The sequence below is a fragment of the Hyperolius riggenbachi genome, chromosome 1, assembly GCF_040937935.1.
Source record: "Hyperolius riggenbachi isolate aHypRig1 chromosome 1, aHypRig1.pri, whole genome shotgun sequence".
NCBI classification, from domain to species: domain Eukaryota; kingdom Metazoa; phylum Chordata; class Amphibia; order Anura; family Hyperoliidae; genus Hyperolius; species Hyperolius riggenbachi.
The window spans coordinates 29,005,262-29,075,565 of record NC_090646.1 but is presented as its reverse complement, the minus strand read 5'-3'; the positions used below and the strand labels follow the sequence as shown (position 1 = coordinate 29,075,565).

At 44.5% G+C, this 70,304-nt stretch overlaps 1 protein-coding gene across 1 annotated transcript; it reads right to left on the bottom strand.

Moving 5' to 3' along the window:
* Window positions 1-10,821: 10,821 nt before the first annotated feature.
* LOC137544209 (vomeronasal type-2 receptor 26-like) lies at window positions 10,822-65,473 on the bottom strand. The gene is made up of 6 exons (XM_068265288.1): window positions 65,393-65,473; window positions 56,890-56,933; window positions 53,057-53,348; window positions 39,751-40,047; window positions 32,729-32,852; window positions 10,822-11,735 (listed from the first exon to the last, which is right to left on the bottom strand). Exons 1-6 carry the CDS (start codon window positions 65,471-65,473, stop codon window positions 10,822-10,824), a joined length of 1,752 nt encoding a protein of 583 aa, XP_068121389.1.
* Between the last annotated feature and the right edge of the window lie 4,831 nt (window positions 65,474-70,304).

The following is a 70,304-nucleotide window of genomic DNA, read 5'->3' as shown; positions in this document are numbered from 1 at the left end:
GCTGCCAAGTTCTTCAGTGTTGTGGTTCTGTGATGCATCTCCCCCCTCCAGGCCCCTCTCTGCACACTGCCTGTGTGTTATTTATATTAGTGCAGCTTCTCTCTGCTCTATTATCTTTTACAAGCTGGATAAATCCTCCTCTGAGCTGGCTGGGCTTTCACATACTGAGGAATTACATACAGGCAGAGCTGTCTGCACTCTGCAGGAAGAAACAGCCTGACACTTCAGTGGAAGATAGCTGCAGGGGGAAAGAAACACACACATGATCTCTTGAGATTCAAAAGGAAGGCTGTATACAGCCTGCTTGTGTATGGATGTATTTTCTATGTGTGGACATACTGTACATCAACCTACTTCCTGTTTTGGTGGCCATTTTGTTTGTTTATAAACAAACTTTTTAAAACTGTTTTTAACCACTTTTAATGCGGCGAGGAGCGGCGAAATTGTGACAGAGGGTAATAGGAGATGTCCCCTAACGCACTGGTATGTTTACTTTTGTGCGATTTTAACAATACAGATTCTCTTTAATACATGCCAACCAGGTGGGTTTCATACAAGGCAGACAGGCATCAGATGGAACAAGATGTTTCCTAAACCTTATACAATATGCAGAAAAAGAAACAGGGGCCTTGCCTGTTTTTAACTTTGGATGCAGAGAAGGTCTTTAACAGGATCCATCTGCTATGGTATATAACTTAGGAATGTTATCAGACACCTTTAAAATAGCAAATGGAACCCACCAAGGCTGCACACGTTTTCCACTGATTTTGGATTTAATAATGGAGAACTTAGCTGGGAAGACCAGAGCACATTCTGAGATTACAGGTATTAATATAACAGGAATACACATTGTGATTGATGATGATGATGTTATAATTGCCCTATCAAATCCCATAAAAAACCCTGCCACTTGATGCAATAAATATATATATACAAGTAAAAAAATAAAAATATATATATATATATATATATGTGTATATATATATATGTATATATATATATATATATATATATATATATATATATATATATATATATATATATATATATATATAGTATACAAAGAAATGTTATGTTCCAGTGATCTGACACTACCATCACAAACCTAATTACGCAGCTAGTTTCTTTCTCCAAACTGACTTTTAAACTGAATTATATATCTTTACTAACACACAAAATAAAAATAGAAAGAGAAGTATTTAAAGTGATAATAAAGTAAAAAAAAAATGACTTTTACTCACCTGGGGCTTCCAATTGCCCCCTGCAGCTGTCCGGTGCCCTCGCCGTGTCCCTCCGATCCCCCTAACCCCGCCGGAAGCCACTTCTGGTTTTGCCGTCAGGAGCCGACAGGCTGGGAACGCGAGTGATTGTTCGCGTCCCAGCCACAATATCGCCCTCTATGCTGCTATATGCTTAATGCTATATGCTATAGCAGCCTAGAGGGTGATATTGTGTCTGGGAACGCGAAGAATTACTCGCGTTCCCAGCCTGTCGGCTCCTGACGGCAAAACCGGAAGTGGCTGCCGGCAGGGACAGGAGGATCGGAGGGACACGGCGAGGCCATCGGACAGCTGCAGGGGGCTATTGGAAGCCCCAGGTGAGTAAAAGTCATTTTTTTTTTTACTTTAGGATCACTTTAATATGGTCGGGTAAAATTGCCACAGTTAAAATTATGATCAGTCAGTTCATCTGGGGTAAAAAAAAAACCTAGAAGATAATCAGATATTATGAAATCATCATCAGAAGCTGGGGACATGGGGGTACCAAATATATGTATGAATTACCTGGCAAATATCCTCAACCATTTGAACCACACGGTCGGATATCTGTGAGTGGTAAATTACGTCACTGGGCCAATCAGAGGCTCCCAGTGTAGGCCCTAGCAACCAATCATAGGAGGGGAGGCTCTGCCCTCCCCTCCCCTCCCCTCCTGTATATAAAGCAGCGGCCATTTCCAGAGCTCCGTCCTTTGGCACTGAGAGAGCATCTCCAGGCCATAGTGTACAAAGCAAGAGCATTTTTTTGTGTGTAAAACCCAGCATTCTCTCTCATTTCATTGCTCTATTACTGTATTTGATACTTGTATTTAGCTAGCCAGCCTGTGAGTAATCAACCTAAGTTAGTTGTAGTCACTCAGTGTAGTCAGTGACATTGTACTGTGCCAGCGTGCCAATAATAATAATAATAATAATAATACCAATTAATAGCCGCATTTAAAGAGAATCTGCACTCTAAAATTCTTACAATAAAAAGCATACCATTCTATTCCTTATGTTCTCCTGGGCCCCTCTGTGCTGTTTCTGCCACTCCCTGCTGCAATCCTGGCTTGTAATTGCCAGTTTTAGGCAGTGTTTACAAACAAAAGACATGGCTGCTAACCAGCATTTGATAGGCTGAGAGGAGCTCAGTCTATGACTCACACAGAGCCTGGAGGGGGCATGGAGAGGGTGTGTATAGCTTCTGCCTACAACAGCAGACAGCACATTCCTGCCTGAGCCCGACAAAGCCATCAGAGGAAAGAAGATTAGATTATACAACAGAAATAATACAGCCGCTGTGCAGCTAGGAAAGGCTGCAGTAAGACAAACCACATTAGAACAGGTATAGGTACTTATAGGATAGAAGAAATAAGGCTGAAAATGTTGTTACAGAGTCTCTTTTAAGTGTTAATTTAACTTTAACGTTTTCTCAAAAACGAAAATTTCTTTTTACATTTTTTTTTAAGTTGTATCCACTTCTCACCTTTATAACCCATGCACTTTTGGTGATTGTTGTGTATCAAAGAAGCAGCAGTGTGCATCATCCATCTGAAATGACTTGATTTATTGCTTCAGATACATAGTATGTGAATAAAGGGGTGATGTAACGTAGTACATAAAAATTAAGTTCATGCATATACATACATTCTGTGATGGTGTTGATAGAATGGGTGGTGCGGGCAAAAAACGTGTCGGCGACGGCCGTTTCGCATCCGGCTGGATGTTTGGTCACGCTGTGCGCATGGAAGGGAGTGCCACACCTATTTCTGCTTCTTAGAAATCAAATTTTAGTGGTTGTAGCATGTATGAGGGGCTTTGGGATTAACGTTAAAGTCAAATTCATGATCAAGGCCGTGATCACGGATTCTACATGTAATCACGACTAAAATTCGAGCCGAATTCGGAATTCCATTCCAAATCCGGATCACGATCACGGCACATTCAGATGTTGATACTGCCGTGGCCGGATTTACTCAAATTCATGATCAGGGGTATCCGAGCATCACTACTGCCAAGATTCCCCACCACACAGTGGTGCTAGATCTGGAGAAGACTCTAATTCACAAGGGTCATGTGCTCTGCTCAAGCAATGGCCGGAAATCAGGCCACCTAATACCAGACAAGATCCCCTTTGATAAGATATACAGAAAAGGCAAACAAATGGCAGAAAAAGACTTACAATTGACAGACCGGAGACACTAGAAATTTATCGATCTCTTCCAGACCTCTTCTTCGGGATTCATAGTGAGCAGAGATTAATCCTCCTACAATAAAATCTCCCTCTTTATAATATTCATATTCAAACACAAATCTCGAGGCATTGAGTCTACACTGAGTGTCCAGGCTCCAGGCTATGACTGCTCCATAGTAAGTGACAGAGAGAAGTGATAGCAGATAACAGACAGACTGTATAGGAGACAAGTCCATGTCACACAGCTGAGTGACTGTCACCGGTAACAGTGGCACAGTAAGGGAACACACAATCACCAGCACCTTATATTCATCATCTAAGACAGATCAACATCTACAGATGCAGCTGGAAAAAAAATAGCTAATCCCAGAATTGCAATATCAGGTATAAACAATATTTTTCAACAGAGGATCAAATTTATACGTTTAGCTTGTGATTCTATTTTTGTGTCTAGTTCAACCTGTATTGAATATTGATAGACGTTTTGACATATGTTCAGCAGACTCTTCCCATATACTTTGAGTCTTATACCACCAACATCTTCTGTAGAACTATACATAGCACCAAACAGGCAACAGTGGTGAGCATCAGAGAGGAGCAAGAATGCTTTAGTGAACAGCGAGAATGTCCTGCACAGTGTCGGGGGCAAGAGCAGGATATGCAGGGTCAACTCACCTGGCTAACAACTACATTACGATGCATCCTATGGGCTACGCATGCGCACGCCCAGCGGCACGACCTTTATTGTTTGAGAAGAAGAGTCAGCTGACCCGCCGGTCAGCTGACTTCATCTAGCATCCTGATTGGCTGGGCTTCTGGGCGGCACTGCTGAATGATCCTTAGCATATAAGAATCTGCCTGTCAGTTGTTCTTTCTCAGACCTTTGATAGCTGTAATCAGTAGTATTCAATACCATTGTATTTTCTATTGTGTTTTGAACTCTGCCTGTACCTTGACTATTCTCCTGCCTTCCTTATTCTGTACCTTACCTGTCCGACACGTTGCCGACCTCGGCTGTTATTTGACTACGATTTTGCCTAACGATTCTGTAGCGCTGCTGACAGACCTGTTACTGACTCTGCCTGTACGACCACTCTCTGTCTGGTGATAGCCTCAGCCTCCAAGGGCTATCACCAAAAGGAGTACTCCTGAATTACTGTTTGCACCAATCACTACACTTGTGTAATAAAGTTTACGTTCCTGTTTGTATATCTGTATTATTTGATGATACTGCAGATCATCAAATAATCAGATATCGGTAGTCGTGCTGACACACATTGTTACAGTACTCTGTTAAAATGCTTCACAGTTTATTGCTTCTCAAAACAAGTACAATACTCAAATCCGGGCCCTTGTAAAAGGGACCCTCAAAGTACAATCGCATTTCACAAATCTATGAAGTGCTGTCTTCACATCTACCATTCGTAAGCCCGACAGGTTTCGCTATGGCGTCATCAGGGGCATGCTTCGAATAGCAATATCAGGTATAAACAATGTTTTTCAACAGAGGATCGAATTTAACACATCTAGCTTGTGATTCTATTTTTGTGTCTAGTTCAACCTGTATTGATAGATGTTTTGACATATGTTCAGGAGACTCTTCCCATATACTTTGAGACTTATACCACCAACATCTTCTGCAGAACTACACATAGCACCAAACAGACAACAGCGGTGAGCATCAGAGAGGAGCAAGAATGCTTTAGTGAACAGCGGAGACCGTCCTGCACAGTGTCGGGGGCAAGAGCAGGATATGCAGGGTCAACTCACCTGGCTAACACCTACATTACGATGCATCCTATGGTGTATTCAATAGGCTTTCACTTCCACATTCAGAGCTGGAAGTTGCCCTTCATCGATGTGATTATCATAAGTGCGTATTGCGAACCGAAATGTATGTGGATTAAAGATGTCCCGAACGGTTAGCCGGCGAACGGTTCCAGGCGAACTTCGGGTGGTTCACGTTCGTCTGCGAAGGAGAACTTTCCCGGAAGTTTGATTTGCCCCATAATGCTCTATTGAGCAGAACTTTGACCCTCTACATCACAGTCAGCAGGCAAATTGTTGCCAATCAGACTGCACTCACTCCTAGAGCCCCACCCCCTTATAAAATGCAAGGTCATTGTGCCGTTTTACTCACTAGTCTGCCTACACTAATTAGTTAAGGGACAGCTGCTGACAGACTCTGCTAGGGAGAGTTTAGTTAGGCTCTTATAGGCTTGTTTCTAGCTAATTGTTGTTCCTTATATTACTTCCCTCACTCCCTCCTCCCTTTCTCACCCCCGGAGGGAGGAGGGTCTCATCTTCCAGGGAATTGTAGAATTTCAAAAGCCAGCTTATATACCTTGGCCGGGAATTGAAGCCAGGTCTCAGTGCTTGGTAGATAGCTCTCTTAACCTCTATATCGTCACCAACACTACATAATGAAGGCAGCCTAGCATGTACCATTATGATATATCCTAGAGAAAAATTAGCTTACTTAAAGATTTGTAGGTTTTCAAAAGCCAACTTACCTTGGCCAGGAATTGAACCCAGGTCTGAGTGCATGGTAGATAGCTCTCTTAACCGCTATACCACCATCAACACTACATTCTGAAACCAGAATAACATGTACCATTATGATATATCCAAGAGAAAAATGAGCTTGCTTAAAGATTTGTAGGCTTTCAAAAGCCAACTTACATACCTTGGCTGGGAATTGAACCCAGGTCTGAGTGCATGGTAGATAGCTCTCTTAACCGCTATACCACCACCAACACTACATTCTGAGACCAGCCTAGCATGTACCATTATGATATATCCAAGAGAAAAATGAGCTTGCTTAAAGATTTGTAGGCTTTCAAAAGCCAGCTTACATACCTTGGCCAGGAATTGCACCCAGGTCTGAGTGCGTGGTAGATAGCTCTCTTAGCCGCTATACCACCACCAACACTACATTCTGAAACCAGCCTAGCATGTACCATTATGATACATCCTAGAGAAAAATAAGCTTGCTTAAGGATGTGTAGTATGTCAAAAGCCAACTCACATTGGCCAGGAATAGAACCCAGGCATAACGCTCTGTAGGCTGCTATCCTAACCATTATACCACCAACACTACATGCTGAAACTTCTTGGAGCAGACTTACTTCCTTCCTCCAAAAGACACACATACATCCCCAGCATGGCTTCAGCATGTAGCGTTGGTGGTGGTATAGCGGTTATGAGAGCTATCTACCATGCACTCAGACCTGGGTTCAATTCCCGGCCAAGGTATGTGTAAGCTGGCTTTTGAAAGCCTACAAATCTTTAAGCAAGCTCATTTTTCTCTAGGATATATCATAATGGTACATGCTAGGCTGGTTTTGGAACGTAGTGTTGGTGGTGGTATAGCAGTTAAGTGAGCTATCTACCAAGCGCTCAGACCTGGGTTCAATTCCTGGCCAAGGTATATAAGCTGGCTTTTGAAATTCTACAATTCCCTGGAAGATGAGGCAATTTGACATTGCTCACAAGCTACTGGCAAAAACAATTGTTGGCTTCATGTGGGCATTGTCTGAGGGAGAAGAGTCTCATTCAGGTGAATAAAAGTATTTTTCCATGAGCATTGCTCTTAGCTCCCCTTTAAGCCTCTGCTCATCTCGACAATAATGCTTTATCAGGATTTCCTGGAACCTAAGGATAGGACATATTGGGGGAGCATCACTCTAGAATATATAGCCTGGGATTTTGTTTTCGAGGGAGCTCAATCGGAAGGAAAACTTAAAAAAATATTAATGAGCAAGAAATTCCAGCCAGCAATTTTTCCCATTGAGAAAAAAAGTTGTATTAATTCAAGTGTCAAATCATTTTTAAAAGAGCCCACGTGGGCGAACACTCGGGTGCTTATTAAAACCTGATACCTGGTTTCAAAAACAGTATTTTTTTCAAAAGTTGTGGCACAGGCTGGCAGCGTGCCACCAGTCAATGGCAATGAGGTTTCATTCTATAGGTACTGAGTAGCAGTTCAACGCTAAGGACAGATATTGGACATGCAGTAATTTACCTCACCGTGGCTCACACCACTCAATGATTTTGAAGTCCAGCAATGCCACACATGGCTGAATCTGCTTGTAGGTAGGGTTAAGTGATCACATTTTTTATCTGTGATCTCGTTCGAATTGGGCTTTTCTCACTCACCACAGATTTTCACAACAACGCCATACATTAACATTCATTTTCACCTTTACACATTTCTGCAATTTTTGGGGTGGAAACACATTAAAGAATACCATCGACTTCATTGGTTAATAGCAAATCCCCCATACATGCTAGAATCACCAAATGTTCTAGGTATGTTAAGGAAAACAGTGGAAACAAGAGGGCAAAAAAACCCAGTGGAAGTGTCAATTCTTTGCCAGGGATAGTTATACAGCCAAAGTACTGCTGCATATTGCCAGCCTATCTTCAAGATTCCCCATCACCACATCATAGGCCATGCGGGCTGGTATGGCTCAGGCAGTGGAGCCCCATGCAGCCCAGGCTCTGCACTCTGGCTATACCAGAGTAAAGATGAATTACAGAGACTCTGAAGAGGGAATTCCACATCATTTTTTAAAGTTTTACTTTTATTAGTGCAAATAATAGGTATATTTACCAGGGATTCCTGGCCAAAGCGTCATTTAACCGCGTTATAAAAATATTTTTTTCAAATCATAATTTTAAAATTGATTTTCTTAAAAACTCTTTTTTGAAAGCACGTATGGGAGTTTTCTTGAAATTCTTAGAATGGCAATTCAATGAACAAAATAATGTCTGAGGCATTTTCTCTCATCCCTGGTCGTGAGAATGAACTTACAATTCTCTCATAGTTATTCCTAATGTCTGTTACATTTACTGGATGCCGCTGATAACCCCACCCAATAATTGTTGTTTTCTCCAACTTATTGCTAAATTATATATATGCCACTTATTGTCCTCAATAGTGATGGTCGGAAATGCCAATTTCCGATTCCGCGGTAATTCCGCATTTCGCCATTGCCAAATACCGATTCCGCTTTCCGCTACCAATTTCCGCATTCCAATGCGGAATTTCCGCCGGAAATCACGGAAATTCTGCCCGACTTTAATATCAATTTTCTCAAAAACTATAAGGTCTTTTTGAAAACTTTTTTTGCATCTCGTTCAGAAGAGTCAGATTAATAAACCCTACAAATTTGGTGTTTCTAGGACGTACGGGGACTTTGCTATTAACCGTTAAAGTTGGCGGATTTTTACTGTAATGTTAATGTAGAAAATAGGCAGAAGCAGATTTTCTGCATTTTACATTACAGTAAAAATCTGCCAACTTTAGTGATTAATAGCAAAGCCCCCGTAAGTCCTAGAAACACCCCTTTTTAGGGTTTATTAAACTGAATCTTGTGAACAAGATGCAAAAAACAGTTTTTAAAAAGACCTTATAGTTTTTGAGAAAATCAATGTTAAAGTCGGGCGGAATTTCTGCGATTTCCTGCGAAAATTTCCGCGATTTCCGGCGGAAATCCGCCTAACGCACTTGCATTACCGATTTCCGCATTCCGATGCGGAAATGCAATTTCCGATCGGAATTTCGGAAATTGCACTTCCGCGGAATCCGAATAAGCATCCCTAGTCCTCAACAAACAAAGGTGCTGAAAGGTATATTTAATTTTTCCCTTCATCTCGCCATCTACTTATAATGAAGACTGTACTCCACCCTTCACAAATCCATCATCCCTCCTGTAGGAGTCAGTAGTTTCAGAAATTACATGATTTCACTGAGGGCCATTTATGCTGAACATCTAACCAGTAGTGCTCATTTAGGTGTCACAATTACCATGCACCCCCTTCTTACTGCCACTAGCAATTCCAGAAAGCAGAGGATGCTAGGGTGCCCACCTGCTGCTGTCCCCCCACACATCTATCTGGTTTGTCTGTGCCTAAAAATGGTCCCAATTTTACACCTGGTACATTGACAGACAGGGGCATAACAGATAATGACAACACTTAATTCTGTGGTTAAATCATTATACATGCATTTCCCTTTTAATTGAACAAATAACTCACACTTAAAAAAAAAAAAATCGGCAAACTTTACTAGGTCAAAATTGCAATTACCTAAAGTCCCTTCTTCAAGTAGTATGGCATATTCAAATAGCACGTGGCACCCTATAAAGTTTGGCATGGTGACCCAGAACGACTGGGAAGGTATGAGGGGTTTAAAGGGGTTCTATGGTATCCTAAAAATCAAACAAGCTGACACTTACCTGGGGCTTCTATCAGCCCCCCTGCAGTGATAATGTCCTGCGCCGTCCTCCTCTGATCACTCATTCCCTGTCGCCGGTTCCTGTGTAATCATGCGAGTGATTACACTGCGGCTGCACGGCCATGGCTTCGTACTGCGCCTGCACAGTAAGCTCCCGATGATGCAAGCTGAAGCGAGCATTATTCGTCTATTTAGACAACTATTAAACCGGGACTGGCAGCGGGGAACGAGTGATCAGAGGAAGACTGCGCAGGACATTGCAGCTTCAGGGGCCGATAGAGGCCTCAAGTAAGTGTCAGCTTGTTTGATTTTTAGGATACCACATAACCACTTTAAAGCGACCAAAAAGCCCTCAGAAGAAAAAAATCCCCTTTAGCTTTGATTCAAATACAGGAATTAACTTCCACTTACTTCTTTCACTTTTTACAAAGTTTTAAATTCCTAATTTCACAAAGTATTAAAGATATTAAGGCAAAATGCCAACAGCAAATAATTGTGTTTCTTATGTTAGTTATTTAAAGAGACTCTGTGACAAAATGTTCAGCCTTATTTCTTCTATCTTATGAGTTCCTATACCTGTTGTAATGTGGTCTGGATTACTGAAGCCTTTTCTAGTTGCACTGTCTCTGTAATATATCCAATCTTCTTTTCTTTGTCAAGCTTTGTCGACCCAGAGAGGAATGCACTCCCTGTGCTGTGATAGGGACAAGTTATGCACGCCCCCTCCATGCCCCCCTCTGCTCTCCTGTGTGCTGTGTGTATGAGTCACAGGCAAGGTATCTGCTCACAGTCAGCCTGTCTGAGGCTCACAGAGCTGTGACCTTGTGAACAGCTGTGAGTGCAGAAAGATCAGTTTAAAGCCCAGACAAGCAGCTAAGGCAACACTGGGAGTAACATTCCAGCAGTTAAGTCAGGCTTGAGAGGAGCCACTGCAAACGGGCACCTGCTCTGATGATGTATTACTTGTTTGGTGGCCATCTTCATTGTTTACAAAAACAATGAATAAAATAGTGATTTTATCACCAAGAAAGCAGCGGAGAGCAGCGAAAATGTCACAGAGGAGGCTAGAAGAAGACTACAAACAGGCTGGTACATTTATTTATGTAATATTTTCACAGTACCAATTCTCTTTAGCTATCTTGATTTCTTTTGGAATGTACACTTCTGCTGATATTTAGCTCATGTTTAAAAAGTATAACATAGCATTTTGGGAAAAATATGCAGCCTAATAGCCCAACACTAGATGCTAGTATGGCAAATATCTCCACAGCCACCATGTATTTCCCTCTGGTGCTCAGATAGGCCGGGATCATGGCAATCCAGACACTGCAGAACACCAGCATGCTGAACGTGATGTACTTGGCCTCATTAAAGCTGTCCGGTAATGTCCTCACCATGAAAGCCAGAAGAAAGCTCACAGCTGCCAGAAACCCCATATAACCCAGTACAGAGTAGAAGCCAATTACTGACCCCTCGTTACACTGATTGATGATATTCCCAGGAACAGAGAACATGTCATACTCGTGATAAGGAGGAGAGATGGACAACCAGATAACACAGATCAGAGCTTGTATAGAGGAGCAGGTGAACACTAAGGAATTGGAGAGTTTGATAGTGGCCCATTTTCTCCAGTAACTTCCTGGTTTGGTGGCTTTGAAGGCAATGCAGACAGTTACAGTCTTGGCCAGAACACATGACACTGAGATTGTGAAGAAGACCCCAAAGGACACCTGTCTCAGCATGCAGGTTATATCCACAGGACGTCCGAGGAACAAGAAGACACAGAGGAAGCTTAGCAGGATGGAGGTCAGGAGAATGAAGCTCACAGTCCGGTTATTGGCTTTCACAACTGGAGTGTTCCAGTAATGAATAAAGATTCCTAATATAAATAATGTCATGGCTGAAAATACCAAAGATGCCAAAGCAAATATGAGTGTCAAAGCATCATTTTCATAGGACAGAAAATCATAGGCCTTGGAAAGACATCTTACTTTCTCCTTATCAGGCCACTCTTCATCAGGACATAGGAAGCAGTTTTCACTGTCTGGAAAGAGAACGGGAAATATATTTAATATAAATGGAATAATAAAAATGTTCAATACATGAAGGACATCTTTATTGATGTATTAATCATAAAATAGTGGGGCAAACATGTTTTCCAGAGGACAGTTAACAGCAGGCATTCACTGTTCACAATTAACAAAACATTTTTGCAAAGTTCTCGACCTTAACATGGAGGCATTTTTGGCCCTTCACCCTTTAGTCAGGTGGTACACGACAGCTATTCAGGAATTTTTACCACATAGGACACCCCCCACCACCCCATAAAAGAAATGATCAAGGCAGCCATTTTACAGTCATCCTGTAGTCAGTGAAGGAGGAGCCGTGCTGTAGAGATGGCTTGAACCTCCGATTTTAGGTTTGCGAACCTCGAACACGAACTTCGGGTTTGTGCAAACTGCAATAGACTTCAATAGGTAGGCAAATTTTCAAAACTTCAAACGCTCATTCTGGCCACAAAAGTGATGGAAAAGATGTTTCAAGGGGTCTAACACCTGGAGGCGGGCACGCCAAAAGTCCCGGGGAAAATTACAGATTTCACACACAGTAGAGTTATAATACCTAAAAGGCAGAAATCACATTGCATTGCTAAATTGGAGGCCTAAAGTGTTTTAAAAACATATTGCGTGTGTATACATGGATCAGCAGGTAGTGTAAGTAGTGTATTGCTTCACACTGACAGACCAAACGCACTGTGTAATGCACCGGAAACAGCTGTTTGTATAGCGATGGCCGTGCTGGACTACTGCGCACCATGGCAAGATTGCTCTTCCTCAGTGTAGTGATCTGCGGGCGATTTCCAGTCAGCGCACACCACGTGCACTGAAGCATAGGAGATCCCCACAATCACAGAAGCAAAGTACCCAGTATATATTTGTAGACGAGAATTTCAACCAGATGATGGAGCTGTGGACTACAGAGGAATAAGCCCTCTGTACAGCCACAGATGCCAGATTGAAATTGTACGATTAAGCAAGACTGGGCAACAAAGTAGCAACTCAGAAGAAAGCAAGAACAGAGACAGACTATGTGATATGTCTACCAATCTAGTCACCACCCCACAATGGTAGACATATCACATTAGAGCAGACCAGAGTGAGAAAGCTAATTGCAAGAGAGGCAATTGCTATCAGCAACACAAGACTGAGCAAAGACAGAGCATGAACTGAATAAGGAAAACACAGCAAACAACCACAATCTGAACGCCAAGGACAATAACAAATGAACTATTTAAATGCAGTCACCGCACGTTAAGCGCAACAGCGACAAGCGCGTTAATAGCACAGTCACCGCACGTTAAGCACAACAGTGACAAAACGTACCAACCCTGACTAACAAATGAACACGGAGAACAAAGACAAACAGATAACGTGAACACTTGCTAATCGGTTGCCCAACACCAGACAACAGCAAGCGTTCGTTCCAGACAAAATAGACTGAAGGAGTAACCAATAGCAACCACAGCTAAGGTTATACTCCAAGATACAGACAAGGGAGATCCACCACCTCTAGAGCTATGGTGAATGCGATCTAGGAGCGAGACCAAATGATTCACTGTCAGCCACCGCTGGTGACAGTACAATCGCAAGGACAGGACAAGACAAAACAGGAATAAGCAGTACAAATAATACAGAACCTAACTGCACTAGAAGGAGTGCAAAGTGCACGCCCCAAGAATTAACTACACTAGAATATTCGCAACAAGATACAAAAGAGGCTGAGGCTCCAAGGTTAATCTCACCAGACAGGAACCATGTCGAGCAAGGAATTCTGGGAGGAAGTGACATTTATACTGGAAACCTTCAAAGGAAGCAGACAAGCAGATTGCAAGATAAGTAGATGCAAATCAGTCAACCTTGCCAACCGACAGAAAGGCCTTTTTTCCCTGGACTGAACTATGCAACCTGCATAGGAAACAAAACAGGCCAAGGAATCAAGGCCAGCAGAGCGGATTCTGACATTCAGTGATGTTAGGTAATGTCTGACTGCCTTATCAACTTCCAATGGTTCTTTCTCTACCATTGTTAAAGCTTAAATCTATTTTTTTTTAATTACTTTTTCTGCTGTCTGTTCAGTACCTTCAACGAGAATCTGTTATGGAGGGCAAGTCTGGCATCCATTGAGCTGTGTGATAAACGTTCTTTGGTACTTTCTCAGTACCATGGTGAACACGGGTATTGGGTCGGGAATCAGGGTTCAATTCCAGTCCAGAGTGGGAGCCTGAGAAACGGCTACCAGCACCACACATCCAAGGAAGGTGTGACGGATGGCGGAGAAGCCGCCGCGCGTTCTGACAGTAAGGCGGCGGTGTCCGCGCACAGAGCGGTGGTTTCCCCGCAGCAACATGCGTCTGGTTTGTCTGGAGTCTGGACCCAGTAGTGCACACAGATGGAGAGCTACGCGTGCGCGCGGCGCAAGACAGGCTCTTTATGCCAGTAGGAGAAGGGTCAGCTGATCGAGGCGGTCAACTGATCCCAGCTCAGCAGATGATTGGTTGATGGGAGCTGGGCGGCGCTGGGGAGCGCTTCACTATATATATCTTTTGCTGTTCAGTTGCTGGTTGTCTGGCGTTGTGAATACCTATGTGTTAGCACTCAGACCTTAGTCAGATCCTTCAGTGTGGTGGAACCAGGTGGACCTGGGAATCAACACATAGCCAGTTTACTGTGTATCATCTGTGTTATTCCTTAGACCAGTTCCAGGGTGTAGAGACCACGGACCTCACGCCCCAGACTAGGAATACTGTGTATCATCTGTGTTATTCCTTAGACTAGTTCCAGGGTGTAGAGACCACGGACCTCACACCCCAGACTAGGAATACTGTGTATCATCTGTGTTATTCCTTAGACCAGTTCCAGGGTGTAGAGACCACGGACCTCACACCCCAGACTAGGAATACTGTGTATCATCTGTGTTATTCCTCAGACCAGTTCTAGGGTGTAGAGACCACGGACCTCACACCCAGACTAGGGAACTTGTATTATCATTCTGTTATACATCAGACTAGTCCCAGGGTGTAGAGACCACGGACCTCACACCTAGACTAGGGAACTTGTGTTATCATTCTGTTATACATCAGACTAGTTCCAGGGTGTAGAGACCACGGACCTCACACCCAGACTAGGCATTGTTTGATATCTGTTATGACTTATTGCTTTCCTGACTACTCCTCTGATCTCTGATTCGGTACCTTGCACTTCTGATATTCCGTTACCAAACCTTGCTTGCCTTGGATACCGAATCAGCTTCCTGTCTTTGTACTTTATCTGTCTGTGTGTTGCCAACCCGGCTTGCCCGTCCTTTCTGGCTGTCACCCACCCCTTGGGTGCTCAGTCTTCCTGCAGGGCCCCCTGCTCCTCAGAGGGGGCACTGCTGCTAAACCAGTCAGTGTCTCCTCCTCCTGGAGCCCTTGACTGCAGTAGAGTATGTCTCTACTTATTGGACCACCTGCTACCCCGGTGGTTCAATTCCTACTGTTACACCAAACACTTACATGCTTCAGGTGTCCAGAGATTAGCAATATATCTGTATTATCAGTGATTCTGCAGATCATCAATAATCAGGTATATATCTGTATTCTTGGTAATACTGCAGATCACCAATAATCAGATTCTCTCTGCGTGCTGACACCGATCGTTACAGAATGCCAGACCAAACCAATATGGATGCACTTAGCAGTCGTCTTGACACACTCACTACTTCGGTGGAAAACCTCATCAGAGTGATGGACGGTCAGCAGGCCCAGATCTCTGCTTTATCTGGGTCACTACAAGTCCTTCAGACGACTGTAAATTCAGTGCGATCCCCTCCAGTTACAGACTTGAGAATGTCTGTACCCGAAAAGTTTTCTGGCCATAGATCTGACTTTCAGAATTTTAAGAATCGTGTAATGTCATATTTTGAACTGAGGCCTAACCTGTCAGGAACAGAGGCACAGAGAATTATCTTTATTAAGACCTTACTCTCAGGGGATGCTCAGACCTGGGCGTATAATTTAGGGTGAGGGCATGAAGCACTCAGGTCAATTGAGGAGTTTTTTAAGTCCATGGCCATAATCTATGATGATCCAGACATTTCCTCTACCGCTGAGCAGAAGTTGAAGACCTTGCGCCAGGACAAAGATCCTGTGGAGGTTTATGCAGCTGAGTTCAAGAAGTGGTCGGTGTTGGCCAGGTGGGGGGATTTTGCGTTACTGGATTGTTTTCTATCAGGGTTATCAGACGCAGTCTTTGGATTGATGTTGGGATACCCTGAACCGAAAACCATTGAGGAAGCAATCTCTTTGGCAGTACGGGTTGATCGTCGGTTACGATATCATAGACAAACACGTGGTAAGGACCGGATCAGATATGCCTCCTATACCACTCCTCCAGCGGCCTCAGTCAGTCCAAATTGACGCGGTCAGAGAGAAATCGCAGGAAAACAGAACAGCTGTGTTTATACTGTGCAGAGGAGGGTCATCAGTGCTGCTCGTAATGGAAAAATCTACGCTTACGGATCATTACGCGTATATTTACGCTATTACGCATTACGCAATTACGGTTACGGCATAGGAAATTATCTACGGTACATCACCGTAATTACGCGTAAACTTACGCAATTACGCGTAAGGATACCGTAATGAAGGCGCTTACACTACGATGTTACGCGTAGTGCCGTAATACCCATTAATGCGTATTTTTTTACGCATGCGGACGATATGTACGCAATAGCCGTCAATGTGACAGTTATTGCGTACATATCATTCGTATGCGTCAAAACGTACGCATATACTGAAGGGCGGGATAAGATACTATTGGTTGCTTAGGATGTTGACTGATTGGCTACTCTTAGAAAATGGGAGATTTTACATTAGTAATTACGCGTAAAATTACGCGTAAGTGTTCGTAAAATTACGCATGCCTATCAATTACGGTAGACAGTGTAATTACGATACTACTTACGGTCTTACGCGTAAATAATTACGCGTAAGACCGTAAGTTACGCGTAACGCTTACGCGGAAATTTACATTGAATTACGATGCGTAATTACGCTCATGCGTAATTTCGGCCCAGCACTGAGGGTCATTGAATGCAGAATTGCCCCAGGAAGTCGAGAAACGCTGCTGCCTAGGAGTAGTCAGAGGTAATACCCTAGGCGCGCAGTATTTACCTCTACATGACAATCGTCTGCTACTTCCCTGTTCTGTCACATGGGAGGGTCAGAACTGAAGCTTTCATTGATTCTGGTTCAGCGGCTAATTTTATTGATTACGATTTTGCTAAAAGATTGGGAATACCCATGCTCCCCTTGGATCAACCAATCCAGGTCACTGCTGTGGATGACTCTCCTCTGCAGAGTAGGCACCCCTTATCCCTTACTCCAAGTTTGCAACTCAATGTGGGGGTCTTACATGGGGAAAGTCTGCAATTTCTGGTTTTGCGTATGGCAACATCTACCATCATTCTTGGCATGCCCTGGTTACAAATTCACTCGCCTCAGATAGACTGGGTTTCAGGTCAGCTAACGAGCTGGTCATCCCATTGTTATCATCATTGTTTAGCGAAAGTAACCATGGGTAATACCAACATTCAGGTTGAAGGTGTGCCGAGACAATATGCAGAATTTGCTGACGTCTTCTGTCCTAAGTCAGCGGACAAACTTCCCCCCCATCGTGCCTTCGATTGTCCCATCGATCTGAGATCTGGTTGTATGCCGCCCAGGGGTCATCTTTATAACCTATCTGGGCCAGAGAAACTAGCTATGCAGGAATACATCAGGGAAAACTTGGCAAAAGGGTTCATCCGTCCCTCTCGTTCACTAGCAGGGGTAGGTTTCTTTTTTGTAAAGAAAAAAGACGGAGGCCTCCGTCCTTGTATTGATTACCGAGGCCTGAATAAGATCACAGTGAAAAACCGCTACCCTTTGCCATTGATTGACGATTTGTTCACACAGGTGACCAATGCCAATATTTTTTCCAAGCTAGATCTCAGGGGGGCATACAACCTAGTCCGTATCAGGGATGGTGACGAATGGAAGACGGCCTTCAACACACCTGACGGGCATTACGAGTACCTGGTGATGCCCTTCGGGTTGTGCAAACCGCCGTCCGTCTTCCAGGAATTGATCAATTAGGTGTTCAGGGAAGTGTTGGGGAAGTTTGTTCTGGTTTACTTGGACGACATACTAATCTTTTCGTCCAGTCTCTCGCCAGTCTCTCGAACATCGCCAGCATGTCAGATGGGTTTTAAAAAAGTTAAGACTGAATCAACTTTATGCCAAACTGGAGAAATGCCTCTTCGAGGTAGAGTCAGTAGCCTTCTTGGGGTACATTATCTCCACTTCTGGTCTGACGATGGACCCAGGGAAAGTTTCTGCTGCCCTGGAGTGGCCTCAGCCTGTGGGGCTGAAGGCACTTCAGAGATTCCTGGGATTTGCAAATTACTACAGAAGGTTCATTAAGGGGTACTCTACCATCATCTCCCCCCTCACCAGTCTCACCAGGAAAGGGGCTGACACTCATCACTGGTCACCAGAGGCTCATGCGGCCTTTTCGACCCTAAAGAAACTGTTTTGTTCTGCCCCGATACTGAGGCATGTTGATGTCGCCTTTCCCTTCATTGTAGAGGTTGATGCCTCAGAGGTGGGGGTGGGAGCTGTGTTGTCTCAGAGGTCAGGTTTGCAGGGCAAGCTGCACCCATGTGCCTACTTTTCTCGCAGATTTTCAGCCGCCGAGAAATACTATGACATCGGCAACCGGGAGCTCTTGGCCATCCAATTAGCGTTTGAGGAATGGCGACACTGGTTAGGGTGCAGAACACATTATCACAGTTTATACAGATCACAAGAATTTGGAGTATATTGAGGGGGCTAAGAGACTCAGCCCTCGCCAGGCCCGGTGGTCCCTGTTTTTTGCAAGATTCAGATTTGTAATCACGTATACTCCTGGAAGTAAGAATGTCAAGGCCACTGCTCTCTCCAGGTGTTTTGAGCCCGAGTCAGTGCAGCCTGCAGTCCCTGAAACCATCCTACCCCCAAAGGTAGTTCTGGCAGCCACTGAGACATGGAGATATTGGACAGCCACTTTGAGTCCCTACCAACAGGATGTTCCAGAGGGAAAACCTGAGGGGGTCATGTTTGTGCCACTGCCTTTCCGCTTACAAATCCTACAATTCTTTCATTCTCACAAGAATGCTGGTCATCCTGGAGCCACCAGAACTCAGGATCTATTAGCTAGATGTGCCTGGTGGCCTACTTTGGCTACAGATTGTAAGGAATTTGTAAAAGAGTGTGCGGTATGTGCGAGGAGTAAACCCTCTCGTCAGGCCCCCGTTGGCACTTTACAGTCCTTGCTAATCCCCAATGAACCCTGGACTCATATTTCCATGGATTTTGTAGGTGAACTCCCTCGGTCTGAAGGCAAGTCAGTCATTTGGGTGGTAGTGGACCGTTTCAGTAAGATGGTACACTTTGTCCATCTGAAAGGACTCCCCTCGGCCCAGGAATTGGCTGATCTCTTCATCCTGCACATCTTCCGGCTGCATGGCATTCCGGAAAATGTAGTGTCAGATCGGGGAGTCCAATTTGTTTCAAGATTTTGGAGGGCCCTTTGCCATCAATTAGACATGGAACTCGTATTTTCATCAGGCTATCACCCAAGACCAACGGTCAGACCGAGAGAGTTAACCAATCGCTGGAACAATTCCTCAGGTGTTATGGTGCTGATGCGCAAACTGATTGGGTAAAGTTTTTTCCATTCGCAGAGTTTGCGCACAACAACCTGAAGAGCTCCTCTTCTGGGTTCTCCCCATTCTAGGTGGTGTCAGGGAGATCACCTAAGTTTGCTCCTTTACCGGTCGCATCTACTCCTTTCCCAGCTCTGGAGGATTGGCAAAGGGCTCTGAAAGAGATTTGGGGAATGGTTAAGAGAAACCTAGGGAAAGCTTTCCAAACCCAGAAGAAACAGGCAGATAAACATCGGTCGGTAGAGTGGAGATTCTCTCCAGGAGATTTAGTGTGGGTGTCCACTCGTCACTTGGCCTTAAAACAATTGTCACCCAAGCTGGGTCCTAAGTTTATAGGACCTTTTCCAGTGGCCAAGAAAATCAATAAGGTCACGTATGCCATTGATCTCCCAGCCAGTATGAAAGATTTTAGATCATTCCATGTGTCCCTGTTGAAGCCAGCAGTACAGGTGGACTCCTCTCCCCCCCCCCTGTGTTGGTGGATGACCAACCAGAGTATGAGATTGAAAAGATTCCGGATTCTCACCTGGTGCAGAATTCTGTGCAGTATCTGGTCCACTGGAAGGGATATGGCATAGAGGAGAGATCTTGGGTGCCAGATTGTCGCATGCATGCAGAAGAATTAAAGAAAGAGTTTCATGACTTACATCCTGGGAAGCCTGGTGGAAAGTGTCCGAAGTCCACTCCTGGGGGGGGGGTACTGTGGCGGAGAAGCCGGCGCGCATTCTAACAGTGAGGCGGCGGTGTCCGCGCACAGAGCAGCGGTTTCCCCGCAGCAACATGCGTATGGTTTGTCTGGACCTAGTAGTGTACACAGATGGAGAGCTACGCGCGCGCGTGCCGCAAGACAGGCTCTTTATGCCAGTAGGAGAAGGGTCAGCTGATCGAGGTGGTCAGCTGATCCCAGCTCAGCAGATGATTGGTTGATGGAAGCTGGGCGGCGCTGGGGAGTTCTTCACTATATATATCTCTTGCTGTTCAGTTGCTGGTTGTCTGGCATTGCGAATACCTATGTGTTAGCACTCAGACCTTAGTCAGATCCTTCAGTGTGGTGGAACCAGGTGGACCTGGGAATCCACACTTAGCCAGTTTACTGTGTATCATCTGTGTTATTCCTTAGACCAGTTCCAGGGTGTAGAGACCACGGACCTCACACCCCAGACCAGGAATACTGTGTATCATCTGTGTTATTCCTTAGACCAGTTCCAGGGTGTAGAGACCACGGACCTCACACCCCAGACTAGGAATACTGTGTATCATCTGTGTTATTCCTCAGACCAGTTCCAGGGTGTAGAGACCACGGACCTCACACCCAGACTAGGGAACTTGTGTTATCATTCTGTTATACATCAGACTAGTCCCAGGGTGTAGAGACCACGGACCTCACACCTAGACTAGGGAACTTGTGTTATCATTCTGTTATACATCAGGCTAGTTCCAGGGTGTAGAGACCACGGACCTCACACCCAGACTAGGCATTGTTTGATATCTGTTATGACTTATTGCTTTCCTGACTACTCCTCTGATCTCTGATTCGGTACCTTGCACTTCTGATATTCCGTTGCCAAACCCTGCTTGCCTTGGATACCGAATCAGCTTCCTGTCTTTGTACTTTATCTGTCTGTGTGTTGCCAATCCGGCTTGCCCGTCCTTTCTGGCTGTCACCCACCCCTTGGGTGCTCAGTCTTCCTGCAGGGCCCCCTGCTCCTCAGAGGGGGCACTGCTGATAAACCAGTCAGGGTCTCCTCCTCCTGGAGCCCTTGACTGCAGTAGAGTCTGTCTCTACTTATTGGACCACCTGCTACCCCGGTGGTTCAATTCCTACTGTTACACCAAACACTTACACGCTTCAGGTGTCCAGAGGTTAGCAATATATCTGTATTATCGGTGATTCTGCAGATCATCCATAATCAGGTATATATCTGTATTCTTGGTGATACTGCAGATCACCAATAATCAGATTCTCTCTACATGCTGACACCAATCGTTACAGAAGGACCCAATGTCCAAGGAAGGACCCAATGTGTGTAATGTTTCTGCCCTGACCGTGCTTTGCAGACCAGGCATCCATAGTCAGATGGACCCTTGACCCAACGCTGTGTGCCAGACAGGGATGAGCAGAAACTACGCCAGTGCGAATTTACGCATCATAGTTCACATCTACGCATAGTAGTTTGTAAGTGAAGTTCCGCTACGCGTACCTTATGCCCAATATGCGTAGTTAACATGTGTATTGCGTAGTGAACTACGAATGTGTTACTCGCGTCTAATTTTCCACGCTTACAAATTTACGCATTGGAAAAGGGAATGTACGCATAGAAGAGTTACTGGTATAAGCATTGCATAAAGAGTTAATACATAAAATTTTCTGCATACGGGCATAAGCATCTGCATTCACTACACTTCGCACTACGCGTAATTGCGTATTTTAATGCGATATCTACCAAATGCATATGAAGCGAATATTTGATTTTGAAGCCGTAGTTTGTTGAAGTGTAACTGCGTACAACTATGTGTAGTTCCATCTTAGCGAAGTTGGCTGACTACGACCATCCCTGGTGCCAGAGATGACACCACTTGCCTTTCAACATCACGGTACAGTTTGAGTATCGCCTTTTTTGAGAAATAATTGTGGCCTGGTATCTTTCACTGTGGTGTTCCAATTGCCACAAATGTTCGGAAGGCCTCAGAGTCCACCAGCGGGTATGGTAACAGCTGGTGAGCTAACAGTTCCACCAAGCCAGCTGTCAGACGCCGAGCAAGGGGGTGACTGGCAGACAGTGGCTTCTTCCGCTCAAAGATTTCCTTCACGGCACAGACACCTGGCTGTGCTGTGGGCAAAGGAGCAGGAACAGCTACCATCACACATCCAAGGAAGGCTGCAGGCACAATACAGGAAGACTCTTCCAAGGCCCTGCTATATGATGAGACAAATACATTTGAAATCCTTTAACGACAATCTGTTATGGAGGGCAAGTCTGTTATACAGTCAAGTGAAAGGTATGCGCTGACTGCCAGGTATAATACAATGTGCAGTCACAGATACAATAAAAGGTATGCACTGACTGGTATAATAATACAATGTGCAGTCCAACAGATGCAGTGAAAGGTATACACTGACTGCGTGTATAATACAACGTGCAGCCACACAGATGCAGTGAAAGGTATGCAGTGACTGCAAACAGCTGTTTGTGTAGTAATGGCTGTGCTGGACTGGTGCACACCATGACAAGAGTGCAGGTGATGGCGGTTTTCAAGCCCATATGGTCGGGCTGAGGTAGCTCAATGACAAAACAACAGTGACTGACCAGCTGATCGAATTTGGTTTGTCCACAATGAAGCAACGGCCTTATTATCTTGGGTCAGGTGTGCCCCCCAACACACTCATATAGCCGGTCATTGCTTTATTGTGATATGCAAGTCCCTTCACCGCGGCAAGGTAAGAATCACAAAGGGGAATTGACACATGTGCATGCCTTTTGTTTTGTTATTACAGCCGCAGTGCAGCCATTAGGCAGGCATGTACACGCACCAGAAAAAAATAGTATTGTTTTTGTTAGTGACCACTGCTAGCAGCAGCCTTAAAAATTCAGGAATTCAGCTGGAGTCCTGGAGTCTGTTGGTGGTGATGGAGAATGCAGTCGAGTGACCTGCAGGCAGAGATGCTGTGTGGGGACTGGGGACCGACTTAGTCTTGGGGCAGACAGTCACACCGGGTGCAGGCAGAGATGTTGTGTGTGGGGACTGACTTGGACCTCAGGCAGGCCTGACCGTACTTTGCAGACTAGGCATCCGTGGTCAGATGGACCCTTGACCCAGCGCTGTGTGCCAGAGATGACACCACTTGCCTTTCAACATCACGGTACAGTTTGGATATCGCCTTTTTTGAGAAATAATTGCGGCCTGGCATCTTCCACTGTGGTGGGTGGCTTTGCTTTTGTGTGCTGCTTTTCCTCAGGTGGCCATCCCATTGTAGTTTGTGCTTTGTCATCATGTGCCTTCGCAAGGCAGTTGTCCCTACGCAGGTCTTGGTCTTTCTGTGGCTCAATTTTCGGTGGCAGAGAGTACAGATGGCATTGCTCTCATCTGAGGCAGACACAAAAAATGTTTCACACTGCTGAGCCCTGGGAGGGTGGCACTTTGGTGGCTGCTGTCTGAGTGTTAAGTGGGGATTCAGAATCAGCACAGGAGGAGGAAGATATGTCATAGTTCTGTGCGGAAGCTGAGGAAGATGAGGTGTTCTGTGTTAAATAGTCAACTACATCCCGACAATCTTGGGGGTTGATGGCCCGTGCCTTCTGAACCAGTGTTCAGGACCGCACAAAATCATGACAGCATGACCTCGAACAGACCTGCCGGGTGGCCTGCCTCTGGCTCTGCCTCTGCCTGTTTTGTACATATTGGCGGGTATGAAGTGAAAGGTATGCACTTACTTGACTAATACAATGTGCAGTCACACAGGTGCAGTAAAAGGTATACACTGACTGCTAGTATAACAATGTGCAGTCACACAGGTGCAGTGAAAAGGTATGCAGTGACTGCTGGTATAACAATGTGCAGCTGTCACACACACAGGTCCAGTGAAAATGAATGCACTGACTGCCAGTATATAATACAATGTGCGGTCACTCACAGGTGCAGTTACAGGTATGTGCGGACTGGTATTACACAATACTATGTGCAATTGTCACACACACAGGTCCAGTGAAAATGAATGCACCGACTGCTGGTATATAATACAATGTGCGGTCACTCACAGGTGCAGTTACAGGTATGCACGGACTGGTATTACACAATACTATGTGCAGCTGTCACACACACAGGTCCAGTGCCAGTGAAAGGTATACAATGAATGTGCTGGGCCTAGCACAGTATAGCAATTAGCAAGGGCCAGCTGCGACAAACGGGGCTTTATAATGCAGTGTCAGTGACACACACACACACACACACACAAAAAAAAACTCACAAGAACATTAGCTCTGAAAAGAGCTCTTTTTGTGGATCTTTTAGGCAACTAATATCATCTAGGAGCAAGTTACAAGAGCCCAATTAAGCTTTCCCTATCTCTGCAGACTGCAGCACGTTTCTCTCCTTTCTCTCACTACAGCAGCACACAGAGTGAGAGAACATGACCGACGCTGCTGCTTTCATACAGGGGGGGGGGGGGGTCTCCAGGAGGGAGTGCAGCCTGATTGGCTACAATGTGTCTGCTGACTGTGATGTATAGGGTCAAAGTTTAGCCCAATGATGTAGTATAGGGAACGGGTTGAACTCGCATAAAGTTCACATTCGATCGTGATCGTGAACCAGCGATGTTCGCGTGAATAAGTTTGCATGTGAACCGTTCGGGCCACCACTACTGTGCTGTTGATTGGGGGACAGGTAGACAGCAGTTATGTGGGTTCCAGTGCTGTGTAGTTGCTTCCATAAGTGTTAGGATCCTTGTCAGGTCAGCTAGGGACCCGAAAGTCCTTTTAAGGCTCCTGCTGATCCTGCTATCATGTTTTGTTGTTGTTTGTGGATTGGTGTGTATCTGGCTAATAGTACAGTAACCCTGTAGTATAGTATAGTTTATGGCTGCATCACTGTTACAGCCAGGGATGCTCATCCGGATTTCGGATATCCGGGTTATTCAACCATTTTTGCACTATCCGTCCGGATCCGGATTCCAGATAGTTGAGCAGAAATCCGGATATCTATGTGCGGATAGTTTGACAGCTGACCCGGATATCCACGGATTTCTCCCAGATATCCGAATCCGGATTACAGGTTTGGTGGCAAAAAGTCACACACACACCCCCTCCCTGATGTTACCTTCCAGGGATTTGTAGGCTGTCAAAAGCAAGCTCACTCACATATATTGGCCAGGACTCAAACCCAGGTCCTCAGCTTTGAAGGCAGCTATGCTCACCACTACACTACCAACAGCACTACACACTAAAGCCAGCCTAGCATGTACCATTGTGATATACCCAAGAGAAAAATGAGCTTGCTTATTTGCCTAATTTGCTAGATGAAAGCAGTGGAACACATGGTGAAACTGCTTACATGATTCAATTCAAGACTTCAGAATCAGAAAGATCATGTGCTCCCCTGGATGATGATGCTGGTGTAACACACACAGCAAAGGACAGCAATTTGTAGTCTGGAAGATTCCAGGGCAAGGGTGGGAAGGATGAAAAGCTAGGTGGCCATGCAACCCTTCCTGCTAGGGATGGCCTTGCCTCTTGTGTTCAACAGATGTCTGAAAAGAACCCCAGATAGCCATTTAGCAGCAATTACATACACACAGTCCTTGTGGCACAATTGGTTTGTGCATTTGGCTGTTAACTGGAAGGTTGGTGGTTCAAGCCCACCCAGAGATGGCTTTATGTTCAACAGTTGTCCAAAGAAAACCCCAGATAGCCATTTAGCAGCATTTGCATACATACAGTGCTTGTGGCACAATTGGTTAATGCCTTTGTCTGTTAACCGAAAGGTCGGTGGTTCAAGTCCACCTGGGGATGGCATTGAATTTTGTGTTCAACAGTTGTCCCAAGAAAACCCCAGAAAGCCATTTAGCAGCAACTACATACACACAGTCCTTGTGGCACAATTGGTTAGTGCATTTGGCTGTTAACTGGAAGGTTGGTGGTTCAAGCCAACCCAAGGATGGTTTTGTGAGGAGAGCTGCCTTCTAAGCAGTGAAGCTGGGTTTGATTCCTGGCCAAGGTACGTGAGCGTGCTTTTGACATCCTGATCCTACAAATCCCTGGAAGACAAGATCCTCCTCCTGAGGAGGGACCAGGGATGCTCGGATAGTACTTTTTAAAATCCGAATTGATCCGGATCCGGTTCAGATATCTGAATCCGACCTTTTAGATATCTGCATGAACCTGGATATCCAAACGCATTATCCGTGGATATCCGACCTATTCGGATAGCCGGATAGAAAAAAACAGAAGTGCCTTTTAAAATGCTTTAAAAACGGGGTTGATTCCCAGCCATTGGTGGTATAGCAGTGAGGAGGAGGAGGAGGGAGGATGGGAAAGAGGATTGAAGGTGTTTTTAAAGGTTAGAAATGTTTTTAAAGCATTTTAAAAGGCACTTCTGGTTTTTCTATCCGGATATCCGAATAGGTCGGATATCCGCGGATAATGCGTTCAGATATCCGGGTTCATGCGGATATCTAAAAGGTGGGATTCGGTATCCGAACCGAATTTGGATATCCGAACCGGATCTGGATATCTGAATATCCGGATCAATTCGGATTTTAAAAAGTACTATCTGAGCATCCCTGGTTACAGCCCTATCACTTTGCTACAAGAAATTGATTGATTGGCCGCACTGTACTTTAAAAAAGTACTATCACCTAACATTACAATTCAAAGCATTTATATAATACTAGCTGGACGCCCGGCGTTGCCCGGGTATGTATTTGGCTGGTGTTGGCCCCGCCCGGGGGCGTACCTAGAAATCCCCGGGTCCCCCCGCAAAAAAAAATCCAGACCCCCCCACCACCTCCCTAGGGCACGTTCAGGGACTTTCGTGGGGCAGGTGGGGTCGCAGCATAAGAGGAGAGCTGTGGCCGCAGATCAGTGGGGAGGGGGGACATTCCCCCCCTCCCTCACCTCGGGCTCTCCTCTCTGCTCTCCCCCTCCTGCAATTATTGGTGGCAGCAGGCAGCGGCGGCAGGCAGACTGAACACATACCTCCTTCTCGTCGGAGGTCTTCCGATCACTAAGTGCTTCATAGAACTTCCTGTTTACACAGGCTGTTCTATAAAGCACTTAGTGATCGGTGAGGGGGGGGGGGATGTCCCCCCTTCCCACCAATCTGCGGCCACGCTCTCCTCTTATGCTGCGTCCCCTCCTGCCCCACAAAAGTCCCTGAGCAAGCCCTAGGGGGGCCCCACCCCCCTTCCGCGGCGGCAGGGGTCGCATCCACTATTGTTACGCCAGTGGCCCCACCCCCTTTTCCTAACCCTAACACAAAATTACTTAATTACTTAATAACAAAGTTTGTGAGCTTTGCGGTCTTTGACATCAATAATTTGCATTGAAATAAAATAAATCTGACTAGCTGTGGCTCCACCCCTTTTCTGAATTTCAGTCACCCAATGGCCAACTGTACCAGCTACAGGTGATTAACAGTGCAAGGGGCCTGTGCCATTAACAATGCAAGAATGGCAGCAATTAAATATTCCCCTTAAAAATCAATAGGTGGATTTTGATTGGCTTTTGTATGCTCCACCCACTTTCTGAATATTAATTCCAGTCACCCAGTGACAAAATGTGCAAAGTTTGAGAACCCTACCCTTAACAGTGTAAGAATGGCTGCAGTTTACATTTTCCCAATGAAATTTGTATTTTTCTCCACCCACTGACATTGTTCGGGTATGTATTTGGCTGGTGTTGGCTCCGCCTACTTTTTCTAACACACAATTACTCAATGACCAAGTTTGTGCGCTTTGCTGTCTTTGGGATCAATAATTTGCATTAAGTTTAAACAAATCTGATTGGCTTTGTTGCTCCACCCCTTTGTCTAAATTTGAACCCCAGTCACCCAATGACCAACTGTACCAGGTTTAAAGCTTGTGCCATTAACAGTGCAATAATAGCAGCAATTACATATTCCCCTTGAAAATCAATAGGTGAATTTTGATTGTCTTTTGTAGGCTCCACCCACTTTTCTGAATATTAATCCTAATCACCCAGTGACCAATTGTGCAAAGTTTGAGAACCCTGCCAATAACAGTGTAAGAATGGCTGCAGTTTACATTTTCCCAGTAAAATTTGTATTTGTCTCCGCCCACTGATGACCCGGTATTGCCCGATTATGTATTTGGCTGGTGTTGGCTGCGCCCACTTTTCCTAAACTTAACACACAATTACTTAATTACTCAATGACCAAGTTTGTGAGCTTTGCAGTTTTTGGCATCCATAACCTGCATTAAAATGAAACAAATAAGATTGTCTGTTTGTGGCTCCACCCCCTTTTATCAATTTAAATCCCAGTCATCCAATGATCAACTGTAGCACTTTTGAGGTTTGTGCCATTAAAAGAGCAAGAATGGCAGCAATGAAATATTCCCCTGAAAAATCAATAGGTAATTTTTGATTGGCTTTTGTAGGCTCCATCCACTTTTCTGAAACACCCACTTTTCTGAATATTAATCCCAGTCACCCAGTAATTAACTGTGCAAAGTTTGAGAACCCTACAATTAATAGTGTAAGAATGGCTGCAGTTTACATTTTCCCCGTAAAATTTGTATTTGTCTCCGCCTACTTATGACCCCGTGTTACCTGCTTATGTATTTGGCTGGTATTGGCTGTGCCCATTTTTCTAACCCTCACACACAATTAATCAATTACTCAATGACCAAGTTTGTGAGCTTTGCGGTGTTTGGCATCAATAATTTGCATTGGAATGAAACAAATCTAATTGGCTGTTTGTGGCTCCACCCCCTTTCTCAAATTGAACCCCAGTCACCCAATGATCAACTGTACCAGGTTTGAGGCTTGTGCCATTAACAGTGCAAGAATGGCAGCAATGTAAATATTCCCCTTGAAAATCAATAGGTGAATTATGATTGGCTTTTGTAGGCTCCTCCCACCTTTCTGAATATTAATCCCAGTCACCCAGTGACCAACTGTGCAACGTTTGAGAACCCTACCATTAACAGTGTAAGAATGGCTGTAGTTTACATTTTATCAGTGAAATTTGTATTTGTCTCCGCCCCTTTTTGGTTATGGTAATAAAAAGTATCCTATACTTTATTCCAGGTATTCAAATCCGTTCAGCCATTTTTGCGTGATCGAGTAACAAACATCCAAACATCCAAACATCCGAACTGTCCCATTTATTATATTAGTAGGATCACTGTCATTGTGGTGCAGTGTTATGTCTGGTACACCCCATGTAATTTCCTGTCAGATGGACAGGTCAATTTGATTATTTCGAACAGGTCTGATCTAATTTACGAACACTTTTTTTTCTGATCGATTTTCAGATCACGTTTCTGTACAAAATTATCAGAAAAACAACTGGAAATAAGATCGGAACTGTCGGAAATAGTTGATTCAACCTTTCTATCTGATGGGAAATTGCATTGTGTGTATCAGGCATTGAGCCCAGCCCCACACTGTGCAAAAAAAACATTTTGTGAACATATTGCTGTAAAGAAACGCGGAAAAGCCACTTCTACTCAGAGCAAGGTGGCTGTTTCCGCGGATGGCATGGCGGAACGCGGAAAAACTGCCGCGTCTGACGCAGCGGCTAGCGTGCATGGACCTGGCACTGACAATTTGTCCCAGCGCGGGGAGACCGCCGCCGCCTATGTGGGTAGCGGTGCGGCCAACCCCGCGCATGGCTCTGCAGGGACATTGCAAGACTCGACAGGTGTGGCTGGGACCAGTAGTCCACCTAGATTCTGAATGACACGCGTGCGCACGGAGAGGCAGAGCTTATATGGCAGCCAGAAAAGGGTCAGCTGACCAAGCCGGTCAGCTGACAACTCTGCTTCTTTTCATTGGTCCAGCACTTAAGGGAGGTGCTGGAGAGCACTGGTGTATACAGTATATACTGGGTGCTGGTCATTCTCTGGTTGTCTGGCGTTGCGATCACAACGTGGTAGCACTCAGGCCTTGTTCGTATCTGTGTTCTAGCATAGTTTCCAAAGGTGTTGACGATCACAGACCTCACACCTTAGCGTTAGGAATTTGAACTGTATTAATTGTTATGACCTTTTGCCTGCCTGACTATCCTCCTGAATTCTGATTCTGTACCTTGCTATTTTCTGATACCCTGTTGCCAAACTCTGCTAGTACCTAAACTCTGTATTTGCCTTCTGACTCTGTACCTCGCTACCTCTGATACCCGTTGCCGAACCCTGCCTGTCTATTGGATTACAAATCTGTCTCCTGAATCTGTACCTTATCTGTCTGTGTGTTAACGACCTGGATTGTCCGACCTCGAGAACTGGCCTTACTGTTAGAGGCAGTTCCCAGATCTGTGAGTGACACCCCCTCATTGGTGTCACTCACGCTCTGTCCTTCCTACTCTTAGCCTAGCTCCTCCCCCGGGAGAGTCTAGGCCATAGGAAGGAACTTACTTCTGGGCAGTACTCCTTACTGCTCCTGCACCTCCTCCTGAGGTGCCGTTCTTGAAGTATATTGTCACCAAACACTCATACTACTCAGGTGTCCAGAGGTTAGTAGATATATCTGATTATCGGTGATACTGCAGATCATCTATAATTGGGTATATTCTGCATTCTCGGTGATACTGCAGATCACCGGTAATCAGACCCTCTCTGTTACACCGATCGTTACAATTGCACTTTAAAAATGTTGTGTCACCTCCCGAAACCTTGTCACACAAAGCATTTTGCAGCACTCTCCAGATTGTAGTGCAGTGGTAGGCCCACACTGCGCAAGTAGTTATTTTTCACATTTACACATAAAAAGCTTCTGTATAAAATACTTGTTTTTGGCCAATTTTGCCATCTACCCTCTCCACCATGCCACTGCCTGGATATTTCGACAGTTTTGGCTGAAAATATGCCCTGAATGATTTCAAAGTTTGCCTGCCATTGAAGTCAGTGGGCTTTACACAAAGGAAGGGTGCAAGATGGATAACCATTGTTCAAGAGAATCTGTGCTCTAAAAGTCTTACAATAAAAAGCATACTATTCTATTCATTATGTTCTCCTGGGCCCCTCTGTGCTGTTTCTGCCACTCCCTGCTGCAATCCTGGCTTGTAATTGCCAGTTTTATGCAGTGTTTACAAACAAAAAACATGGCTGCTAACCAGCTTGTGATAGGCTGAGAGAAGCTCAGTCTGTGACTCATACAGAGCCTGGAGGGTGCTTGGAGAGGGTGTGTATCATTTGTACCTATTACAAGCAGAGCAGCACATTCCTGCCTAAGTGCCTGAGCCGACAAAGCCGGCAAAGGAAAGAAGATTAGATTATATAACAGAGATAATACAGCCACTGTGCAACTAGGAAAGGCTGCAGTAAGACAGACCGCATAAGAACATGTATAGGAACTTATAGGATAGAAGAAATAAGGCTGAAAATGTTGTTACAGAGTCTCTTTAAGTATCTATGGGTTTAAAACATATAGGGGATGATTCACTATAACAAATATAATGCCTTATCAGAGTTAACACACCTTATCAGAGTGATCATGCCTTATCAGAGGTAACACACCTTATCAGAGTAGCATAGCAAGTGCTACACACCTATGCCTGCTAATTGGCAATGATGAGAGCACCACTTGTCCTGCCCTGAGCCCCTGCAGGTCCAATCACTATAAAGGTCATTATCCCTGAACTTTGAATATTATTATTATTATTATTATTTAGTATTTATATAGCGCTGACATATTACGCAGTGCTGTACAATGTATATATATATCTTGTCACTAACTGTCCCTCAAAGGAGCTCACAATCTAATCCCTACCATTGCCATATGTCTATATTATGTAGTGTAAGTACTGTAGTCTAGGGCCAATTTTAGGGGGAGCCAATTAACTTATCCATATGTTTTAGGGATGTGGGAGGAAACCGGAGTGCCCGGAGGAAACCCACGCAGACACGGAGAGAACATACAAACTCTTTTGCAGATAGTGCCCTGGCTGGGATTCGAACCAGGGACCCAGCGCTGCAAGGCGAGAGAGCTAACCACTACGCCCATTGGCCCAATAGGCAGCCTGACAAGTTTCCTGTCAAGTGACAGGCAGCCTATTGAGAAAATCAAAGTGCAGGGATAATGTGCTTTAACCTACCTGGCGTTGAGTTTCCCCAGGATTTCTGTGCAAAAAGTGATCCAATTAATTTTCATAACCTTTTTTTCCCTATAACTTGACAAAATGTGTCAACTAAGCAAGAGTCTAGTAGACAGTGCAGGAGAGTATTGACGTGTATGCACGTCAATACTGTTCACAGCATGTTTTGTATTGACGTGTATAAAACTGTTAGGGATACCGCTAGGGAGGTTAATGTGATTGGACCCGCAGGGGCTCAGGGCAGGACTAGAGGAGCTCTCGTCATTGCCAATTAGCAGGCATAAGTTTGTAGAGCTCACTATGCTACTCTGATAAGGTGGGTTAACTCTGATAAGGCGTGTTAACTCTGATAAGGCATGCTATTTGTTATAGTGAATCAACCCCATTGTGTTATGTAGGATACAAGGAACAGGTCACGTTGAATACATTTGCATTCACACTGTTATGGATGTGATTGTTCTCTCCATTGGATACTCCCACCTGTGACATTGGACACCTCCCCCTCGGAGCAGCGCACACAGTCATAGCAGCAGGAAGAGGTTCCTTCTCTAGTGACCTTCCTGTAGCCGGGACGACATCGGTCATTGCAGCGGGATTCTGGAAACTTGGACAGGAAATAAAACATGACTCCCCATTCACAATATGAAGAAAACTATTACACATCGTAGTGTGTATGCAATAAACTGAGTTAATCACAAGTCCAGGTGTAAAGTTTTATTAGTTGATCAGTAGAGTACAGTAAAATGCATAATTCTGCTTAGCACAGTTTTTTTTGCATGTGCCCCCTCATGTGTTTACACTAAACATATCACGCTGGAATACCACAGGTGACCCTCAAACATGGATTCAATAATTCCTTGTTTTAACAATATGCAGTAGAATCCAATCACAACCTTCCCTCTTGTGATTTTGTATTAATACCTCCAAATATGTCACATCTTAAAAAAGACAGCCATTAATCACTTCATACAAATCACACAGTATATTTACTCACCCCAGAGACTGCATTTTAGCTCTAGGGGTGTAGATATATGTTAGTTGCCGTGATAGCGGCAACATGTGGTCCCGCTCATGTTCACGTCGCCACCCGTTAGTACACAGATCAGTAAATGAGAACACCATTCCCATTCCCCGATCTAAGTGCCTGCGATCAATGACTACCGGCTTCAATGAGATGCGGTGGTCATCGATCAAATGAAAGTAACACATACATGCATTACTTCCTGTTAGCGTACTAACAGTAGGATGAAAATGTGGGGGGATTTCCGGTTGTAAATTGGAAATCGGAATTCTGCAGAAATTTAATTTACTGCAACCTGGTAATTTTAGACCAATCACAGAACTTGGAAGCATTGTACCAATCAGAGAATGCAGATTTTTTTTCTGCAAAAATTGGATTATTACCGTAATTTAGACCAATCCCAAGATTCCTTTTTTTCCGATTCCCAATTTTTTGTCATTTTTTGCATTCTGTGATGCAAGGCAATTGGAACATCGTAAAAACAGAAATGTGTGGGTTAGTGGCAGATGTGTTGAGGGAGGGAGTTTCAGAGTAGGGGAGAGGATTGAGAGAAGTCTTGTAAGCGGGAATAAGAAGAGGAGTCCAGAAAGGAAGACAGGAGAAGACTGTAAGTAGAGTGGAGATTGCGTGTAGGATGGCATCCAGAAATAGGTTTATTTACATAAGAAGGAGCTAGGTTGTAGAGAGATTCAGGATTTTTAACTGTATCTTTTGAGTAACTGGCAGCCAGTGAAGGGACTGACATAGGAAGGAGAGATGGATGATTCATAATAGATATATAGATAGACAGACAGACAGACAGACAGACAGACAGACAGACAGACAGACAGACAGACAGACAGACAGACAGATAGATAGATAGATAGATAGATAGATAGATAGATAGATAGATAGATAGATAGATAGATAGATAGATGGGTGGATGGATGGATAAGTAGATGCTGGGTGAGTGGATACATTGGCAGATGGATGGCTACGATATTAAGATAAACAAATCCTGGAAACTTTCCTAATAATCTAATTTTAGTGATGTTAACAAACTACATGTTTAAAGGGACAGTGTAGTGAGAGGAACAAGGAGGCTATATAGGCTAGATAAATAGATAGATAGATAGATAGATAGATAGATAGATAGATAGATAGATAGATAGATAAATAGACATGTAGATAATGACAGACTTTTTTTTTTTTTAAAGCGGATCCGAGATGATAAACTAACTATAACAAGTAACTTGTCTATATATCTTATCTAAAGTTTAGATAGTGTACACAGCAAATATAGCTGCAAACAGCTTTAATAGAAAATGATTATTTCTTCCTGTGATACAATGACAGCAGCCATGTTGTTTGTAAACATTACACAGGCAAGCTTATCTGTATCTTGAGCACTCAGCCTGTGAAAAAACCTAATCCCTCCTCCTCCCTCCTCCCCTCTGCCTCTGAAATCTCTGGCGAGTAACCTCCTCCTCCTCCTGCCCAGACTGAGCTCCCATACGCCCTTGCTACAGTGCCAAGGCTCTCTGAAAAGCTGTGGGCGTGGTTTATTTAGTTTATAGGGAATTAGAGTATTAAAACAAAAAAGTATTTGGCTTGAGGAATGCCCTATAAACTATAGGAAAGGAACACAATTATGCAATGAGTAAACGTTCACCTCGGATCCACTTTAGTCTTAATATTATAAATTAATTAGTTAAATACATAGTACTACAACACACACTTTTTGCTAGTTTTTTTTTTTTTTGCAATTTGTTTTACTTTTCCTTGTTTCCAGATGACATCTTCTGATTTAACCCTCATTCTTTCATTGGCAATGTTGCTACGGTTAAAGATGTGCAGAATACTAAAATTTAAAATAAAATTGTCTGAGTCATCTGAATCTTTGTTAATGAACACATTTGCTACATGCAGAGATGATTGATGTTCTCCTGTGTCATCAAGAGTAATCACTTCTCCCGATGGAAACATGTGCCTCAGACTGGTTACATAGCTATACAGCTGTTCATGAAAAGGAGAGAAAATATTAGGTGAATAATAATAGCAATAACAATATTGAATACTTTTGTATTAAGTTTAGGGGTTAAGTGGTGAAGGTTAAGGGTTGGGATTAAAGTGGTCGGAAACTCTGACATAACATTCAATAAAAAATGTGTTTTCCTACTTCTTATTACTCATACAGTTATCATATTTGCGTTTGTGCATACATAATATTGTCTGTTTACAAATTACAAGTTCCCAAACTGTAGTTTATCTCGCCCTGAAACCTGCCATTGCATTTTATACAAACTGCTTTTTATTATATATTAACATCTTCTAATTAGTTGTTCTGAGCTGCTTGCGTGCTTGAAGCACAGAGAGCTTCACGGAGAGCTCCTTTGCACTTGTTACACTGTGTTTACACACATGTATCAACATTGGAATGCAAACAATGCAATGCAATGCAACATTGGAATGCAAACAAAGATATTGTTATCTCCAGTTTGGATGCGGATTTGAAGCTGAATAGCAGGGCAAAGTGCTTTGTTTAACCATTTCAGTGATGTTCTGCTAAAACAAAATTCTGGGATAGTAGGGGGTTTAAGGGTGATGGGTTAAAGTGTACCTGAGACGCGGGAATATCAAAAATGTATACATATCAGGGGCTTCCTCCAGCCCCCTCTGGCCAGAACGCTCCCACATTGCCATTCTCCGCTGCCTGCAGCCTCCAAAAATTGCCTTGGATCATGGCATACTGTGCAGGCTTGCTGTGCTTGTCCACCCGTCGCGCCCCCGTGGCCAGGAGCATTCTGCACTTGCACAGGTGCAGAACACTCCCAGCCATGAGAGTAAGAAGGGGGGAGCATGCACAGCCTAAATGCTTCTATGCCAACTGGCCCCGACTGGATGACTTACCGGGGCTAGTTGCAGAGGCTGCAGGCAGCTGAGGATGGTGGCATGGGAGCGATCTGGCCAGAGGGGGCTGGAGGAAGCCCCAGGTATTTATACATTTTTGATATCCCCCCTTTTCAGGTACACTTTAAGGAGGGGGGTTAAAGTTGGGGTAGGAGGGAGGTTAAGGGTTAAAGTTAGGAGTTAAAGAGACTCTGAAGTCTCCTGAAAATGAGGATTTTACTTTAAAAACCTCATTAACATTATTGCCCCTCTTAAAATGCCGCAGAACCGCGGCTGAAAACCCCCTCAATCATTCCAAACTCGCCCCTTACTCGGCAGGAAAAATCCACGACTTTCTCGGTCGTGGATTTTGCTGCCGCCTCTATGCGCGTCAATCAGCGCGTATCTCCGCCTCTCCCTTGCCCCTCTCAGTGAAGGAAGACTGAGAGGGGCGGGGGAGGGGCGGGGGAGGGCCGGCGATCCGGGCTGATTGACGCTCTGAGAGGCAGAGCTGCACTGCCTCTATGCGTAAGGAGCCCGTAATGTACCCCTGTGAGTTTGGGGTGATTGAAGGCATTTTCAGCCGCGGTTCTGCAGCGTTTTAAGAGGGGCAATAATGTTAATGAGGTTTTTAAAGTAAAAGCCTCATTTTCAGGAGACTTCAGAGTCTCTTTAACTCCTAACTTTAACCCTTAACCTCCCTCCTACCCCAACTTTAACCCCCTCCTTAAAGTGTACCTGAAAAGGGGGGATATCAAAAGTGTATAAATACCTGGGGCTTCCTCCAGCCCCCTCTGGCCAGATCGCTCCCATGCCACCATCCTCCGCTGCCTGCAGCCTCTGCAACTGGCCCCGGTAAGTCATTCAGTTGGGGCCATTCGGCATAGAAGCAGTCAGGCAGTGCATGCTCCCCCCTTCTTACTCTCATGGCTGGGAGTGTTCTGCACCTGTGCAAGTGCAGAATGCTCCTGGCCACGGGGGCGCGACGGGTGGACAAGCACAGCCATGGTTTTGCAGCATTTTAAGAGGGGCAATAATGTTAATGAGGTTTTTAAAGTAAAAACCTCATTTTCAGGAGACTTCAGAGTCTCTTTAAGGAGGGAGAGGGGGGATGTTCCTCTTAGGGGTTAAGGGTAGGGGGAGGTTAGGGGTCACTAATTTTACTAGTATATATATTTTTTTTTTCAAAATTGAACTGATGTTTCTCGTGTTTTTAGTTAGCAAAAATAGAAATGCAACATTTTTGGTTTTGCTCCCGTTTTGCATGAGCTGAACTCAAAGATCTGAAACATTTTCTACATACACAAAAGACCCATTACTCTCAACTATTGTTCACAAATCTGCCCAAGGCTCACCACACACCATACAATCTTGATTGCTCAATCTTACCTACATTCATGTAGCCTATCAAAACAATCTTTTCAAAGTATTTTCAATCTGTTGGCCTTCATACTACAAAGATTTGGTAAATCTGCACAAACAAGATTGTATGGTATGTGTTGAGCATAAATATGTGTTAGTGAGGTAGCACTTCTCCTCTGCAGAGATAATCCATCCCACTAGATGGCGTCATGGATATGAGACACAGCAATTGCCACACAGGAAGAATCCCCAATCATTGAACAATGCTGCTTGCACATTCTGCTCCACAAGCCAGGGAACACAGGTAGTCTTGAGCAGCACAATTATTATTATTATTTTTTATTTATATAGCACCAACATATTCCGCAGCGCTTTACAAAGCACAATAAGACGACAAGGGGAACATAGATACAACTAACAAATGTACAGCAGAGTTCCAAGCAGCACAAATATTGTTACAAGAACAGTAAACATTAGGAGGATGACCCTGCCCTTGCGAGCTTACAATCTAATGGGTGGTGGGGGACACACTAGGTAAGGGGTGGAGGATGGATGAGGCAGTGACCCTTTGCCTCTGATTACATTGTGTCAGATAAGTAAATAAGGGCTATAGAATGTTATAAGCTTGTCTGAAAAGGTGTGTTTTAAGAGTGCGTTTGAAGATGTCCAGGTTTGGAGCGTGACGTACAGGCTGTGGAAGAGAGTTCCAGATAAGGGATGATGCTTGTGTAAAGTCCTGGATGTGAGCATGAGAGGAGGTGATCAGCTTAGAGGCCAGGAGAATTTCTTGGGAGGAGCGAAGGTTGCAGGAGGGACAATATCTTGAGATTAGTGAGGAGATGTATGGAGGAGACAACTCGTGGAGGGCTTTGTATGTTAGAGTCAGGAGCTTGAACTGGATCCTCTGGGTAATGGGTAGCCAGTGGAGAGAATGGCAAATGTTGCACCATGTTGCACGGACAGAGCAGGTAGCCAGCTGGCAAGAGAAAGATCAATAGTGCATAATCCTTGCGATTCTCTGCCAGTAACAAAACCTACTCCACCATCCGTTTTATTTGTTTCCACTAAGAGGCGCCACAGCACAACTGTTGAACAAGATTACAGGCAGTGAGTATTGTAACTAAGCAGAGCTGCTTAGGGGATTGAGACATTGGCCTCAATTCACTAAGCTTATCTCCTGTCTTTAATAACGTTTCTAGAGTGGTCACCATGTTGATGAGACATGTCGTATTCAGGAAACATTTTACCTCAGGCAAACCTAAAGTTAACTCTTCTGTCTCTAAGTTAACGCTACAATCCTTAAAATAACTCCACAGTTAAAGACAGGCTGTTTATTAACTGCATGTGAAAATAACTACAGAGTAGGTAAATTAACTACAGAGGAGGTAACTTAAGGAATGAAGAGGTAAGATAACTCTCTCACGTGTGGAGGTAAGTTTTCTCTTGCCTTATTATCTCCAGCGCGATCTTAGTGAATTGAGGCCATTGTATACACTTGTGTGTAACTGCCTGGGTGGCTTAATACATTATTGGAATAAGTGAGATAAGAGCTGGGTAAGACCATGCATGAAATTGAATATACGAAGATAAAGGTGAAGGTGAGATGTAATAAAGTCATGGCCCCACCACAGTCATTTATTTAACTTAATGGAGACAAAAATTACTGTGGATAGTTAAATATTTTGTATATAAGCCTATAGAATATACCATGATCAAATAACATCACCAAACGTAAAAGAATTATTACTAAACTTACTACTTTATTTGATCCATGTCTTTTAGATGTGTTTTTCACTGAGTACATTATATTCAGGGCCTCAGCCAAAAGCATTGTCGCTATAAATGGGTACTGGACCTTTGTAAGTTCCATCTCAGAAAGCCTTAATATGGAGGGTTGTGGATCCGTGCAGTTGACTCCAGGTATTTTATATAGATATTTAAAGTATTTATTTTTAAGTGGGTTTGGGGAAAGGCACCCAGAACCCTCCAGCCCGACATCTTCCCATATTGGGTCAGGAGACCTGATGGATGATATAATACCATGCAAAAAAATAGACCGGTCAATGGGGAATTTGGGACACCATAAAAATATTAAGCTGCAGTTCAGTATCTGGAAGAAATAATTGTGCTTATAGTTTATATTAAGCCATGACTTACTCTGCAGGATCAAGGTGATATCTTTCTCAAAAATATTTCCCTCAACTAAAAGTTCAACAAACTTTGCTAAAAAAATGTCACATAGAATCACAACCTTAGATCTTGATTTCTGAATACGTGAAAATCTCCATATATTTCTTTCTTTATTATTGCCCAGCTGAAGTATATATTCGGTGCAGATCCCATGCTGAGTCATCATCTTGGTCAACTCCTTAAACTCTGTGTCACCACTGCCATCATCTGGGGCCACCACTCCAACCCAGTTCCATCCAAAGTGTAGCAAGCATTTCACAATGGCCGTATAACGGATGGAATCATACTGCGTCATCTGGTATAAAGTTGGGAACATGTCCTTATTTCTCAGGAAAGGGTCAGCGACTTGATAATTAATCTGGAAAAAGCAACATGTTGAAAAATCAGTTAAAGAAACCTGTGTAAAGGAAGTGTGAGATGAGAGGAAGTACCCAACTGGTGTTGAAAAGTTTTGCTTGCAAACATTTTGCCATATAATGAGCCACTTTGCCACCTCCCTGGCATTCAGTTTTCCAAGGATTTCTGTGCAAAAAGTGATAAAATGTATTTGTAAAACTTTTTTTTTCCTGTAACTTGCCAAAATGTGTCAAGCAAGGGTCTAGTATACAGTGCAAGAGAGTATTGATGTATATGCATGTTAAAGGGATACTGTAGGGGGTCGGGGGAAAATGAGCAGAACTTACCCGGGGCTTCTAATGGTCCCCCGCACACATTCTTCACCCGCGCAGCCACTCCCCAATGCTCTGGCCCCGCCTCCCGTTCACTTCTGAAATTTCAGACTTTAAAGTCTGAAAACCACTGCGCCTGCGTTGCCGTGTCCTCGATGCCGCTGATGTCACCAGGAGCGTACTGCGCAGGCCTAGTATGGTCTGTGTCTGCGCAGTACGCTCCTGGTGACATCAGCGGGAACAAGGACACAGCAATGCAGGCACAGTGGTTTTCAGACTTTAACCACTTCCGGATTCCGGGTGGTTTGGCTGATCTGTGCTGTGGGGGCTCTTCAGCCCGCAGCACAGATCAGAAATCAGGCAGGGCGATCAGACCTCCCCCCTTTTTTACCCACTAGGGGGATGTCCTGCTTTGGGGGGGTCTGATCGCCGCCGCGCTGCTGTGCCTAGCCAGGGGGGGGGGGTCTCCTCAAAGCCCCCCTCCGCAGCACTAGTCCTCCCTCTGCCTCCTTCCCTCCCTCTCCCGTCCCCTGTGTGTGGCGCAGGACGGAAAGCCGTCCTGTGCCGGATAGGATAGGCTTTAGTCTATCAGATGCCGGCGATCCCCGGCCAATCAGAGGCCGGGGATCGCCGATCTCCTCTACGGCGCTGCTGCACAGCAGCGCCGTATATATGTAAACACCGGGGAAGATCTTCCCCGCGTGTTTACATTTACCCTGCGAGCCGCAATCGGCGGCTCGCAGGGTGTTCACGGAGACACCCTCCGTGAACTGACATGGAACGGCCATGGAAACCACTTCAGGATTCAGGGGCGTAGTTAAGCGTACGCAGAATCCTGAAGTGGTTAAAGTCTGAAATTCTAGAAGTGAACCGGAGGCGGGGCCGGAGCATCGATGAGTGGCTGCGTGGGCACAGGATGTCTGCGGGGGACCTTTAGAAGCCCCGGGTAAGTTCAACTCATTTTCCCCCCGACCCCCTACAGTATTCCTTTAATACTGTTCACAGCATGTTTTTATGGACGGATAGATCTGTCCATACCGCTAGGGAGGTTAATAAGTTTTGCACTCTTGTCCGCTTACTCAAATTGTGTCTAATTTTTTTAGATAGGAATAAGCGATTGAGATTTGCAAGACCGATGCTGTAGTAAATCAGGACAGTCCTGGTTACCAAGCATTTCCACGAAACTGGCCATAATATTTGCTATATGGTTACATTCATGCAGCTTGTACCCGGACACAGGCCAGTGGGCAATCTGCTAGGAAAATTTCAGCAGGAAGCACAGAATGGGCATCTGATGGGTGAATCGTTTGCAACCAGCATGCACAGCAAGTGCGGGCAGGCAATCAGCACAGATCCCACAACAGCTACATTAAAAGGAGGGGGGGGGAGGGTGAGAGGGGTTTGAAGAAAGATTTTGTGTTATAAGCTGCTTAGATGGGTGGTCCTTTTCCACTTAGGCTCATTTCCACTTAGTGCACTTCTGTCCGCTTTTTATCAGCACATCAATGTCAGATTGATACATGTTGCTGAAAAGCGAACAGAAGCACATAGATGGAAGCGAGGCATAACTGTACAATATTTCTTTGCAAGCCTTCAAAACTTTAAGATCCTTCTGCAGACATGATACAGAAATTGGTCAGAACCATACCTTAAAGTTTTGAAAGCTTGCAAAGACATCCTGTACAGTTAGGCATTAAAGGAATCACTAAAAAAAACCTTTGTTGTTATGTCTTCGATCTATCTAGAGCAGGGGTTTCAAAATCAATTTACCTGGGGGCCGCAGGAGGCAAAGTCAGGATGAGGCTGGGCCACATAAGGAATTTCACAATTGCGGAGCATCGCCGCCTCTGCCGGCTCCTCTCACTCTTCCTTCTTAGAGAGGGGCGGGGAGAGGCGGCGATCCGTTCAACGATTGACATCAGGAGGGGCAGAGCTGAAGTTGAAAGCTCTGCCCCTTCCAGGAAATGCTGGCGGATTGCCCCCCGGGCAATTTGGGGGCTCTGCAGCCCTCGTTTAGCGGCGGGGATGTGGCGGATTACTTGGGAGCACTGAAGTGAACTATAAGGAAGCTTTTGCCGGCGAGGGCCACAAAATATTGTATCGAGGGCCGCAAATGGCCCGCGGGCCGCAAGTTTGAGACCCCTGATCTAGAGAAACAGTGAGAGGATGTGATTCAGTTGTAGGGACAGGTAGCTTGTTAGGTGTATTTTGTAGCTAGTTTAGAATTGCGATTGCTAGGATTTATTGTGTGCTGAGTTACCTAGATAGAATTGTGTGTGCTTACTAGTTAAAGGGCAACTGACGTGAGAAGACTGTGGAGGCTGCCATATTGATTTCCCTTTTAACAATACCAGTTGCCTGGCAGCCCTGCTAATCTATTTGGCTGCAGCAGTGTCTAAATAACGCCAGAAACAAGCATGCAGCTAATCTTGTTAGATCTGACAATAATGTCAGAAACACCTGATCTGCTTATGCTTGTTCAGGGGCTATGGCTAAAGGTATTAGAGTTATAAGATCAGCAGGACAGCCAGGTAACTGGTATGGCTTAAAATGAAACAAATATAGCAGCATGTCACCCAGCAGGGATTGGAAGTTGATCACTAGGGTGACATTGCAGGGATGAGATTGTACAGACACTTTGCTAGCCTGCAGGCTGGTGATATGTTCTGTTGCTAAGCAGTTGGAGGAGGGCTGACAGACTGGCATACGAGTGACGTCACATGTGGGCAAGGTGAGTGGGGAACACAATGTTCTTAGCCAGGGCTCATATAATTACAGTTAGCTGGGTTGAAAAAAAAATGCATACTGTACATCGAGTTCAATTAGAAAATATGGTATGACTAGGGATGCTCATTCGGATTCCGCGGAAATGCAATTTCTGAAATTCCGATCGGAAATTGCATTTCCGCATCAGAATGCGGAAATCGGTAATGCAAATGCATTAGGCGGATTTCCGCCGGAAATCGCGGAAATTCTGCCCGACTTTAACATTGATTTTCTCAAAAACTATAAGGTCTTTTTAAAAACTTTTTTTGCATCTTGTTTAGGAGATTCTGTTTAATAAACTCTGAAAATTTGGTGTTTCTAGGACTTACGGGGGCTTTGCTATTAACCGCTAAAGTAAAAATCCGCCGACTTTAGCGGTTAATAGCAAAGCCCCCGTAAATCCTAGAAACACCAAATTTTCAGAGTTTGTTAAACAGAATCTCCTGAACAAGATGCAAAAAAAAGTTTTCAAAAAGACCTTATAGTTTTTGAGAAAATCGATGTTAAAGTTGGGCGGAATTTCCGCGATTTCCGGCGGAAATTCCGCATCGGAATGCGGAAATTGGTAGCGGAAAGCGGAATCGGTATTTGGCAATGGCGGAATGCAGATTTACCACGGAATCGGAAATTGGCATTTCCGACCATCCCTAGGTATGACACGTGTCTGGAATGGATCCTCACATATTTAAATTGTTACAGAGGTAGGTGAAAAAATCCTTTAGGGTTTGGACTAATTACTATTAGCACTAAAATGGAGAAACATCCCTCCAAACTCCATATGGCAATTAAATAAAACCCCTGGATCATTCAACACCGCTGGGAATTACCAAGTAATCATAGCCATGGATGTCCTTCAATGCAAGGAAAGCCTCCAAGACTCACTTAAAGGAAATTTTATGTGAAATTTAAAGTAACCAGTTACTTACCTGGGGCTTCTTCCAGCGGCCTGATGACCTCCAGGTCCCTCTCCATCATCATGTGTGTCTGTCCCCCTCTGAATTCTTCATTTTTGGCCCAATGCAGAGAGCCTCCTCCATTTCACTCCCATGGCCTGGAGAGTTCTGTGCTTGCACAGTAAGTAAAAATTGCTGTATATATCCGGCGCTGTGGCTGAGAACTCAAAGCTGCATGTCCTATACATATGGAGGCTGGTAGTTACAGAGACCCTGAGCCCGCGGGCCATCTCTGCGCATGTGCAGGCTTCTTCCTCCCCTCTGCTCATGAAGTGCAATATGAACCTCAATATGATGTGCAATGGTGAGTGTCTCCTCTTTACTGAATAGCCTTGGGTATGCATCAGATGTACATGGAAAACCAACTATCAAAAATGTCTTCCAGCAATTATTATTATTATTTGTATTATTATTGATACTATATTAGAACATGTAATATAATAATATGATATAAAATGTAAAAATGTAAATATATAACAACCCGGCACAGTAATGAACACTACTGCACTTTTGAACTGGAACACCTTGGCCAACACTGCCAGATATCAGCAAATCAGGATTCTCAGCAGCGTCAGCAGCGTCAGCAGCGTCAGCAGCGTCAGCCATCACCGCTGGTTTCTTTCATGAAGAACTGCAGAATCACTTCTGAACCTTCGTCTCCCTCTGCCCCTCCCTCCTTAGGGATGACTGGTGGTTCCGTAGTATGACAGCCTCGGCTCTTGGCTTTCAGACATCATCCCCCCGATCGTTCCAGAACCTGCATGAGCCCAAACCAATTTCGGGTACAACCCCCCGTTTGTACCCGGTGCAATAAATGATTCTGATTCTGATAAATGATTGTGAAATAAATCTAATTATTGATTTAACATTCCAAAATAAAATGGACAATGTTCGAAAAGTATAGGCCGTACGGTTACAGTTTATCAATCATGTCCATTCTTCTGCATGGGTTTAATGGCCATCATAATTGTACAACATAGAATCCAAAGAAGAGCTTAAGTCACCAAAACCTATGTGTACCACTTATTTTTCTCTGTTTCTTCAATAGAATCACAGGTGGGAGGTGTCGCTTCAAATGTGGTTCAGGCCTCTGTTTGTCTGCTCGACTTGAAGTAATTTCTTTAATGTTGGATTTTTAAATATGGCTTCCTTCTGGGTACTTTTCACTGATGTTGCCTGACACGTTGACATTTCACTTATCAGTGAGATGAACTAAGTTCATTAGCAAATGTGTGTGCATATGTTGCTAATAAACATATTATCTACATAAACAATATCTTGACCTTTTAATCATAATTATGCCAAGAGATACTCTAGTTCTTCCTATCTAGATTTAATTACGTAAATAATGTTCTGTGATTAATTAATTTGAAATGTTTATCTTATAAACCGTCGTCCATCTTGTCTGACTTTCTCTGTAACTGCAGTCTGTCATCTTTAGAAATTAAATATAAAGTTGATTATAACTATCCTTATATACCAAAATGAAATCAATATGTGCTATTCATAATTGTAAATAATATTTCCACATTTATATTAAACAACTTTCATAATTTCTTACAATATCACAATTCTAAATGATATTAACAGTGGAATGTGAAAGTTTGGGCAGCCTTGTTAATTTTCATGATTTTCCTGTATAAAACCGTTGGTTGTTACAATAAAAAATGTCCGTTAAATATATCATATAGGAGACACACACAGTGATATTTGAGAAGTCAAATGAAGTTTATTGGATTTACAGCAAGTGTGCAATAATTGTTTTAATAAAATTAGGCAGATGCATACATTTGGGCATGCAATTTTATTGATTCCAAAACCTTTAGAACTAATTATTGGAACTCAAATTGGCTTGGTATGCTCAGTGACTCTGACCTACATACACAGGTGAATCCAATTAGGAGAAAGAGTATCTAAGGGGGTCAATTGCATGTTTCCCTCATATTTTAAGTTTCTCTGAAGAGTAGCAACATGGGGGGTCTTAAAACAACTCTCAAATAAACTGAAGATAAAGATTGTTCACCATCATGGTTTAGAGGAAGGATACAGAAAGCTGTCTCAGATATTTCAGCTGTCTGTTTCCACAGTTAGGAACATACTGAGGAAATGGAAGACCACAGGCTCAGTTCAAGTTAAGGCTTGAAGTGGCAGACCAAGAAAAATCTCAGATAAACAGAAGCGACAAATGATGAGAATAGTCAGACTCACCCCACAGACCAGCATTAAAGAACTACAACATCATCTTGCTGCAGATGGAGTCACTGTGCATCGTTTAACCATTTAACACACTCACATAAGGAGATGCTGTATGTGAGAGTGATGCAGAGGAATCCTTTTCTCACAACACAAACAGAGCCGCTTCAGGTATGCTAAAGCACATTTGGACAAGCCAGCTTCATTTTGCAATAAGGTGCTGTTCATTGATGAAACTAAAATTGAGTTATTTGGACATAACAAGGGGCGTTATGCATGGAGGAAGAACAACACATTCCAAGAAAAACACCAGCTACCTACAGTAAAATATGATGGTGCCCCATCATGCTGTGGGGCTGTGTGGCAAGTGCAGGGACTGGGGATCTTGTCAAAGTTGAGGGATGCATGGATTCCACTCAGTATCAGCAGATTCTGGAGACCAATGTCCAGGAATCAGTGACAAAACTGAAGCTGCACCAGGGATGGATCTTTCAACAAGACAACAACCCTAAACACTGCTCAATATCCACTAAGGCATTCATGCAGAGGAATAAGTACCACGTTCTGGAATGGCCATCTCAATCCCCAGACCTGAATATAATTGAAAATCTGTGGTGTGAGTTAAAGAATAAAGAGAGCTGTCCATGCTCAGAAGCCATCAAAACTGAATGAAGTAGAGATGTTTTGTAAAGAGGAATGGTCCAAAATACCTTCAACCAGAATCCAGACTCTCATTGGAACCTACAGGAAGCATTTAGAGGCTGTAATTTCTGCAAAAGGAGGATCTACTAAATATTGATTTCATTTCTTTTTTGTGGTGCCCAAATGTATGCACCTGCCTAATTTTGTTTAAACAATTTTTGCACACTTTCTGTAAATCCAATAACCTTCATTTCACTTCTCAAATATGACTGTGTGTGTCTCCTATATGATATATGTAACTGACATTTTTTATTGTAACAACAAAAGATTTATACACGAAAATCATGAAAATGAACGAGGTTGCCCAAACTTTCGCATCCCACTGTAACACACAAGGTGGCATAATGACATGAAATACAGTTGAAAAGTTTTAGCTGATAATCAACAATGTCTGACTTTAGTACATAACAATTGTGTTTTCTCATAACATCAAAAACATAACAAAAACAAGGTCTAGTTGGTAGGAATAATACAGTATATGGTGGGAATATTATCTAGTTTTGGTAAGAATATGACCTTTAACTGAAAGAAACAATCTATCTTCTAGCTTACTCTTCAATATGTTTAAATAATAACTCTAACAAACATAAAAATCTTTAAATGTAAACACGTTTCACCAGCATATTGAAAACATTATAATTAACCAAAAGAAATATTTAACATGGGGTTCAATGGCTATTATTTAATTCTCTTGTACTCCAAAGTTTTTTGTTTTCTCTTAGGAGATACTTTTTCATCTACTCTTCAAAATAATTTGTCAGCATACTGCAATTGAAAAAGTACTAAAAATTAAGTGAAGTAAGTAAAATTATTCTGAGAGGTTTTCTTTTTTTTTCTTTTTTTTCGCTTTCCGGAGGCTTTAAAGGAATTTTATGGGTAAGTTGATAAGTTATCACATACAGCTGCCCATAGTTATTCATACCCCTGGCAAATTTTGACTTAATGTTACTTTTATTCAACCAGCAAGTAATTTTTTGATGGGAAATCACATAGGTGTCTCCCAAACGATGTACAAGAAGCATTATTGTGGGGAAAAAAAATCATTTCTCAGCTTTTATTTAAATTTGAGCAAAACGTGTCCAGTTCAAAATGATTCATACCCTTCACAAACTGTCACAGTCTGTGGGAAAATCCAAAGTTCTATACCATTCCAAATAGTCCAAGCTGTTCTAAAGCATCCTAATTGCCCTGATTAATTGGGAACAGCTGTTTTCATCAACTCAACAGGTGAAAACCAGCAGCTCTCTGCAGTTGCTCTGTGGACAGTCATGGCTAAGACAAAGGAACTCAGTGAGGACCAGCGGCTGCACATTGTGGCTGCTCACAAGTCAGGAAAGGGCTACAAGGCTATTTCTAAATGTTTTCAACCTCTGGTGGCTACAGTGCAAGGTATTATTACAAAATACATCATGCTCCCCACTGTGGAAAATCTTGGAGGACGTGGTCAGATGCCAAAAGTGACACCTGTGCTGCCCAGGAGGATAGTGAGAGATGAAAGAAAATCCAAGGATCACTACTAAGGCCATCCTGGTGATCTAGGCTCTGCTTATGGCAATATCTCAAGGCAGACAATCCAATGGACACTGCACCCTGATGGGTTCCAAGGATGCATACCAAGGAAGACACCACTTCTCCAGATAAGGCACACAAAAGCTTGCTTGGCTTTTGCAAATGCTCATCTGGACAAAGAAGAAAAACATTTTTTTTCTAATCGACAGATAATAAAACTATCCTTCAGTAGGGAAAATGTACATATTTCTCCAGCAATTCCCTGGTAGGGTTTCCTGTGGGTCGGTACAGTGGGCAAAGTGGCAATGCTTTTACTCTGCACAGCGGCAATACTGCTGAATTAGGACCCCTGGAAAATATAGGCATTATTAACAATAAAAAAATACTGTAAATGAATATGCAAAGTCACCCTTCAAAGCCTCTTTAACCCTTTCTCCCCATGCAGGATGGCATAGCCAGAATGCAGAGTCCAGACCCTATGGGGTTCTGCACCCTGAGCTATACCGTCCTGCATGGCACATGATATGGGGAGCTCTGGAAGAGAGGGGTGGCAAAACCTCCCTCTTTCCGACAGAGCCCTTGTCAATACCATGAGCCACCTCCAGTGCCAAGGAAGAGGTGGGATGCATGCCCTCGGGTGGTGCATGGTGGCATCTGGATGTCCCCTTTAACAAGGGGACTGCAAAAGTATGTAGTATGGAGTATGGGGGTATTGAAGAACCAACCCCTTACCTATTTTCCTATAACATACTTAAAAAGTGAAATAAAAAGCAACAACGAGGAAAGTATTTTATTTGTCTTACTTAAGCATAAAGACTTATATTAAATTAATCCCTAATCCCAAGACAATATCCTTGCCAATATCCAACACACATATTGTCTGCAAACCTTGAAGTTCCCCAACGATTGTTGAATGCTCACATATCAGCAGCACGGTGGCATAGTGGTTAGCTCTCTCGCCTTGCAGCGCTGGTCCCTGGTTCGAATCCCAGCCAGGGTACTATCTGCAAAGAGTTTGTATGTTCTCCCCGTGTCTGTGTGGGTTTCCTCTGGGCACTCCGGTTTACTCCCACATTCCAAAAACATACGGATAAGTTAATTGGCTCCCCCTAAAATTGGCCCTAGACTACAGTACTTACACTTCATAATATAGACATATGGAAATGGTAGGGATTAGATTGTGAGCTCCTTTGAGGGACAGTTAGTAACAAGATATATGTATATATACACTGTACAGCGCTGTGTAATATGTTGGCGCTATATAAATACTAAATAATAATAATATCACATATTTACAAAAGTATAGCAAGCCCCAGCAAAGCATCTTTGAAAGTCCTGCTGGGGCTCCCCATTGGCCCTTGACTAGACCTGGCAGCACTTGGTTGGGAGAGAGTATCTGTGATTTAACTGCATTTAAAAACAATTTTTCTAACTGTAAATTAAAAATTGATTTCATTAAAGGGAACCAGAGATGCCAGATATGGTAAAAGAAAAAAAAGATTTCATACATACCTGGGGCTTCTTCCAGCCCCATCAGCCTGGATCGCTCCTACGCCGCCGTCCTCTGCTGCCTGGATCCGCCGGTACCAGGTCCCGTCACTTCCGGCGGACGTGGCCAACTGTCCGCATGATCAGGGGCTCCCTCCATATCCTCATGCGTGCAGCTGCGCAGTATGCAGCTGAACGCGTAAGGGTATGCTGGGAGCCCTTGTGATGCAGACAATTGGCCACGTGCTGATGCTGACTGGCCAACTGGCCGAAACTACGGGACCTGGAACCAACGGATACAGGAAGTGGAGAACAGTGGCGTGGGAGTGATCCATGCATATGGGGCTGGAGGAAGCCCCAGGTATGTATAAAATCTTTTTTCTGGCGTCTCTGGTTCCCTTTAAGAATGACATGATCTTTTTGATATATTTTTCCCCTTGTTCTCACTCTTCTCCTACACATACTTAGCATATTTGGTGATTTTAGCATGTATGGGGACGTTGCTATTAACTACTAAAGTGGTCAATATTCTGCAATGTGATTTCACCCTGAAATGGTGATTTCACAGAAATGCGTAAAGTTGAATTTTAAATACCCTAAGACCGCCTCACGCTAACGGGCGTGACCGCGGCGGCAGCCCCAGGACCGGCGCCTAATGCCAATTGGCGTCAAGTCCTGGGGCCGGCTACTGCAGGAAATCGCACGTAGGCTGCACGCACATCATCTGCTTGGAGGGCGGAGCTCAGCTGTACTGGGGACAGCCATGTGAGACGGCTGTCCCCCTGGCTGGGACACTAGAGAGCGATCGGCTCTCATAGGCTTCTGCCTATGAAAGCTGATAGCCAGAATTGGCTGGCTGGGGGGAGAGAGGGGTTTGAAAATAAATAAATAAATAAATAAACAGTAAAAAATAACAAGAAAACACTGACATAAATATCTATTACAAAAAAAAAAAAAAACTACTAGGGGGGCGATCGGACCCCACCAACTCTGTTGGTGGGGAGAAAAAGGGGGGGGGGGATCACTATTGTGCTGTGTTTTGTGGCCCTGCAGCTTGGCCTTAAAGCTGCAGTGGCCTATTTTGAAAAAAATTGCCTGGTCTTTAGGGGGGTTTAGCACTGTGGTCCTGAAGTGGTTAATGCAAAAACATGTCATTATCTTGGAAAAGTTCAATAAGTGAAAATATTCCATTTCTCCTGGAGAATAAACATTAAAAAATCGCCTGCTCCTCTCTCTCCTACGCTATCACCCTGGAGCAGCCACAGCTCCCTGATATCAGGGTGCTATGGTTGCAGCAGGGTGATGGCGAGGGTGGGTGCTATAGGAGTGGGTGGGGAGGAGAGCGGGAGCTGTGTGGGAGGGAAAATGTGCCGAGCTCTAGCTATACTAAGTATAGCATCTTTAAATTTGGCTTCAAGGCTCCCAATTAGTCTATTAACCAACCCTCCAGATTCCCATTGGTCTGTTAATAGACCAATGGGAATCTATTCCTGCTAAGCTATAACCGCTAAAGTTGGCAGCCATTAAATTAAAAAAATAAATAAATAAATAACCAATAAAACAGTTTTGCGCAAAATACATATTTTTTGGTGACTATTCCACAGTTGATCCTCCTCCGCCATGCCACTGTTCGTGGTTTGGTACACTTTTCACATTCATTGTGGCTGCAGAGATGTCCGAAAAGTTTTGCTCGCCTATTAATGTCAATGGGGGTTCGCCTGTTCTCAAATATAAGCGGTACATTCGCATTTGCAAACTGAAAATTTGATGTTCGCTACATCACTATTATTTGGCTTGCTGGTGGCTTAGAAGGCATTTTGTGATCACTTTTGCTCCTACATGTTCTCCTAGGTGATATCATCACACCTTATCAATACAATGCCTTTGAAACCACCAGCAAGAGGAAAAGGTGAATTGCATATGGCCATAGGACTGGTCCCATTCACTTTTTCCCTTGTGTAGTCTCCTAGTTGGCTGATGGTGTAATGGTTAAGGGCTCTGCCTCTGACACAGGAGATCAGGGTTCGAATCTCGGCTCTGTCTGTTCAGTAAGCCAGCACTAATTCAGTAGGAGACCTTTGGCAAGTCTCCCTTACACTGCTACTGCCAATAGAGCGCGCCCTAGTGGCTGCTGCTCTGCTCTGGCGCTTTGAGTCCGCAAGGAGAAAAGCGCAATATAAATGTTATTTGTCTTGTCTTGTCTAGTTGGTATGTTTCCACTGTATCAATAAAATGCTTGTTAACCCACCAGAAAGCAAGAAAATACTCAAAAAAAAAAGGATAGACAGTACCCTTTTATTTACTTTTTAGTACCATTTCGATTTCCGAGTGCTTAAAAGTGATTTTAACTACCTAAAGACCGCCCCACGCCAATGGGCGTGGTCGCGTTGGCAGCCCCAGGACCGCCTAACGCCAATTGGCGTCAAGTCCTGGGGCTCTAATTTGCATGAGATCGCGCGCATCTCGTGCTCAGAGGGTGGAGCTCCGCCCCCTCTTCAGTCTCCGAGCGGCAATAGCCGCTCGGGAGACTGTTAGACGGCGTGATCGCCGTCTATTTACTTGTACAGCGCTGCGATTGGCAGCAGCACTGTACTGGGGACAGCCGTGTGACACGGCTGTCCCCTCCATAGGCTGGGGAGTGATCGGCTGTCATAGGCTGAAGCCTATGACAGCTGATCACGCTGATTGGCTGGCGGGGGGAGGGAGGGAGGGAGCACAGAAAAAAAGCACATTTTATTGAAAAACAAACACAAATATTTATATTAAAAAACAAACAAACACAGGGGGGGGGGTGATTAGACTTCACCAACAGAGAGATCTGTAAGGGGGGGGGGGGGGGATCACTTGTGTGCTGTGTTGTACGGGCCTGCAGCTATGCCTTAAAGCTGCAGTGGCCCATTTAGTTAAAATTGCCCTGGTCTTTAGGGGGGGTTACCATTGCAGTCCTCAAGTGGTTAAGCAGAAGATTAAATATTATCTCCTTCACAAACGTATTGGGCTCTTTAATATGTTTCTGCTCTCAGAGGCAGTCTATTGTGACTGGTTAAACACAGAGAGGTACTCATGGTGGACTGTAGTGATCACTTACCTGTGTGTACTGATACAGACTGAGTAACTGGGCCATGGCACGGCTTGTATGGAATGTGGTGTCACCAATAAAACCAGCCACTTCCCCGTGTTCCCTACAGTAATAGTTAGGAGCCTCCATCTTGTTTCCAGACAATATCTTTAGGGCATAGCCCAAGTTTTGCTGGGGATTTTCACAAGTATTGAATAGATGATAACCCAGAGTATGGTTGGGCAGAAGCATGGGGTCCTCGTTAGCTGTATTCACAGAAAGGATTATTGCCAAGATGCTTTTGTACTCCTCAATGTTAACACTGCAGAATAGAAAGAGCCGATCAAGTCACATACAAATACAAACATGAAAGAGTAAAGATAACAATCTAAAAGAACAATCATTATTTTAGACAGCTTCAGATTTAATGAAAACCTGAACTGAAAATTAAAAGTCAAAATAAACATACACAGGTCATACTTACCTCCTGTGTAGTGTACTAATCAATCTCTTTCTCCTCTCCCGCGTCATGTTTGTCCACTGTGATCAAGGGAACGCTCCATCCTCCATTTTGAAAATGGCCATTACCCCATAACAGCTTTCTGATCAGCACACTGCTAAACTGTAACATCGCCCCCTTGTGCCATAATGAAACATGGACATTGCCTGGTACATCAGTTTTCCTCTCAGCTATAACTGACAGCAACTGATATATAACTGACAGCAACTGATATATGTCAGTTCTGACAAAATGTTGTCAAAACTGGGAGGAATCATTGTCGGAAGAAAATGGTGAGCTTCTGAGAGGAACTGATGGCGAGGTAACTATGTAATGTTCATTTGAAGTTACCTCGAGTGTTTATTTTAAATATTTTTACTCCGTTCAGGTTTAAAGCAAGCCTAGGAGGTTTGCAATGCATTGTTTTTAATACTTACCTCAGGAGGGGGAAGCCTCTGAATCCTAAAGAGGCTTCCCCTGTCCTTGTACATTAGCCTGTTCCAGCACTGGATCCCCTGAAGATGTCAACTAGCATCATCCAGCTTGGGCTTTGTCAGAAATTGGTGGGCCTGATCGGGTCCGAGGTGCAGACAGCTCACATCTGCACAGTAGCTTGGACCCAATTCAGCCTGTTTCTTCCAAAGAAAACCAAGTGGGATTGCAAGGTCTTATTCAGGCATCCCACACCTAGAATGAGGTTGTGGAGGTGGACGAGAGAAGCCTCTAGGATCCAGATCAAAAAGAAACCCGGATAGTATTACAAATATACAACATTTAAAAAAAGGTACTAATTTGTCAATGGAGAGTAGGGATGCTCGGTAAATTCCGCGGAATTGTTAATTCCGTGATTCCGTCCGGAATGAGGTCAATTCCGATAGTCAGAACGGAATTACTAAACCTCTCATACGGAATTCCGTGGAAATTTTAAACCGAAAAAAGACAGATACCTGCTACACACTGAGACCTGGGTTCAAACCCTGGCAAAGGTATATAAGCTGTTTTGAAAAACTGCAATTCCCTACAAGAGGATGGATGGATGGTGTAACGATCGGTGAAGCACAGAGAGGATCTGGTGATCTGCAGTATCACTGGGAATACAGATGTATACCAGATTATAAGTGATCTGCAGTATCACCGATGATCCGAAATACTAGCTAACCTCTGTTCACCTGAGTAGAGTGTAGTGTTTGGTGTGACAGTAACACTTTGAGGACTAAGCCTCAGTGCAGCAAGGAGTACTGCACAGACTCCTTCCACAGACCTGAGCCCTCCAAGACGGGAGGAGTCAGACTGACAGTAGGAAGGATGTCTGAAAGTGACCCTCAGGAGGAAGGATCGCTAACAGAGCGAGGAACCGCCTCTAACGGTAAGGTCGGTTCTCGAGGTCGGACAAGCCAGGTCGTACACACATGGACAGATACAGTACAGGATCAGGAGACAAAGGCGGAGTCTAGGTACAGGCAGGGTTCGGCAACGGGGTATCAGATATATCGAGGTACAGAATCAGGAGGCTGAGGCGGAGTCTAGGAACGAGCCGGGGATCGGCAACAGAGTATCAGAAATATCGAGGTACAAGATCAGAGTTCAGGAGGATAGTCAAGGCAGGCAAAAGTCATAGCAAATAAATACAATCAAACTAGTACTTTAGCTATCAACAGAATCTAGCTAAGTGTAGGATTACAGCTCCAGCTGGTCCCGGCACACTTGCGGATCTGACTACGGATCTGGGTGCTCCCACATATGTGATTGCAACGCCAGACAAAGAGCAAGTGAACAGCCAGCAGTATATATACACAAGGACCTCTCCAGGACCTCCCTAATTGCTGGACCAATGAGAGTTGTGGAAAATGTCAGCTGACCCGCCTGGTCAGCTGACTCACTTCTGGCTTTTATTTAAACTCAGCCTCTGTGCTCGTGTAAGTCTGAATCTTGGTGGACTATCAGTCCCAGCCACACCAGTACTGTTTTGCAATGTATCTAGTGAACCAAGTGTGGGAGCCGCCTCCAATGCGGATTCCGCCGTTACCAATGCGGATTCCGCCATTCCCAATGCGGATTCCGCCGTTCTCAATGCGGATTCCGCCGCTCTGCCTGAGCGGCATGGGGCGTTTTTTCCACGTTGTGGCGTCCTGCTGGATGCGGAAACAGCCGCCTCACCTTGAGAGGCCGCGGCTTTTCCGCGTTTCATTACAGATGGATGGATGGATGGATGGAGGAGGAGGAGGAGGAGGAGGAAGAGAGAGAGAGAGAGAGAGAGAGAGAGAGAGAGAGAGAGAGAGAGATTTTTAAAAATTATTGATGGAATTCGGAATTCCGCGGAACAGCTCTGGAATACCAACGGAATCTCAGATCGGCGGAATGCGGAATTACCGCGGAACGGGAAATTGCAATTCTGAGCATGCCTAATGGAGAGTCGGCTGTGCTGTACCCACATGACTGGAGATCTAGGGGGAGAAACAAGTGTAGCAAAAGTGTAAATTTGGGGAGCATCTGAATAAAGTCCAAAGAAGAAGGTATACTACATGATAGATAAATAAATAAATATGAGAGTATACTTAAAAAAGAAAATAGATAGAAGGAAAAAGAAACAAGAGAAGACTGAAGGAAGTTTGGAGTAAAAACAAAAATAAAAAAGCTAATTGTTAAGAGAAGATGATGATTAGTTGACCGACATTTTATCTATTTAATGATTTTTAAAGGAATTATCAGGCGATTTTATAAAAATCTGCTTTACTCACCTGGGGCTTTCTCCAGCCCCTTGCAGCCTACTGTCCCACGCTGTCACCTCCGCTCTCCGTGGCTTACTGCGCAGGCGCAGAACTATTGCGCCTGCACAGTAAGCCGCGGACAATGTGGCCGTGATTGACAGTGACGCTTGACGCAGGTGCAGTAAGGGTGACCTCGAGTTCATCCTCTACACTGTGCGGCGACAGCGGGGCAGCGGCGGAGAGCGGAGCGGTCAGCGTGGGACAGTCGGCTGCAAGGGGCTGGAGAAAGCCCCAGGTGAGTAAAGCAGATTTTTGTAAAAATCGTCTGATGATTCCTTTAAGTAGAAACGTCTTTGTTTTTGCTGTGCGAAAGTAAGTGGCATTTTTTTTAAGTATTTAACAATACTTATTTCTACAGATAAAAAAATAACTCCGATGCAGACATGCTTTTGTAATAAACAAGACAGGAAGTTTATTCAAGACAGTGTTTGATCGAAAAAAAAGGTATCTTAAACCTTTATCCAAAATTATGTCCAGTCTGTTCAAAGTAAAATAAAACTGTTGGGTAGTTTGAATTGCGGTGAGGTGGTTCAAAAACAACTTTCCTGGTGTGATTTAAAAATAAATAAATAAACAACATTGAAGATCTCACTTACCAAGAAAGGTTGGACAAACTGGGCTCATTTAGCTTGGAATTTAGCTAGGAAAAAAAGACAACTGAAAGGTGACCCGATTAACATGTATAAATACATCAAACAGCAATACAAAAATTTGGCTGATGCAATTTTTGTCCCTAGGGTTGAACAATGGAAAAGGAGACATGATCTGTGTATGGAAGAAAAAAAAAGTTTATGCCATCTATGTAGAAAGGGCCATTCACAGTGAGAGTGGTTAAAATCTGCAATATCTTAGCTCAGGAAGTAGTTATGGAAAACTCTATACCCACATTTAAAGAGCAGCTTGGGTGCCTATCCTTTGGATGGCTATAATTATTACTGGGTAATTCCTGGAAAAGTTGACCCAGGGATTTATCTGACTGAAAGAGAAATGTATCGCCTTCCCCTGGATAAACTGTGATATGTGCGGGTGCAGGATGGTGGAGGGTTTTTTTTTTTTGTTTGTTTTGTTTTCTGGTTGAACTTGATGGACAAATGTCTTTTTCCAACTGAACTAACTATGTAACTTTGTAACATTGGAAATGCTGAAAGACTTTATAACTGAAAAATACAGATTTTTTTTAATAGTTATGGAGTACAAGGGACCCTTGTTTTATGTTTTGCAATCTGTAAAAGAAATAAGAATCTTCAATGTCCTCCAGGGTGACCTATCATTAAAGGGACACTTAAGTCAAACAAAAAAAATGAGTTTTACTCACCTAGGGCTTCCAATAGCCCCCTGCAGCTGTCCGGTGCCCTCAACGTCTCCCTCCGATTGTCCTGGCCCCGCCGGCAGCCACTTTCTGTTTCGGTGACAGGAGCTGACAGGCTGGGGAAGCGAGTGATTCTTCGCCTTCCTGGCCACAGTAGCGCCATCTATGCTGCTATATGGTATATGATATATGCTATAGCAGCATAGATGGCGCTACTGTGGCCAGGAACGTGAAGAATCACTCGCGCCCCCAGCCTTTCAGCTCCTATCACCGAAACAGGAAGTGGCTGCCGGCGGTGCCAGGAGGATCGGAGGGAGATGGCGAGGGCACCGGACAGCTGCAGCGGGCTATTGGAAGCCCCAGGTGAGTAAAACTCATTTTGTTGTTTGACTTAAGTGTCCCTTTAAGGCTACTTTCACAGTGGGAAGTTGAGGTTTGATGTGGCGCTAAAGTCGCACCGCAAGCTTACAATGCAACGTCTCAAAAAAAAAAATAGCCGAAGGCGGCGCTGAGAGGGTTAACTAAGCTGCACATTCCAAAGAGGGAATCCCCAAACCCTCAAATGAAATAAAACAATTTATACAATAGAGGAACACGCGCTAATACCAATCACTTGATGCTTTAATACACAACTTTGTTAAAAAATGTAACATTAAAAACTAAAAACCACACTAATAAATCCAACACTTGCACACACCACAATCTCACCATACCATCACTTTTACTCTACAAAATCCACACCACAATTCATGTAAAGTCCTCAGTAAAACTCTCACTCACTCCCGGTAGTGCACAATGCCTAATGATTTCCTGATTGCATATATAAAGAATGGAAGTTAGCCAATTCATCTTGCACCCTAAATTAGTGTCCCAGCAGAAGTGATTTTCTAATACTGTGTGTAGAAAGATAAAAGTTGATACAAACATAGATGTTCCTAGAAAGAGAAGGGAGACTCTCACTTCTATCCCAGCAACTGTTCCTAACTGAGATGGTAAAGGGGCAAGATGTCAATGTACGCTGAAGCCCCAAAAGATCATGGATTGTATCAGCAAAAAAATAAAAAATGTTATTTTGCCTATGCCTCCTTTAGTGGTGACTAATTTGGTGATTTTCTTGGGTTCTGGACTTACCTACCCCCAAAATCATCATCTGAATCATGAGTAGCTGTTAATATGAAAGCCTGTTTTCTGTGGATTTACTTGGAGTAGCTTGGTCAGGCTATAAAGTGAACATCTGTTTTCTCCCAGCTGGAAGCATGATATCTGCACGTCACCACTTATTCTCTTAGTTGCATCCTCTCAGTGGAACTAAGACTAGTAGGACAGGTGTGAACCGGTGCTGCCAAGATTCCCATCCACAAGGTGGTGATGAATCTGGACAAGGCTCTTCACACAGATTAGATGCTCTGCTAAAGCAATGGCCAGAATAGGACACCTAATCCCAGACACAATCCCCTTCAATAAGATATACAGTAAGGGCAAAAAAGACTTACGATTGGCAAACAGGAGACACTAGAAATTTATCGATCTCTTCCAGACCTCTTCTTCGAGACTCATAGTGAGCAGAGATTAATCCTCCTACAATAAAATCTCCCTCTTTATAATATTCATATTCAAACACAAATCTAGAGGCATTGAGTCTACACTGAGTGTCCAGGCTCCAGGCTATGACTGCTCCATAGTAAGTGACAGAGAGAAGTGACAGCAGATAACAGACTGACTGTACAGGAGACAAGTCCATGTCACACAGCTGAGTGACTGTCACCGGTAGCTGTGCACATCCTCAGCACAGTGATGGAACACACAATCACCAGCATCTTATATACATCATCTAAGACATATTTACATTCAAAGACGCAGCTGCAGAAAAAAAATAGCTGATCCCAGAACTGCAATACGAACCTTAAATATACAATGTTCTAGCTTATGCGTCTATTTTGTGTCCATCTAAACCTGTATAGATGGAAATTGCAACATAAAGTTGTGGCCAACAGATTTGAGAATGGCATAAATAGTAGTTTTCACAAAGTTTGCTGCTTTAGTGTTTTAGGTATCATTGTCATTTGTCAATTGTTTCTGCGGTGTATTGAAGTATAATTACAAGCATTTCAAAAGTTTCAAAGGTTTTTATTGACAATTACACCAAGTTTATGCAGAGTTAATTCTTTTAGAAGAGATTCACAATTTGCCCTGGCATGCTGTTAATGAACTTCTGGGCCAAATCGAGGCTGATGACAACCCGATCTTTCATAATCAGTGTGTAACAAACTTATCTGGTGTTGTCTCTGGAGACTGCTCTGATAGTGGGGAGCAGCTGGAGGAAGCTTCCTCTTCCTCTTTGGTGAGTCGCATCCCCGGCTCCCCTGTAGATGTGAGTCAGCATGTTGTTTCTGGCAGCTCAGAGCTGCTTTTGTAGGTTAAGGAGGCGTGTCTGAGGTGTGTCAGCTGATTCCTGTGGTCAGCTGACACTTGCTGCAGGGATGTTGCTGATTGGTCTGATTTTCCAGGGGGCTTGGTCTGTGCTCTATTCCTGCTATATAAGCCTGGACATTCTGTGTTTAGGATGGACTGAGAAATAGAGAAATGTGTGCTTCTTTATGAACCATGACTTTCCTGATTCAGTCCCATCAATCAATATGAGTTGTGCCAAAAATAAATGAAATAATGAAGTTGGGGAGTTGGACATCCGTGGCATAGATAGCTTGATAGATATATAAAACAGTAGTTCAACACACTGTGCAATCAGAACATCCAGCAAGTACAAATGCATACAATTAATGTGTAAATTAAATCATCATCATCAACTAAAGGATCTCTATATATAGTTAATGTGGTCCTGATTTAAGATTAATGATTTAGACACTGACTTTAGAATAATACAGGCACTTGGCTGTGAAGAACTGGATACTGTAACGATTGGTGTCTCCACCGAGGTGGTGAGTGCATCAAGATGGCTGTTGAGTGCGTCCATTTTGTTTTTCAGGTCTGCCGATCTGTAACGATTGGTGTCAGCACACAGAGAGAATCTGATTATTGATGATCTGCAGAATCATCAACAATACAGATGTACACCTGATTATGGATGGTCTGCAGAATCACCAACAATACAAGTATGACTAACCTCTGGACACCTAATGAAGTGTAAGTGTTTGGTGTAACTGTAAGCTATCTCCCGTGAGGCGGGAGACACAGGCAGCTCAGCCAGGAACCACCTGAGGGGCAGGTGGCCCTCGGCTGTGCAGGGACTATCTCCTTGAGAGAGGGAATAGAGAGAACCTGGCAACCAGTGATACTTGGTGATCAGATAATAGACTGTACTGCAGCCAGGGGACTCCAGAGGAGTAGAGGCCACTGGCTGCTAGCAGGCCAGACTCTCTGAGGAGCAGGAGTCCTAACAGCTAACTGACACTTGGTGGAATAGTGTCACAGCTAGTACAGATAGACTGAGCACTCAAGGGATGAGTGACAGCCTGGAGGGTCGGGCAGGCCAGGTCGGCAACACATGAGCAGATAAGGTACAGAGACAGAAGGCTGATTTGGTCACCGGGTACAGGCAGGGTTTGGCAAAAGGTAGGCAGATCTGCAGAGGTACCGAATCAGAAAGCAAGAGAGAGGTCGACAGAGCAAATAGTCATAACAGATATAAAGCACAGTCCTAGTCTGAGGTGTGAGGTCCTTGGTCTCGACACCCAGGATCTAGTCTAGAGAATAACTCAGCAATGACACAGTAATCCTAAGCTTGGGTGTGAGGTCCTTGGTCTCAACACCCCGGAACTGGTCTAAGGTATAACACAGTAATGACACAGTGATCCTAAGCTTGGGTGTGAGGTCCTTGGTCTCAACACCCCGGAACTGGTCTAAAGTATAACACAGCAGTAATCTGGCTAAGTGTGAATTCCCAGGTCCACCTGGTTCTAACACACTGTGGGATCTGACTGAGGTCTGAGTGCTCACACGTAAGTATTCGCAACAGCAGACAACCAGAGACTGACCAGCAAGATCCATATATACTGCAGTGCTCCTCCGTGCCGCCCTGCACCACTCAGCCAATCAGTAACCACGCTGGGATCAGCTGATCGACCTGATCTGCTGATCACTCTCCTACTGGCATAAAGGGCCTGCCTTCTAGTAGCTCTCCATTTGTGTGCACTAGAAGGCCCAGGCAAACCAGACGCATGCTGCTGTGCGGAAACCGTCGGTCTGAACGTGGAAGCAGCCGCTCCACTGCCAGACCACGCGGCGGCATCTCCGCAATCCACTACAGTACCCCCCCCCCCCCCCCTGAGGAGTGGACTCCGGACACTTCCCACTGGGATTCCCAGGATGTGAGTCATGAAATTCTTTCTTTAATTCCTCTGCATGCATGCGACAATCTGGCACCCAAGTTCTTTCTTCCGCACCATATCCTTTCCAGTGGACCAGATACTGCACAGAATTCTGCACTAATCGAGAGTCCAGAATCTCTTCAATCTCATATTCAGGTTGATCATCAACCATCACAGGGGGGGGGGGGGGGGGGGAATCCACGTGCACTGCCGGCTTCAACAGAGACACATGGAATGATCTCACACCTCGCATGCTGGCTGGGAGATCAATTGTGACATTATTAATTTTTCTGGTCACTGGGAATGGTCCTATGAATCTAGGACCCAGTTTGGGTGACAGTTGCTTCAGGGCCAAATGCCGAGTGGACACCCACACCAAGTCTCCTGGAGAAAATTTCCACTCTACGGACCGCCTCTTGTCTGCCTGTTTTTTTCTGGGTCTGGAAAGCTTTCCCCAAGTTCCTCTTAACCATTCCCCGAATCTCCCTCAAAGCCCTCTGCCAATCCTCCAAGGCTGGGAATGGTGTAGACGCCACAGGCAACAGGGCAAACTTGGGTGATCTTCCTGACACTACCTGGAATGGGGAAAATCCTGAGGAGGAACTTTTCAGGTTGTTGTGTGCAAATTCTGCAAACGGCAAAAATGTTACCCAATCGGACTGAGCATCTGCAACATAACATCTGAGAAATTGTTCTAGAGACTGGTTAACTCTCTCGGTCTGGCCATTGGTCTGTGGGTGGTAGCCTGATGAGAATGCAAGGTCCATATCCAGCTGATGGCAAAAAGCTTTCCAAAACTTAGACACGAATTGGACTCCCCGATCTGACACTACATTTTCCGGAATGCCATGCAGCCGGAAAACGTGGTGGATGAAGAAATCAGCCAATTCCGGAGCAGAGGGGAGTCCTTTCAATGGAACAAAATGAGCCATCTTACTGAATCTGTCTACTACCACCCAAATGACATTTATGCCCTCAGACCTGGGGAGTTCTCCTACAAAATCCATGGACAAATGAGTCCATGGTTCACTTAGCACTGGTAAGGATTGTAAAGTACCAGCAGGAGCCTGGCGAGAAGGTTTACTCCTAGCACACATTGCACATTCTCTTACAAACTCCTTACAATCTGTTGCCAACGTAGGCCACCAAGCACATCTGGCCAGTAAATCCTAAGTTTTGGTGGCCCCGGAATGACCAGCATTTTTGTGGGAATGGAACAGATGTAGGAGTTGCAGACGAAAAGGTAGTGGTACAAACATAACCCCATCGGGCTTCCCCTCTGGAACATCCTGTTGGTAGGGACTCAGAGTGACTGTCCAATCCTTCCAGGTCTCAGTGGCTGGCAAAACTAACTTCTGAGGTAGAATGGTCTCAGGGGCTGAGGGCTGTACTGTCTCGGGTTTGAAACACCTGGACAAGGCGTTGGCCTTGATGTTTTTATTAACAGGGGTATACGTAATTACAAATCTGAATCTTGAAAAGAACAAATACCACCGGGCCTGACGAGGGCTAAGTCTCTTGGCGCCCTCTATGTACTCCAGATTTTTATGATCTGTATAAACTGTGATAGTATGTTCTGCACCTTCTAGCCAATGTCGCCATTCCTCAAAAGCTAACTTGATAGCTAAAAGCTCCCGGTTGCCTATATCGTAGTTCTTCTCTGCGAGTGAAAACCTACGAGAGAAATAGGCGCATGGGTGGAGTTTGCCTTGCAAACCCAATCGCTGAGACAATACAGCCCCCACCCCCACCTCTGAGGCATCAACCTCCACAATAAAGGGGAAGGTGACATCCACATGTCTTAATATGGGTGCAGAACAGAACAGCTTTTTCAGTATAGAGAAGGCGGAATGTGCCTCTGCTGACCAGTGGTAAGTATCAGCCCCCTTCTTGGTGAGACTGGTGAGAGGCGAGACCACTGAAGAGTACCCCTTTATAAACCTCCTGTAGTAGTTGGCAAAGCCCAAAAATCTTTGGAGCGCCTTCAGTCCCACAGGCTGAGGCCACTCCAAGACAGCAGAAACCTTTCCAGGATCAATGGAGAGGCCAGACGTAGAGATAATGTACCCCAAGAAGGCAACAGAGGTTACTTCGAAAAGACATTTCTCTAATTTAGCGTAAAGCAGATTCTGTCTTAACTTCCCTAGGACAAACTTAACATGTTTTCGATGTTCCAAGAGATTGGACGAGAAGATCAGTATATCGTCCAGATATACTAAGACGAACTTCCCCAACACCTCCCTGAATACCTCATTAATCAAGTCCTGGAAGACGGCCGGGGTGTTACACAATCTTGTTTAAGCCTCGATAATCAATCCAGGGATGAAGGCCTCCATCTTTTTTTTTACAAAAAAGAATCCTGCCCCTGCTGGTGAACGAGAGGGACGGATGAAACCCTTGGCCAAGTTTTCTTTGATGTATTCCTGCATTGCCAGTTTCTCAGGCCCAGATAGATTATAGAGGTGACCCCCATACAACCAGATCTTAAATTGATGGGACAGTCGAAGGTACGGTGGGGGGGGAAGTTTATCTGCTGATTTGGGACAGAATACGTCAGCAAATTCTGCGTATTGAGTTGGCACACCTTTAACCTTAATCTTGGTGTTACCCACGGTTACTTTCGCTAAACAGTGATGATGACAATGGGTAGACCAGCTCGTTAGCTGACCTGAAGCCCAATCTATCTGAGGGGAGTGAAGTTGAAACCATGGCATGCCAAGAATAACGGTGGAGGTTGCCATACGCAGGACCAGAAACTGTAGACTCTCTTTATGTAGCACCCCAACACTGAACATCAACTCCAGGGTCCGCGATAAGGGATGTCTACTTTGCAGAGGAGAGTCATATACCGCAGTGACCAAAACCTGTTGGTCTAATGGAAGTATGGGAACCCCCAAATTCTTTGCAAACTCGTAATCTAAAAAGTTAGCCGCTGAACCAGAGTCTATAAAAGCTTCAGTGGTAACAGTCTGACCCTCCCATGTGACGGAACAGGGAAGGAGCAGACGATTATTGTTTAGAGGTAATAACTGCGCGCCTAGGGTATTACCTCTGACTAACCTAGGCGGCAGCGTTTCCCGACTTTTTAGGACAATTCTGTACCTTATGACCCTCCTCTGCACAGTACAAACAAAGCTGTTCTGTTTTCCTGCGATTCTTTTCCACCCGTGTCAATTTTGACTGTCCAATTTGCATTGGCTCTGGCGGAGGTGAAACGGGTAGAGGAGAGGCGTAGGAGACATATCTTACAGTGTTCTTACCCCAGGTTTGTTTCTGATAGCGTAAACGGCGATCAACCCGTACTGCTAAAGAGATTGCCTCATCAATAGATTTCGGTTCAGGGTGTCCCAACATCAAATCAGAGACTGCATCTGATAGCCCAGATAAAAAACAGTCTAACAACGCAAATGTCCCCCACCCAGCTGACACAGCCCACTTCCTGAACTCAGCTGAGTAGACTTCTACCGGATCCTTGCCCTGACGCAAAGTCTTAAGCTTCCACTCAGCAGTAGAAGCAATGTCCGGATCATCATAAATAATGGCCATGGCCTTAAAAAAATCCTCAACTGATGTCAAAGCCTCATGCCCTGCCTGAAGGCTATATGCCCATGTTTGAGAATCCCCTGACAAAAGGGTCTTAATAAACGTAGTTCTCTGTGCCTCAGTTCCTGATAAATTGGATCTTAACTCAAAATACGACATTACTCGATTTTTAAAGTTCTGAAAGTCAGAGCTATGACCAGAAAACCTTTCGGGTACAGACATACGCAAGTCTGTACTTAGAGGAGATTGCACTGCATTCACAGCCGTCTGAAGGACCTGTATGGACCCAGACAAAGCAGTAATCTGGGTCTGATGACCGTCCAACACCCTGATGAAATTCTCCACCGAGGTGGTGAGTGCATCAAGACGGCTGTTGAGTGCGTCCATTTTGTTTTTCAGGTCTGCCGTTCTGTAACGATTGGTGTCAGCACACAGAGAGAATCTGATTATTGATGATCTGCAGAATCATCAACAATACAGATGTACACCTGATTATGGATGGTCTGCAGAATCACCAACAATACAAGTATGACTAACCTCTGGACACCTAATGAAGTGTAAGTGTTTGGTGTAACTGTAAGCTATCTCCCGTGAGGCGGGAGACACAGGCAGCTCAGCCAGGAACCACCTGAGGGGCAGGTGGCCCTCGGCTGTGCAGGGACTATCTCCTTGAGAGAGGGAATAGAGAGAACCTGGCAACCAGTGATACTTGGTGATCAGATAATAGACTGTACTGCAGCCAGGGGACTCCAGGGGAGTAGAGGCCACTGGCTGCTAGCAGGCCGGACTCTCTGAGGAGCAGGAGTCCTAACAGCTAACTGACACTTGGTGGAATAGTGTCACAGCTAGTACAGATAGACTGAGCACTCAAGGGATGAGTGACAGCCTGGAGGGTCGGGCAGGCCAGGTCGGCAACACACGAGCAGATAAGGTACAGAGACAGAAGGCTGATTTGGTCACCGGGTACAGGCAGGGTTTGGCAACAGGTAGGCAGATATGCAGAGGTACCGAATCAGAAAGCAAGAGAGAGGTCGACAGAGCAAATAGTCATAACAGATATAAAGCACAGTCCTAGTCTGAGGTGTGAGGTCCTTGGTCTCGACACCCAGGAACTAGTCTAGAGAATAACTCAGCAATGACACAGTAATCCTAAGCTTGGGTGTGAGGTCCTTGGTCTCAACACCCCGGAACTGGTCTAAGGTATAACACAGTAATGACACAGTGATCCTAAGCTTGGGTGTGAGGTCCTTAGTCTCAACACCCCGGAACTGGTCTAAAGTACAACACAGTAATGACACAGTGATCCTAAGCTTGGGTGTGAGGTCCTTGGTCTCAACACCCCGGAACTGGTCTAAAGTATAACACAGCAGTAATCTGGCTAAGTGTGAATTCCCAGGTCCACCTGGTTCTAACACACTGTGGGATCTGACTGAGGTCTGAGTGCTCACACGTAAGTATTCGCAATGGCAGACAACCAGAGACTGACCAGCAAGATCCATATATACTGCAGCGCTCCTCCGCGCCGCCCGGCGCCACTCAGCCAATCAGTAACCGCGCTGGGATCAGCTGATCGACCTGATCAGCTGATCGCTCTCCTACTGGCATAAAGGGCCTGCCTTCTAGCGCGTGCGCTCTCCATCTGTGTACTAGAAGGCCCAGGCAAACCAGACGCATGCTGCTGTGCGGAAACCGCCGGTCTGGACGCGGAGACAGCCGCCCCGCTGCCAGACCGCGTGGTGGCATCTCCGCAATCCATTACAGATACATACAAGATGTCTAACGTCTCTACAAGACACACACTTTTCTTCTGGTGGACTCAAAGCACCAGAGCTGCAGCCACAAGGACGCGCTCTATAGGCAGTGGCAGTGTTAGGGTGTCTTTCCCAAGGTCTCCTCACTGAATTGGTTCAGGATTACAGTAGGAGCCTAATTTCTTTTTATTGATGATATTATCATCTGGTCTGCAAGTGAGTAGGATCTTTTTCAATTCCACAGGAACTTTAATGCTTTCCATCCTACAATCAAATTGAAACTTACCTACTCTCAAACTGAGATTAATTGGTAGCAGGAAAAAAGGGCGCCAGCTGAGATTGGACAAAAATGCAATTATAGTTAATAACGGCGAAAAAAGGGTGCCACAATAGATTTCATCAACAACATTAGAACATTACAGTTTTTGAAGTATGTTATTGTTTTAGAAGCTTGCAACGCTATAGTTTTTGTCATATTATTTTGTTTGTATGTACAGATTTTACGTTATCAAAGATATTATCATTTCTATGTGTAAAAGGGTGTTTCTGCAGAGGGAGTGGTTAGGGTTAGGCACCACCAGGAGGAGTGGTTAGGGTTAGGCTCCACCCAGGTGAGGGTTAGTTTTATGCAACACCAGGGTGGGTGGTTAGGGTTAGGCACCACCGGGGGGGTTAGGCACCACCAGGGGGGTGGTTAGGCAATGCCGGGAGAAGGTGGTTGAGGGTAGGCGCCCCTTAGGGGAACGGTTAGTTTTAGGCACCACCAGGGGAGGGTTCTGTGTGAGGGTAGGGTTGGGTTAAGCTGTATTGTTGAATTACGTAACAATTTTTAACGTTAATATGTTTTCGTTATTATTTCCCGTCTGTTTTTACAATGGTATTTATGGTTAACCAAGTTTGACAACAATCTTTATCGTTATCAGATTTCATTGTCCACCGTCGCAATTTCATTATCCAGCCGAGCCCTGTTTTTTACTGTGCCCTTCTTTCATGCAGGCATTTAACTTTATGGACAGCATTATACACATCAGGGAAAACAACCTACAAACATCTATGCACCTCAAACAAACAAACAATCAGGGGTGCTCGGACAGTACTTTTTAAAATCTGAATTGATCCAGATCCGGATACCCAGATATCTGAATCCGACCTTTTAGATATCCGCGTGAACGCGGATATCCGGATGCATTGTCCATGGATATCCGACCTATTCGGATATCTGGATAGAAAAAACAGAAGTGCCCTTTAAAATGCTTACAAAACGTTTTGGAAGGTGAAAATACCCCCAACCTCCTCCTCCTTCATGGATCTTGTCTTCCAGGGATTTGTAGGATGTCAAAAACAAGCTCACACACATTGGCCAGGAATCAAACCCTGGTCAACTGCTTGGAAGGCAGCTATGCTCACCACTATACCACCCATATTACAGGCTGAAGCCAGCCAGTTCACTCATCTCTTCATGAAGGGCCCAGGAGTAGTCTTAGCTACCGTAATATCTATGTTACGGCAGGGCCCTTATTACACTTTCTCTTACCGGACTATGGAAACCGTTTTGCCCATGCGATAAAGCGAGGTGCAAAAATAAAATCATGAGTAGCAGAGGATGGTTTAAATCCATCAACCTATGGGTTATAGCAGTGCAGTTTCTAGGCTAAAATGCACCCAGGGCGAGGGTGTAAAATTGCGCCCCCCCCCTCCCCCCGAAGCAAGGTATGGGTGCCCGCAGTATAGGTTAGCCAGGTCTAGTTGCGCTCAGTATAGATTCCCCCAGTATAGGTAGCCCAGAATAGGTACCCCAGTATAGGTAGCCAGCTATAGGTCCCCCCAGTATAGGTAGCCAGGCATAGGTGAGCCAGTATAGTTGCCCCCGCTATAGATTAGCCAGGTAGGTGCCTCCAGTATAGGTAGCCAGTATACTTGCCCCCAGTATAGGTTAGATAGGCAGGCACCCCCGGTATAAGTTAGATAGGTAGGTGCCCCCAGTAGTACAGGTTAGCTAGGTGAGTGCCTCTAATATAGGAAGCCAGAATAGTTGCCCCTAGCATAGGTTAGATAGGTAGATGCCCCCAGTATAGGTTAGTTAGGTAGGTGCCTCCAATATAGGTAGCCAGTATAGTAGTCACCTATATATGCTAGCCCCCAATACAGGTTAGATATGTTAATGCTCCCACTATAGGTTAGATAGGTAGCTGCCCCCCAGTATAGGTTAGATAGGTAGGTGCCCCCCAGTATAGGTTAGATAGGTAGGTGCCCCCCAGTATAGGTTAGATAGGTAGGTGCACCCCAGTATATGTTAGATTAGGTAGCTTCCCCCTCAGTATATGTTAGATTAGGTAGCTGCCCCCCAGTTTAGAAAGGGAGGTGCCCCCCAGTATAGGTTAGATAGGTAGGTGCCCCCCAGTATAGGTTAGATAGGTAGGTGCCCCCCAGTATAGGTTAGATAGGTAGGTGCACCCCAGTATATGTTAGATTAGGTAGCTTCCCCCTCAGTATATGTTAGATTAGGTAGCTGCCCCCCAGTTTAGAAAGGTAGCTGCCCCCCAGTATAGGTTAGATAGGTAGGTGCCCCCCAGTATAGGTTAGATAGGTAGGTGCACCCCAGTATATGTTAGATTAGATAGCTGCCCCCTCAATATAGGTTAGATTAGGTAGCTGCCCCCAGGTTAGATTAGGTAGCTGCCCCCCAGGTTAGATAGGTAGGTGCCCCCCAGTATAGGTTAGATAGGTAGGTGCCCCCCAGTATAGGTTAGATAGGTAGCTGCCCCCCCAGTATAGGTTAGATTAGGTAGATGCCCCCCAGTATAGGCTAAATTAGGTAGCTGCCCCCCCTCCCAGTATAGGTTAGATTAGGTAGGTGCCCCCCCAGTATAGGTTAGATTAGGTAGTTGCCCCCCCAGTATAGGTTAGATTTGGTAGTTGCCCCCCCCCCCCAGTATAGGTAGCCAGGTAGGTGCCTCCAGTATAGGTAGCCAGTATACTTGCCCCCAGTATAGGTTAGATAGGCAGGCACCCCCGGTATAAGTTAGATAGGTAGGTGCCCCCAGTAGTACAGGTTAGCTAGGTGGGTGCCTCTAATATAGGTA

Bases quoted from the DNA above. Each gene is read 5' to 3' on its own strand.
- LOC137544209 (XM_068265288.1), bottom strand. From the start codon at position 65,473: ATGGCCATTATTTATGATGATCCGGACATTGCTTCTACTGCTGAGTGG. The intron at 56,934-65,392 runs GTAGAAGTCTAC...TTTTTTTCCTAG, and splicing joins TGCGTCAGGGCAAGGATCCG to CTAAATTCCAAGCTAAATGA. The intron at 11,736-32,728 runs GTGGGAGTATCC...TTCTCTTTCCAG, and splicing joins GGAGGTGTCCAATGTCACAG to ACAGTGAAAACTGCTTCCTA.